At 36.3% G+C, this 72,089-nt stretch overlaps 1 protein-coding gene across 1 annotated transcript; it reads left to right on the forward strand.

Annotated features, from left to right (window-relative positions):
• Nucleotides 1-31,492: 31,492 nt before the first annotated feature.
• LOC131062817 (UDP-xylose transporter 3) lies at nt 31,493-53,803 on the forward strand. The gene is made up of 8 exons (XM_057996563.2): nt 31,493-31,685; nt 31,831-32,036; nt 43,274-43,458; nt 43,563-43,630; nt 45,218-45,350; nt 45,981-46,142; nt 46,269-46,535; nt 53,109-53,803. Exons 2-8 carry the CDS (start codon nt 31,916-31,918, stop codon nt 53,223-53,225), a joined length of 1,053 nt encoding a protein of 350 aa, XP_057852546.1. The 5' UTR covers nt 31,493-31,685; nt 31,831-31,915; the 3' UTR covers nt 53,226-53,803.
• The last annotated feature ends 18,286 nt before the right edge of the window (nt 53,804-72,089 follow it).

The raw sequence follows: 72,089 nt of genomic DNA on the forward strand, positions 1-72,089 counted from the left end.
CTCTGTATGTACCTGTGAATGATCTTGTTGCTCTACCTATTTCTCTGTACTCTCTACTGATGGTTTCTCTGATGGTGCCTCTGATGATTTTCCAGTGGTGTCCACTGCCGGCTTTTCTATTTGTGACTCTGTGTTTTCTACCAGTTTTTTTGTGCTTACTTCTTAAATGTCTACAGCCGGTATCTCAACAAATTTTTCATTGCTATCAGTTGTCGATTGCTCAGTAGATACATCATTATGTACACCAGTGCTATCTACTTTTCCTATATCCATTGTTTGCTCAGTTTGTTTCTCACTCCCAATTTCAATGTCTCCAACTGTATCTTCAACATTTTTCTCAACTATTGTGTCTTCTATCAGTGGCTCGGTTGCCACATCTCTTTTCTCACTTGATTCCTTATCAACCATAATGTTGACTTCCTATGTGTCGATATTTATTGCATATAACACCTTAGAATCAGGATTTGTATCCTCGTGTGTTGTCTCCATACTCTTTGTTGCCGGTGGAGTATCAAAAGGAGGTGGAGGTAAGTTGTCTGTTACCTTTATGCTTGGAGGTCCACCTACTTTACCTTTCCCCTTATCCTTTTCCTTTTGATAGACTTTAAAAGTCTTTGGTCTCTTAATCTCTTCTTGTTTCTCCTTTTCAACAAAGAATATATCCCATTTGTCTGCAATTTCTTCTGATATCTCATTAACTCTTCCTGCCATTAGTGCTACATGTCGGTGACCGGTTGAAAATACTGTTCCAGTTAGCCTCACTTATTAGTTCATCTATCTCTTGCGTTGAGTTCACTGGGTGAACTGCAAGTAGTTTTTCTATCTAGATCTTTTTATCCAATTCAACAATTGCTACCCTTCTTGCTTCTAACCTTCTATACAAGTCATTGGGTATATCATCTACAACTTCCATCAAAAATTTCTTATAGATATCAAGGTGTAAGATAACACTATTTTCTATACTTTCTTTTTCATCATTCGAAAGTGTGTTATACAACTTGCTGATATTTGACAATTTGCCATGTTCAGTTATCTCATTCAAAAGTTTGTCCAAAGGAGGGATAGCTTGTTTTTGTTTGCTCTTCTTTGGTGTCAACTTCTTTGTTGGAGGCCGAACTGCCTGTTGTTTCTGTCTTGTTCTCTTAGGTATAGGAGCGGATACCGGTGAGGTTTTCCTTTTCCTTACTACTCTTTTAAATTTTGTTGGTATTTCACTGTCAGAGGAGGTAGCAACCAGTGAAAGATGTGTTTCCGGTTGTATTCCTTTCAAGTCACTCTCCTTAATACCAGTTTTATTTAATACATCTTCCTTGATTGCTTTTGCCTGCCTTGTTCCTTTTCTAACTATCTGTTCAGATTTCTTTATTCTTTTCTGAGATTGAATTTTGCTTTCAATTGTTTCAACATTACCAAATATTTCTTCAGTTGGTTCTTTAGGGGCTTCTAGAAGTTCTTTTGCATAGGTCTCAATTATGTTCTCATTTGCCTCATATCCCATTTCTGTAACCCAAATAGTTCTCGGAACCACTGCCTCCATCCAAATTTCATCTTTCTTTATCACAAAGCATATCTCCTTTTGATACTTATCTACTATATATTGAGATAGCCTTTCTCTAATTTTCATTCTATCCTTCAGTGTTTGAAAATGTTCACTTGTGTTCTTTTCCCTGTCATCTCCCATGTTGTTCAGTATGTCCAGAAGTTGTTTTCCTACCGGGATGTCAAAACCAAAATCCTTTCTACCAATACCGAGTACTTCTTTGGTTATATACAACATTAAACATACAAGTAAATTGCCAAATCTGAAAGTTCCTTTCTTATCCCCTTTGATTTTCTTTAGGTTGTCTATCAGTTCATCCTTCAACCATTCACATATGTCAATTTTTGCATTTTTGTTTACCAAGTCATAAGCGCTTTTGATACATAAGCTAGAAATAGAGTTTAATCTGTTGGCATGTGTAACTTTGTATCCAAGAATCATGCTAATGAACCTTACATTGGTATCCTTTACATCATTTACTCTCAAGGATCTCTTGTCAAAGGTTGCGTAGGTTAGGGTCATTACAGTGTCATTTGGAACCTTTTTAGTCTTGTCAGGCCTGCTACCAGTGGAAGGTAAGCCTGTCACTACCCTAACTGCCTCTTTGGTTATCTTATGAATTGAATCCAACCAGAATAACTCCCCATGAACTCTGCTTAACACAATCCTTACAACATCCTTTGGAAAATCAGGAATACTAAGAATCTCCACAAAACCTAGGGTTTCGACTATCTTATGTTCTGGTTTAACATTTCCATTTTCATCACATATAATAGTCTTGTACATGTTCTTAATTTCATCATCTCCTAGTTCTTTTATATGACAATGTATGTAGATTCTAGGATCCTCAGCATAAGCAACTCCTTTAGGTATTTTTGAGAATGATCCTAGGGTATCATCTTTCTTCGCAATTTCGGGAATAATCTTAAATACAGGTCTAGGGCGCTTAACAACTTCAATTATAGTAGGGTTTGCAATGAATTCAGGTGCAGAGGAGGAAGCCATTGTTATAAATACCTTAATTTGCCTTTAGGTATGAGTGCTTGAATGATTTGCTTCACTTCTCGCTATGGATGCCTTCGCTCGGGATTTTCGCGCTCTAAGGAAGTTTGAATGCTCGGTGAATGAAAAGAGAGCCAAAATGTTTGCTTTATAATGTCATTTCCTCCAACTACCACATTTAATGCCTGTTGGTTAAGTCAAACTTAACACATCTGCCGGTAAAGAAGTATTTCAACTTCTTACCATCAATCGAGGGTAATTTAGCATGTTTTTCAATTTGTTGCCATACCCCCAAAAGGTTTCTTTTCAGTTAGATGAAGAATCTCTTGCCGGTGCAGTGATACTTTGTTCTACCGGTGAAGGAATAGCTTCATTAACATTCATATCTGACTTTCTGATCCGTTGTTTTGAAAATTCTTGCTTTACTTCTTCAACCTTTTCTTTACCTTTCAAATTGGGTCCTTTGTTATTTGCCGGTGATGCCTTACTTCTACAAAAATTTGCAATAGGTCCAATCTTGTTACAAGCATAACAAGTCACATTGTTTTTGTGAATAGCTTTTCCATATCCTATGCCAGTATGTGTTCTGCACTGATTAGATAAGTGTCCAAATCTTCCACAAACATAACATCTTACATTCATTCTGCAATTTTTTGAGTTATGACCAACTTTATTGCATTTAGAACATTGACTGGTGGGTGCATTGGTGTTTTGATAGTTTCTAGATCTACACTGATTTGCTCTATGACCATACTTGTTATAGTTAAAGCATTTTCCATTAAATTTGTAGGCATTAGGTTGTCTTACTGGTTTACTATGATCATGATTGTTTGCAGTACCAGAGCTTTCACCAACTTCAAAGCCAAGACCATTTGTATCTCCATTAGGTTTCTAATTTTTCAACATGTCATCAAGTTCCTCTGAGCTTTTCTTGAATTTCTCCTTGTGTTGATTTGCAGTAGCCAACTCATTTTCTAAGAAATCTTTTTGTCTCATGAGTTTAGTTTTGTCATGCTCCAAGTGAATTATATCTGTCTTCAACATATCATTTTTATGACTGAGTCTTAGATTTTCATTTCCAGCATCATTGATTCTTCTAGCCAAGTCATCTTCATTCTTATTTTGGTCATCAATGTCTTTGCAAAACGTCATAGTTATATATTGCATCTCATTCTTCATTGTACTATTTTCTTGTCTCAGTTTGTTCACAAGGTCATTAAGAGTTTCTTTTTCATCATCATCACTCTGCATCTTCTCAGAAAGTTCTCTTCTTTTGTTCCTAGCAATAGTGAGATTTCCTTGAAGTCCCTGAATGATTTCCTATGCAGCCTTTAGATCATCTTCAAGTTTCATATTCTTCAACTTTTATGCATCATAGTCTGAAAGAGTTGTTTCCAATTGCTTTCTCAAATTTTCCATCTCTGTCGGTGTCAGAATCTTCCTCAAGCTATTGGGATTTTGAAAATAGAGGACCAGGCTCTAATACCAATTGTTAGGATTTCCAAAGACACTGAGAGGGAGGGTGAATTGGTATCTAACCGGTTAATGGATTTTCCGAACTTATTAAATGAATTGGATTCCAAAACAATGTACCGATAAACCATAAATAATGCAGTAAATAAGATTAGGAAACACAACATAGAAAGCACACCATAACACAATATTTTTAACTAGGAAACCCGGTGTGGGAAAAACCTTGGTGGGATTTGTGACCCACAATATTCGCTCACTGGCCAATAAGTGAATATTACTGATGCAATAGGGGCCTGCACATGCAGGAAGGCCAACTACCTAAAGCTCACTACTTAAATACAAAAAGGAAATCTCACTGACTTACAAAAGTGGATTCATGTACTGCTTCAGATCAACATCTACTATGCCAGGTTTAGTACCGGTTTAAGCTCTTGCAATAATCATAAACCTTATTCCACAATCTGCCTTAATATTCGCACATATCTCGCATATTCCTCATCTTAAATGATCTATAAGATCTCATACTTATATATGAGCTTATTACAATTCACCTTGTCGGCTTACAAAAAGATTTTACAAATAAATACAAAATATCATAAACAAAATCTTGTCGGCCAGGGTGTCGGTGAACATCTTTGCTGGTGCCGGTGCCGATGTCTATGTCGGTGCCGGTGTCTGTGCCTGTGCCGGTGTCTGTGCCAGTACCATAGGATTGTAAGGTTGCCATCAATGACAATACCTTTAATCACCTACAATTTCTCATTGGAGTGTGCATTTGCCAACAAAATATGCTTCCAATTTTTTATAATGGAAGAGTCCCATGACAAAAACAATGAAGAAATGTTATAACAGGATTGTACTTGAACATTCACTAGATCAGAAACTGATTTCTCTATAACTTCCAAAACTTTATCAACGGTCAGAGACACTTTCCTAAAGACTCTTTTATTTCTTTCCCACCAGATGGACCAAATGACTGTTGCTAGAATGATGTGCAAAATACAAGAAAAAGTGGAGGAGGTAAACAGAATAGGCCATGACTAAAACAAATCCCATACTATGTTTGGCAAAGGCAATGAAATTTGCAATCTGTTCAAAATGAAGAACCAACACAATTGAGAAAATGGACATTTAACAAACAAGTGATCAATTGTTTCGCTTTCCTTATTACACATAACACAAAAAAATGGTTGCGAAATTTGCAGCTTGACTAGTCTGTCACTAGTTAAGATATTTTTTTGAATTGCCAACCAAGAGAAACAACCTACTTTAGGCAAGAATTTGTTATTCCAACAAAATTTAAATGCTCTTTGGTTTTTCTACTGATCCATCATATGTTGTAAAGTTGCATATCCATTTTTAACTGAAAATACACCTTGCTTGGATGGAGCCCAAAAAACTTTATCCAAATTATCTGAAAGAAATACAATCCTCTAAGCCAAAAGGTTTTGTAACATTTGCTTTTGATTGTCATTAGTAATAACATGCGAAAAATATTTCCAAATGGCCTTTCCCGAATGTAATTCAATTCTACTGATATAACCAATGAGTTTCTCACCCCATGCATGAGTAAGAATAGGAATTATTCCTTGCAGGTGTTGACATTGTGCTAGTGGAGGATGTCCATTCCATGAGTCATTCTAGAAATGAATTGACCCCCCATTATTAACTTGCCAAGAAATATACGTGGTTACCAGTTCTCTGGAGGACATCATGAAGTTCCACATTGTAGATCCATTTGGAGGATTAGCAATGGTGAGGATTCTCAAAGGGTTTGAAGAATCTAGATACTTCGCTTGCATGATTTGACACCATTTTGCATTAGGTTTGGAGTACATTTTCCAAACCAATTTACCTCCAAATGATTTATTCTGTTTGGTGAGATCATGTAGTCCTACTCCTCCCACAACCTTTCCATGTGTCATATTGGTAAGTGAAATTAATGGAATTTTTTTTCTTGAGAGAGATTACCCTTCCATAAAAAGATTTTGATAATTTTCTAATTCTTCATGACAACTGATTTTGGTGCCTTAAGAACAGAGATATCATAGTTAGGTATGGAGGCCAAAACAATTTTGATAAGAAGGATGTCGCCTGAGAGAGACAACCATCTAACTTGCCAAGCTGAAATTCTAGACTTAATCCTTTCAAGCACATTTTCCCAATTAGATGATTTGTTAGGCCCCGTAGAGAAAGGAATACCTAAGTACGAACAAGGTAAATCTTCTAGCTTAAATCCCAAGAATTTAATGATCTTTCTTGCTAACTGCAAATCTTGTGTTGAAAATAAATAGCTTTGATATCTAAGCATTAATTTCTTGTCCTGATATTGATGTGTAGGATTACAAAACTTTCTTAATCTGATTAGCCTCTGCTATAGTGGATTTACCATATAAAAGAGTGTCATCCACAAAAAGTGTATGTGTGACTAAAATGGAAGTATTGGGAATGTGGATACCCTGCCAAGTGCCCTTTTCATTATTAAATTTGATTAATCTACTAAGCACTTCTGCCATAACGATGAACAAGAAAGGGGATAGGGGGTCTCCTTTCCTAACACCTTGAGTAGCTGCAAAGAAACCTGAAGGTGTCCCATTGATAATAATTGAGAAGAATGCTCCTGAAATACATGCTCTAATCCATTTGCACCATTTTTCAGAGAATCCAAATGTGTGAAGAAATTTTAAGAGAAAATTCCAACTTACCCTATCATAGGCCTTCATCATATCAAGATTAGCAATAAAAGATGGCATTTGGGCAGTTTGAACATAATGGAGAACTTCATGTGCAACTAATGCCCCTTCCACAATTTCCCTCCTAGGGACAAAACCCCCTTGTTCAAGTGAAATAAGTTTTGGAATGACTTTTTGCAATCTTCGATAAATGGCCTTAGTAAGGATTTTCTAAATTGTATTACACAAGGAGATAGGCCTAAATTCTGAAAATATTTTTGGTTCTCTTACCTTGGGTAGAATTGCTACATTTGGGATAACATCTAAGACTTCTTGTTCTTTAGATGCCAAATGCGTATTACTAACAAGGGGAGGAGCAAGCAAATTTTTAAAAAATTTCACTACTTCATCTTGAATTTCATGAGGTTTTGTCAGCTTAGCACTTGAAATAGCATCATTAATCTCAAATATTGAAGAGGCCACTCTTTTTGCTTTTTTTATGCATGAAAGAATTTTCTATTCCTATCTCCTTCTTTCAACCAGAATTCCCTAGACTTTTGCCTCCAATAGACTTCCTCTCTCTTACATAACTCTTCCCATGTTGTCTGTAGATGTTTTTTCTTGTCATATGTGGCATTATCCATGCCCTGCATAATGACGTGATCCTAAATTTCTGCTAACTCTTTTGCCACCATGTCTTTTTCATGAAAAATATTCTTAAAAACTGTTGCATTCCATACTTTGATTTGAGATTTAACATGCTGCATTTTCTTGTAAAATTGAAGCATTTTATTACCATTATGAAATGGTGCACTCACCCACCATTGACGAAGTAGGGGAAGAAAATGAGGATGTCTGAACCACATCCTTTCAAATTTGAACAAAGGTCGATGCACACAAGGTGAAGACTTAGAGGAGATACTAAGTGAAATGGCAAAGTGGTTTGAGCAGACGAGAGGGAGAATCTCTTATTCAAATTGATAATTTTGTAACAACCATTATTGAGAAATCAGAAATTTATCCAATCTCTCAGCTTTTTGTGAAAAGTTCTTTCTCCTATTTGTCCATGTAAAAAACCCTTCTTTGACACTATATATGTTAATGCATTATCAAAGATAAAACCCACAAAATCTTTAATAGTTCTTAATGGAGGACAAATACCCCCTCTTTTTTCTTGAAGGAAGACAATAGCATTGAAGTCTCCTCTTAAAATAATGTTATGATCTGCAAATTGATTAATAATTGTTGCTATTGTATTCTAGAGCCTCTTTTTGTCAAGTGTACTAGTGGGTCCATAAACATTAAATAGCTTGCAAGACAGATCAAAGTTTTGAATATTCAGTAGCTGCCAATTATTACCTGTGGTTACTATTTCTACATTTACTATTTTAGGATTTCACATAGCTATAAGCCCTCCTAAAGCTCCCTGAGCTAGAACATGCAATGATTTCCATTTTGTCTACTTGTGAATAGTTTTCTAGAAAGTATCCTGAGATGTTTTGGTTTCTTGCAACATAACAATATTAGTTGTTGTCGAATAAAGTTGGTGCTTAGTTCGATTTCTTTTGTCAAAGGCATTAATGCCTTTGACATTCCATGAAATGATTTTCATTGAGGGCGAGGAGAGCAACATGCCCTCCTCGGCCTTTTAGTGACAGTAAATTTACCATCTAAAGTGGATTGAATGCCAACTGCTATTTCCTCTTTCAATTTAGCTGATTTTGGTTTTCTCTCTCTTGGCTTTGGTGAACTAGATAGCGGAGAAAGATTGATAGGTGATTGGGAAATTCATAGAGATTGTGGGAAATCATATGGAGGATCTTGCTAGCTTTCACAATCTGTTTGGTAATTGTTGACCTCTACTTCCATATTACTAGGCAGAATGTCAATATGAGAATCCTGAAACCCAGTTGGCATAACTATTAAGTGATCTGGGAACAATTGATCATCCTCATTTAAAACATCTTCAACAATTTCATCAAATAATTAGGAACCAACCGAATGTAACATTTCATTGGAAATTTGTTCTAAGTTGTCTAGTGATCTTTGCACCTTGGGTTCCTCATACCATTGAACTGCCTGAACTAGGCATAGCCAATCATTAGCTACTTGGCCTATATTATCTGATGATCTTTGTACATCCAGCTCCTCATACCATTGTAGTGACCTCTTGTAACATGAGAAAGGATTGCTACTATCTTCCTTAAAGGCATTCAATAGATCAAAAGGTCGACTAGATGTAGACAATCTAGAGACCAACATATTTATTTTAATCAAGATTTCTAAAAATAAACCATTCGCCTTCCTTGGAGAGTATAATGAAGTAAAACCCATGCTCTTAAAATTTTGAGAGGGAGATATCATTCTGGCCACAAAAGTTTTACCAATTTCATCTGGTGCATGCAAGCATGAGAAGCTGGTGAAAATCAAACCTTGATCCTTCTGATTGAACAATTGAAGTGCAGATATTAACCTGTTGTTTAGTGATCTTTGCACCTCGGGTTCCTCATACCACTAAATTGCTCGAATTGGGCATAGCCAGTCATTAGCTACTTGGCCTAGATTATTTGGTGATCTCTGCACATCCAGCTCCTCATACCATTGTAGTGGCCTCTTGTAACATGGGAAAGGATTGCTACTATCTTCCTTAAAGGCATTCAATAAATCAAAACGCCTACTAGATGTAAACAATCTAGAGACCAACATCTTTATTTTACTAAAGATTTCTAAAAATAAACCATTCGCTTTCCTTGGAGAGTATAATGAAGTAAAACCCATGCCCTTAAAATTTTGAGAGGGAGATAACATTTTGGCCACAAAATTTTACTAATTTCATTTGGTGCATGCAAGCATAAGAAGTTGGTGAAAATCAAACCTTGATCCTTTTGATTGAAAAATTGAAATGCAGATATTAACCAGTTCCAATTTGAAGAGATATTGACTGTATTTAACCTTTTAGAAGACAATATTTGCATTTCCTGATTTGGATAATGGTTCTTATGCTCAGAAATAGTTGTCCTAGAATGATTATTATGGTTATTATCAACTTGTATGTGTTGAATGGAAATAAGACTGACATGCAAATCTACACCTGGTCTAGAGGTAAACAAACAGAGGGATGGATCTGTGGAATGATCATTGCATACTTTTATTGTTTGTTGCAAATCTTGTTGACATTGAGCATTGAAATATCCCAGAACGTCTGAATGATAATCCACAATTTCAGGTTCTTCAAGAATGATAGTTTGCTTCCAATTACCAAATTTGGAAACAACTGAGAAACTATCTGGTACCAACTTTGATGTGTCCAGAAGCAAGTACACTCGAATTGGAAGATTAGTAAATTCAAAAGGAATAAGGTCATGCTTAATAAAAATTCCAATTTGGTTTGCAAATAACTCAATCAACTCTAAATCTCTGTATTCCAAAGGCAAGGACGGAAAAGAGATCCAGAAGGGGGCAAATTTACAAATTGCAGAATTTGTCTTGAAATTTGGTACCCATGGGACGGTGAAAATACCAAAACCCTTACAAAACCAACCCTTAAACTTATGGACCATATCCCTAGAATTTTTTGATCAAAATATTGCAATAAAAAACCCTGATCCATTATCAATGTAAAAAATCTCCTTAACCCCTTTCCGACATTTCTTATCCCATGACAATAAATCAGCAGATGAGGGAGAAGTTTTGCAAAACTTACCAACAAGCACTCTCTCTCGAAGAAGCAAAATTTGAGGCATAATAACTTGGTCTGGGAGAGTAACCTTGTACTACTTATCAAGACGACTTGATTCAGGAATGGTCGCATTATCTTTCTTTTTGATCGGTTGTTCAATTTGTTCTTCATTCAACTTTTTTTTTTCTCCAAATTTTTAAGGGCTCATCAATGGTCGAAGGGGGACCTCCTCAAAGTTTTGTATTTGTCAGGTTGCCTATCAAAATTTGGGTTAAAGAGTGCTCTAAGAGTGAAATCTGAAAAGTCTCGGCTCCCTGCACTATCAAACTTTGGGTTGAAGGGCACTCTAAGAGTGGAATCTGAAAAATCTTGGCTCCCTGCAATTGGAATATTGTTCAGATAAGAGAGGAATTTGGATTTTCATACCGGTATATTGTTGGGCCAGGAAGTATACGAAGGTATAGATTGGTAGTAGGGTATATTTGTGATTTTGAAATCAACTTCGGTATGGCTTCTCAAACAATCTAGAAACCCTTTTCCCTTGACGGGATCCCATGAATGTTCAGAATAGTAGCCATCGCAGATATCAAATATTGGTTGCTTTTGTTTGGATAGTCTTTTGAACAGGGGTCTTTGATGTTGTCGGGTATTCCAGATATGCTCGTTCCTCTGATAATCCCAGTGAAGATTCCTGTGGCCCGTGGAATTCCATTGGCCTGGTTCCTACCATCTACTGCTACTGGTTTGGTACATATTTTGTCTCGTAGGTTCAAACTTTATCCTTCCTGTCTGCCCGACTCTAGCGGACCACATTCTGTTGATCCTTCAATCCAATTATTATTAAAGTTGGACATTTCAATTGAGTAATTATTTGATAATAATTTATGATTTTTTTCTAGTGGTAGTGTTATTTTAATTTATTAAGATTTAACAATTTTTTATTATTTAATTATTTCTTGCAATTGAATTTAAATTAATATTTATTTGGATTATTGAGATTTTATTTAATAATTAGTGTCTTTAGTTGATTTTTTAAATCCCATAAAATAAATGGGAAAAATAAGTTTATTTTATCCCCATAGTTGGAAGGGAAATATTTTAAAATTAAATATTTTCATTGGTTGTTTGGATGGCTAGGGTTTCAATGTATTTTCCTTTTGGTTTTAAAATCTTGTCGTGAAAAGCATTTTTTTTTTGGGCTCCTGCAAATTTTTCTTTCCCACTCATTTTTGGTCTGGCTGGCACTTAAGCTATTTGGGGGTTTTGTCTGCAAGCTTGGTTTTGGAATTGGTTGAAACTGCTTCTAGAAGGAGTGAGAAATCTCTCCCTCAAATATTTATCTTACATCACTCAGGGAAGAGGTTGGTTTCTGTTATTCATTTTTCTTTCATGTCTCTTTCTTTAGTTTTGGAACCCCTGTGTGTGTATTCTTTGTGACTGTAGGGTATATGTTTTGTAATGTAAACTGAAATTAATTGGGGGTGTTGTTATTTTAATGATATTTGAAAAGAATTTTGTGTATGAAATATGCATTTCATTATATTTTCTATGTTCATGATTGGAATCAAAAAAATTATATGGTTTGGGGTTTCTTTCTATTGCTTGTATTCAACAGTTCTGATAATTATATGTTATTTTTAGATCCCCTGTTATTGTATTTGTAAAACGTCTGTTATTTTGGGGGATTTAATGTATTTTACATTATCCATATTCTGGATTGGGTTGCTTCCCCATGGTTATCCTTGTAGCCCCCTTTTTCATTTTTTTGTTGTTGTTGTTTGATAACCCATATCATGGGTTTGGTGTCAGCACCACCCACAATATGGTGGATGTTGTTGCACCACCCATGTCGTGGTGGTGCATAGCACCCTCCCCATGGCATTGGGGGTGCAGAAGCACCACCCATGTCGTGGTGGTGCATAACAACCTCCCCACGACATTGGGGGTGCAACAACACCACCCATGTCGTGGTGGTGCATAGTACCCTCCCCACGACATTAGGGGTGCAACAACACCACCCATGTCATGGTGGTGCTAGCACCACCCACAATATGGTTGGTGCACTGCACCACCAATGTCATGGTGGTGCTAAGCATACCCACGACATGGTGGGTGTTATGCACCACCAACGTTGTGTTGGTGTGTAGCACCAAGCATGCAACACACCATGACATGGTGGTGCCTAGCACCACCCACGACATGGTGGGTGCAACACCACCACCAATAATATGGTGGGTGCACTGCACCACCCATGTCGTGGTGGGTGTATAACATAGCAACAACACCACAATTTTGGTGTTGGGAGTTATCTAGTATTGTTGTTATTCGAAAATTGTTATCCAATGGGGTTAAGAACCCCTTACGATGGGTTCGATATACTCATCAGTCATAATTAGTGTGTTGGGCAGTTTTGTGTATATATATGTGTACTCAGTAATTTGAATGTTGTAATACGATGTTTATTTGACCATTTTATTGTTGAGCGTATGAGTCCATGCAATGGTCGTATACAAATTTGAGGTTTAGAATATATGTTTCGCTATGAATTGGGGTGCAGCCCGCAAGTTATAGCGTGGGCCAAGCGTAAAGTAAATGTTGCCCCATCTTATTCTTTTGTCTTCATTTGTGAATGTTATTTCTATGCTATGTGTTATGTTGTAATTTGGTATCGGAGGCCACCTTGCAAATGTTGTATCGCAGATTGATTTCTATTTAGTTTGATGCCATTGTCCAAATGTGAGATTGATTATATTGTTATTTTCAATTGTCTCATGATGTTTTGCCTTGAGAAGATGATTTGTTCGTGTTGTTGATTTTATGATAGCAAGTGTGAAGACATTGCTGAATTGTTCTTAATTTGGTTGCAACAGTGTATTAATTTGGTTTATGTACTCTTTTGGTCAAGAGGCTCATCCATTCTTACATGTTGATGTTTAATCTTCTTGATCATGTGTTTATGCATGGTTTGAGTATTGTACGACGTCTTACTTCAGATTTTCTTAATTGACTTAGAGCCTCTTGTAATGCAGTTGTGGGTCCATGTAAGGGAGTGGGCTCCTTTGTGACACTCGGGGTCATGAGAGATGGACTATTATGAGGTTCCTTGTAAGGATGCAGGAAGTCTAGACCTCTTAGGCGTAAGGGAGTTTACCTTGTTCTAATCAAGTGATAATTAAGTAGTGAATGGGAATGGGTAGATAGTTAATTAAAAAGATAATAAATGATGGTGCCTCATGACTCAGTCCTAGGGAGGATGTTTTAGGCCGAGTATGAGAAGACTGTGGAGACGGTAAGCCAATCTCCCTTGGTCTCTCAAAGGTTGAGGTGGCTTTGCATGCCTTAGGTGAGAGCCTTGTATTTATTATGGCATGCGATGAATCTCCCTTATACATGTGATTCCCTTGTGTTGTACATTTGCATTTATGTTTTGATGTTTAGTCGACCTCTGGTAGTTACCTTGGTTGTTGATTACACTGGTGTTTGGTCCATGTGTATGGAAGTCTTTCTTGGTGTTAGTCCCTTTGGTCTTAAGTGTCATCCTAGGTGTAGTGTGTGTGTTGGGACCTAGTGGCATCTCCTATCTCGAGGGGTGGTTCCTTGTGGGTTCCACATTTGTCGAGTGGCTAGAGCTTTTTGCCATTGGGGTTTTTTCCCTTCTTATTGATGTGATTCTTGTGTGTGGACTTGGATCTTTGTTCATGATGGCTATGGATTCTATGGAGCAAATTTATGTACTAAAACTTCATGTCATATGAGATGTACTCATTGTGTAATAGTGTAAGAATCATTTGAAGGTTGAGCAATCTTAGAATCATATGGGCTATGTATTAGTAGCATGTAGTGTATCCATGATTATACACTAGACTTAGGCATACAATGGAGTTCATCTTTTAGTTTGTGATGTAATGGTTCAATTATTGATTTAGGAATGGTTATGCCTCTTTTTGGACAACATTGTAATCATGTGAAAATAGTATAGACTCTTAGTTGTTTCATCTTGTTGGACAACATTGTAATCATGTGAAAAGAGTATAGACTCTTATTTGTTTCATCTTTAGGACATCATTGTAAAACATGCGTAAAGACTTAAACACTTGTGCTGTAATTGTCATGCTTATGTTGTAATGTACTTAGTAAGTTATATCTCATGTGTTTATAATGGAAATAGCCTTGGGCAGCAAGTTAAACATTTATGCGATACTATCATGGAATGTAATGGATGTATACATGTAGTTAGATTCATGTTGTAATGGAGAAAATATGTATTTGTTTACTTTAATCATGTTATACTCAAAACTATGAAAGGAACCTTTGTATGGGAATGATGTATTTTCATGTATATGTGAATGCAATATAGTTAGATGTTAGATCATGTCTATGAGACTCTAAAACTTGTGTAATGACTATTAAACAAGACCTTGTTAAACTATTATTGATAAAGGTAGAGAAAATGGCATACACCATAAAGAAATTAGTTAAGCATTATAGAAACTAAATTAGCCAAGTGGCTATAAACTACAACAAGACTTAGAAGATTAATTACATTAAGGAATATAAATGATTATAAACTCATGAATATGATGGCAGCCAATAAAACAATCAATATGTAGATAATGCCAATGTTCATAATGATGTATATATAAGCTAGTATGCATGCATTTTATGACAACTCTAGATAAAATTGTTTATAAGAAATGCATTATGTGTGTGGGCATCAATAGTTCAATTAACATTATGATAGCACTAGGTTGTAAAGCATTCAAGTGTAGCATGTCAGTTGTGGGTAGCGATAAGGACATTAAGATAATGTTATTAAGAGTCCCTTCATAGCATGTTAAGGCATAAACATTTAGTAGCATACATGTAGTAGGATGTGAGTTAGTGAACTATGCATTACATGGTGTGATAGATCATCTAGTGGATGCATTATAATCATGTAGGCATAGGATGTGTAATCATAAGTAAGGTGCATATGATAGAAGCTTTTCATTTAATGTCATGCACTAGAAAGAGTATGAGGTGCCAAGGAATTAGCTAGGCTAAGGCATGTAGATTTGTAGGATTGAATGGTTTGGGCTCCTAGGAGGAGCTAGTGTATAGAGAGGTTTATCTTACATGTAGATGTGTAGTTGCTAAGCATTATGGACAATAGAATGCATTAGAGATTAGAGAGCAGCCTATATAGCGTACCCTTGTGTGGAGACATTATTATAGCTAGATCATTAAGTGCATACGTGCATTGTCATGTAATTTGTAAATTTAATGCGTGGATTAAGAAACATAAAGTTAGTAGGTAATTTAAGTAGTAACATCAATATGCCCTAGGGAGATATATGAGACTATGTAATCATGTTTCCACTTATGTCAAGAACATAATTAGACAACTAATGTTTAAGATTCAACACTAAGATGAATTAAGTGTATAAATTTGTAATCACATTGCCTAGATAATGTTAAATGGAAACTTAATTAGTAAACAAATTTATTATTTTACTCCATTTCTAGGTTGTTAGTGTAAGTTCCCTGGGGTCTGTTGGCAGGTGCTACACTATTCCTATTATGTGTGATAGTACAAGTGCAATTAACATTTCAAAGAATCCGATGATGCATTCAAGGGATAAACACATTTCAATCTGGTATTATTTCTAAAGAGAGAAGGTTGCAAAGAAGGAAATCGGATTGGAGTATGTACTAAGGAACAGATTGCAGATATATTTACTAAAGCTTTGGAAAAGGATACTTTTGAGTATCTCCGACAAAATTTAGGGGTTATTTCCCCCTCCTAGATAATTTAGGGGTTATTGCTCCTCCTTTAGATGCATTCAAGTGGTGCATTTGTCCAAGGGTAGATTTATAGTTCATCTTTTATCTCCTAGATTGATGTGGTTGTTGTTCTCAAGGGGAGTAGTGTGGTGTGTGGTTGTAAGAAAGTAGTTGAAAATTGTTGTTATAGTAATCTGATAAGGGGAGAGAGTTTAATAAAGTAATTGTTGTTTTTCTATAGTCTGCCTTTTGTCCTTGATGTCAAAGGGAGAGATATATTACTATTAGGGTGAAAGAGTTACAAGTGTTGTTTGCCATTGGTGGTATAGGTGTTGCCATCAATGACAAAGGGGGAGAATGTTGGAAACTTGAGTTGTTGAGTTGTGTTGTCATTGATGTCAACTTGTCTAGTATTGTCATTGATGTTACTATGTGTTGTAGATGGTTTGGAAGTGGGTGCTCTAAGGTTTTTGTGTGGTTTGATGGTGATCTTGGGGTGTTTTCGGAAGGTTGGTGTAGTGGAAGTTTCAATATGCAGGTTACAATATTTATATGTAGGAAAGAGTTTTAGTGTCCTAGTGGAAGAATGTTTTGCATTCCTCTGGTTTGAGTAGATCATGGATTGGGATTTTGGATATGATGTTCATGATCTATGTATGTTGCACTATTGGGTTTGCAAGTCCTCTATTGCTCAAATGATAGAGTTGCTTGTTGTTGCTTCTAATAGTGAGGTGTTTGTCAAAACTAGTTTGAAGAATGCTCAATGGATTTTTGGTATGTGGATTCAAGTGTTGTGGCTTGGAGGACATGTTCATCTAGTTTGTGCAGTGTTCCATTTTAGTTTTTTGGTGTTGGTTTGATTGGCAAGTGAAGTTATGTTGTTATGCATTTAGTGTTGTTAGCTAGTTTGGTTTTTGATTGATTAAGGTGGTGTATCTTGTTTGGATAATGCCTTTTTGGTCTATATATGCATTGGAGGATGAGTTTGGATGTTTATATAGGTCTCACCATGACATATGTGGATCCATATTGTGTATTTTGTATTGGAGATTTTTTTGGGCTAACTAGTTAACATGGTTGATTGTTGTTCTACATACATTATGGTTGATACCAATTTTGGTGGATGTTCTAGCATGTGCAGTTCATTGGAATAAACTTTGGAGGATGTGTTGTGATGTGTTTGGGTCCCCTTTATCTCTTGGAGTGGACTATAATGAATGTTATAGGTCTGGGTGGCCGAATTTATGTAATAATATATATTTTGTTTATGAAAGACTTAGTTGAGGCTTTCAATGAGTAATCTTGTAATATAGATGGGGGGTTGTATGAATTAAGATATGGAATGTGTGTGAATTGGTGTGAAGTGGATTTGAATGATATGCAAGCAAATTTGGTACAAAAGTTAGTATATGAAGAGCTTTGATGCTCATATCTTAAGTGTGATAGTGTGTTGAGATATTAGTCATTATCAGATGTGTTTGCCATGATATTGTCACTTGACACAGTGGTTCAAGGACAGTTTCATGATGAGGAGATCATGTTCATTTCAATTCATCTATTCCTTGTACTTGCCTAAAAAAGGTGTGTTCCTTTTGGCAACATGTACAAACCTTTCTATCTCGCCCTAAGGTTGTGTGCCTTAGTCTTGCAAGTCCTATCAAGTGTTGTGAGCTCCTTGGTCTTGATCCTAAAACATTGTAATCAATTATTCATATTGTGACTGTGATTCTCATCATGGTTTTTCCTTATTTCCACGTAAATCTGGTGTTCATGTGTTCATTATGCTTTGTGCTTTCATGTTTTATAACCACAGTAATAAGTTAATTGTGATGTGAAGTATTATAGATCAAAAGTGAAGTATTTTAAGGTTTAGATTGATTCACCCCCCTCTCAGTCCCGTGGTGTGTTCAATAGATGTAAATTTGATTCCTTTTTTTTCATTTATAATTGAAATATGTTCCAATTATTCCTCTTTAAGATCCTTGTATTCTCTTTCACATGTATACTTCTCATAAATTTAGTTGAATTCTTTGAAATACCATGACATAAAGAGATGTTGCACTAAAGTGTGTGTTAATTTGGTTCATAATATTTAGTAGGAAAGGGGTGAGAAAGTTGTTGTTTAATTTAGTTGACTTGGATTTAATGGAAAATTTCTACACTTCATAGACCTTTGATATCAATGTCTCATCCATTAAAAATGATCTAAATGGATAATTATTTATTAAAGGATATGAGGTCCTCTCCTTTTATATTGTATAGTTATCCAAAAAAATCTACAAGTTTTAGTGAAAATCTATTATTAGGACAAATATGCAATCTCTTAGCTTTAAAATTTGAGTTTGAGGAGAATTTATAAACCTAAACCTCTGATGGGATGAGGTTTGGGATAGACTAGCCTAGCCTATGCTCTTGGATCCTTCCCTTGGATCACCTGGTGTTCTCTTCACACCCTAGGGTCTCTAGGACTTCCCTTGCTTGAGGAATCCCCTGACCTTGCCCAAGCCACACACCAATGAGTTGCAATGTTGCTCCTAAGGTCTCACCTACTCATGAGACTCAAAACCCCTTATTATGGCTAATAAGGGCTTGGCTTGTCCTACTACTTCCTAGGTCCTAGCAAGATTAGGATAGCTCTTAAACCATGTTTTACATCCATCCATGTGCCCCCAAGCAGTTGCAACCTTCATCCCTCCTACCGATTCCACCATTTTGTTCATTTCCCACAAAATAGGGCTATAGGGCTCTCTCTTGCAAATGATGCACAAACTACCCAAACTCCCAAAATGGACTACCATTCATTTGGAAAGGGCTCAATGATTTCTTAGTTTTTGGGCCTCCAAGTGGTCGTACAGTGCCTTGGGCGAATTTTGGGGTTTTTAAGGGTTTTGTGAGGGTTTTTATGGTTTGCCTGGGTCATAGTGTATGTTTTGTGTTTTAACCACCTTATCTGGATTGGTGGAGGCTCCTCCTTCACACCAGTGGTGCTTCACACACTCCTCTACACCTCCTCCAAAGGGTGCACTCTCCTCTGACCAACCTTGCTCTCTCAGACCTCTGCACCGACAACCATTCCTAATCGGGCACTATCCAGTCTCGCCTAGGAGTGGCTAAATGGTTGGCTTCCCTGCATCTTCAAAGGCCCTGCTTGCATTGCATTATAGTACAAGGTCTTCACTTCCATTCCCCATGGTTTTATGGTGGCTCCATGATGGAGAATGTAATGCTAACCCATTAGTACAAAACTGTCCCAAAACTGGGCAGTGACAGTGTATTTTACAAACTATTTACAAAAGAACTTAAACCTACACCACACACACTATCTAATTGCCAAAATGAAAGTTCAAACACTACACAAAGCTTTCCACATAGTTTAGTCTTCAGATCAAACCATTAACTTGCTCGGTTGCTTCATTCAAACTGACTGGTAACCAACAAAACAGTCACAGTCAAGCTTTCCTTACTTGAGCCCTACAACAATGATTAACCCCCTCATATTTTAGGGTTTGAAACATCTTATACTACCTATACCTTGGTCGGTGTGCCAAAATTAGGTCTCTCCATGCTCAATAAAGGTCTTTGACCTTTTGGGTGGAAAAGTTGCTTGACAACTTTTAAAAGTTGTCATGCAACTTTTGCATCTTTTGAGCAACTTTGCCATTGTTGCTTTTCATGACTCCTAGGCCTATTTTGGGCTATCCTAAGGACAACAACATGCCAATAAGGCCTAAAACACATCCAAGGCACACTCAACCTCTCCTGCACAAGAAATCACAACAAAAACACTAAGGACCTAAAACTAGGACCTAGTCAAGAACAAATGAGCTCATGGCTCTTATTACATATACAATGGCTTCAAAAGAAGCATAACACCAACAAAACAAAGAAGGAGGAAGAGCCTAGAAGGGTGCTCCTGCACCATACTCCCCCTCTACACACAACTAAGAAATAGAAGAAGAGATGAGAGTTGGGTCTATGCCAACTGTCTTGAACCTGCTCTCTTCAACCCAGGTAGCTTCGGACTCAGGCTGACCTGCCCACTTCACTAAGTGCTCCATATAGACCTGGTGTCTAGTAGACTTCTTCACCCTTGACTCCAAGATCTCTTCTGCCATAGGCTGCTTCACTTGAGGTAAGGCATTCACATCCAAGTCTTGTAGTACCTTGGCTTGGTTCGCAGTCTACCCTTCTATCTCACCCTTATACATGATCAAATCAACAACATTAAAGACTGGAGAAATGGCTAAGTCTAAAGGAAGTTCAACCTTGTAGGCGTTCTCACCATATTTTGCCAAAATTCTACAAGGTCCTACCCTCTTCATTTGCATTTGGTAGGCTTACCACTTTGCATCCTAGCTTTGCTCAAATGGACCGTCACATAGTCACCCACCTTGAACTGAACCTCTCTCCTTTTCTCATCCATTTTTGCTTTCAATTTTTTAGTGGATTCAAGGATAGCTTTCTTGACTTGCTCTTGAACTTCCTTGATGGTTTGAGTGAAGTCCTTTGCTTGCCCACTCTTCATTTCCAAAGTACCAAGGTCTCTCAACTCACATACTCCCCTTGGATGTCTACCATATACAACCTCAAAAGGACTTTTACCAGTGGTCCTATTCACACTGTCATTATATGCATACTCTACTTGAGGAATGATTAGGTCCCATGTCTGTCCATACTCCTTAGTTAAACACCTCAACAAGTTGCCCAACACCCTATTGATGACTTCAATTTGACCATCAATTTGAGGATGGTAAGTTGAGCTAAATGACAAGTTAGTTCCTAGTCTCCTCCATAATGTTTGCCAAAAATGGCCCATGAACTTGCTGTCCCTATCTGAAACAATGCTTAAAGGGAGTCCATGAATCCTAACAATCTCCTTAAATAAGAGACGTGCAACATAGTTAGCATCATGTGTAGTTTTACATGGAATGAAATGGCTCATCTTGGAAAATCTATCTACTACCACATAGATGTTGTCCATACCTGTCTTTGTCTTAGGAAGTCCTGCTACAAAGTCCATGCTTATACATTCCCAAGGCCTATTTGGGACTGGTAATGGTTGATAGAGACCAACATTGCTTGTTCCTCCCTTTGCTCTTTGGCATACACCACATTGCTCCACATACCTCTTCACATCTCTTGGCAACTTTGGCCAATAGTAGTACCTCTGTACTAAATCCAATGTTTTGTTGACTCCAAAGTGTCCACTTAAACTACCATTGTGTTTCTCTTGGATGAGGTTTTCCCTCATGGATCCTCTTGGCACACACAACTAATTACCTCTGAACAAGAGACCATTTTGGAGAGTGTAATTTGCATACTCACCATGGAAATGGTTCTCAAAATCCTTTCAAACCTTGTAAGAAGATGAGAAGTCTTCATCTCCTTCATAGAGGTCCTTGAAACCTTCTATTCCTATGCTCTGCAACTGTAGTTCTTGAACTATCAACAACTTCCTGCTTAATGCATCTTCCACCTTGTTGAGTTGCCCCTTCTTATGCTTGATGGTGAAGGTGAAGGATTGGAGGTATTCCATCCATTTCAAATGCCTGTTGCTAAGCTTCTCTTGAGTGTTAATGTAACTCAATGCCTGGTTGTCTATGAACACCACAAATTCCTTTGGAAGTAGGTAATGCCTCCATTTCTTTAGAGACTGCACTAATGCATACAACTCTAGGTCGTAGGCTAAGTACTTCTTCTTTGCCTCATTAAGCTTCTCACTGAAAAATGCCACAGGTCTTCCCTCTTGACTCAATACACCCCTTGCTGCAATTCCACTTGCATCACACTCCAATGTGAATAGCTTATCAAAAGTAGGTAGGAGAAGGATAGGTTTTGTGGCTACTTCTTGCTTCAATAATTGAAATGCTTTGTCAGCCTGCTCAGTCCATTTAAACTTAGTTTTAAGGCCTCCTTTTATGGTGTCAAGGACTGGTGCACATATGCCACTGAAGTTCCTCACAAACTTCCTATAGAATTGAGCTAAACCATGGAAACTCCTAACTTTAGTCCCTATTCTAGGTGCAGGCCAAATCAAGATTGCCTCCACTTTGCTTAGATCCATTTTCAAGGTTCCCTTAGACACCACAAATCCTAAGTAGACCAGCTCTTACTTCAAGAAATCACACTTCTCTAGGTTGATGGATAACTTCTCCTCATGCAACCTTTCTAAGACTAACCTCAAATGCTCAAGGTGCTCCTCTTTGGTTCTACTATAGATGAGAATGTCATCTAGGTACACCACCACAAATCTGCCTGTGAAGTCTTTTAACACCTCATTCATCAACCTCATGAAGGTGCTTGGGGCATTGGTGAGTCCAAATGGCATCACAAGCCATTCATACAATCCTTCTGTGGTCTTGAAAGCAGTCTTCCACTCATCACCCTCCTTGATTCTAATCTGGTGATAACCACTTTTAAGGTCCAACTTGGTAAAATACATAGCACCTCCTAAACAGTCCATCAAATCCTCTATTCTAGGAATAGGAAACCTATACCTTATGGTGATCCTATTGATTGCCCTTGAATCAGTGCAAAGTCTCCACTTGCCTCCCTTCTTTGATGCTAGCACTACCGGGACTGCACATGGGTTGATGCTCTTCTTAATTAGTCCTTGTTCCAATTCCAATAACTCCTGCTCTTGCCTTGCTACCTCCTTGTTTTGATCAGGTGTGAGCTTGTATGCAGCTTTGTTAGGTAGGGATGCACCGGGAACAAAGTCTATTTGATGGCTTATAGACCTTCTTGGTGGGAGTGTTGCAGGTGCTCCATCACTCACTATGTCCTTATACTCTTGCAACATGTGTTTCACCTCCTTGGGTACTTCTGCCTGCAACTTGTCTTCTTCCTCCTTTGGTTTCACAAAGATGGCACACTTCACTATCTCCTCCTCATGCAGCAAGTTTAAGAACTCTTTACCAGTAGCCAATAAGACACTAGGTGTTCTTGAAGTTCCCTCTTCATTCTCTGTCAAAGACTGAATCTTAAAGGTCTTGCCATCCTTCTTAAAGGAAATGGAGTTCTCCTCTCCATCATAGATCACCTTCCTATCAAATTGCCAGGGTCTACCTAGCAATAGGTGACAGGCATCCATGGGTAACACATCACAAAGGATCTTATCCTTTTATCCTCCAATAGAAAACTCTACCCAAGTCTGTTCATTGACAAGCACACTCTGCTCATGATTCAACCATGTCACCTTGTATGGGTTAGTGTGGGGTATCATTATGAGTTTCAACTTCTTGGTTGCTTCCTCTGATATTATGTTATCAGTTGACCCTGAATCAACTATCACCTTGCAAACTTTACCTAGGATCTTGCATCTCACCCTAAACAATGCTCTCCTATGCTTAGGTTCATTCTTAACTGGCTGTCTAATCAAGACCCTATTGAACATTAGATTTTCTCCAATCTCTGATTCAATATGGTCCACCTCAGGTGTCTTACTGCTTGAAGAGTCTTCATGTGCATAAGCAACCCTCTTTCCACTGTTTGATGATGTAGGCTTGTCAGGGCATCTATATGCCGGGTGTCCCAATTGATCACAATTGTAACATTTCATAGTTGCAAAGTAGGAGTTACCTCTGCCGGTACCTCTACCCCTACTTGGACCACCTTGTGCACCTCTTCCTCTAGAATGGCCCCCTCTAGGATTGGTTTCATTGCCATGTTCAGTCAACTTGGCTTCTCCTTGGTTCCTCTACTCATTTGCCTTACTTTGGTAACCACCTCGGTGATTCACTTGTTCTCTACCTCTGTTATTGGAGTCTCCTTTCCTTTTGTTCCTCTCTTCCACCTTGACAACAAGCTGATGACATTTTTGAACAGTAGTAGGAGTCCATAGGCTTATCTCCCCTTGAATGTTCCACTTTAGGCCGCTTAGATACCTAGCCACCTTAATAGATTCATCTTCTTGGACTTTAGATCTAAGACAAAGTTTTTGAAATTCTTCGGTGTAGGAGGTCACATCAAGGTCTTTTTGCTTCAATCCCTGTCTCTTCTTATGAAGTTGGACTTCATAATCCTCTGGTAAGTAGTTCTCTTTGATCTTACTCACCATGGCCTTCCAATTGGCAATAGGTAGCTTCCCCATGCTAACTCTCTCTTCTTGCAGGTACTTCCACCATGTAAAAGCTGCTCCCCTTAATCTTGATTTGGCAACCTTAACCTTTTGAGCCTTTGTCACTCCCTCACACTCAAAGTGGTTTTCCATGCCCTCGATCCATTCCATGACAGTGTCAATGTCCATCCTTCCACTGAAATGTGGCAATCCTTCAAAAGCTTTGGTGTTCAAAGCCTTAATAGCTTTTACAAATGGTTCTTCGTTGAACAAGGGATCTGGTTCAGGTATAATGTCATCTATGTCTATGGTTTTCTTGCCTTTATCCTTGGTGTCTTCTCCCCAAGGTCCTTGTGTCCTCTGATCCACCACTTCCTGCAGTTTATCCCTTATCTCACTCATAGCTTCTTCAAGGAGTCTATTCTTCTCCTTCTGCTCTTCTACCTCCCTAGCCAACTCTGCATTAGTGACCATTCTGATCTCCCCTATTGATTCACCAGTATATAGAGACATACACAGTCCAACAAATCTTTAACTTGCTCTGATACCAATCTGATGGGATGGGGTTTGGGATAGACTAGCCTAGCCTATGCTCTTGGATCCTTCCCTTGGATCACCTGGTGTTCTCTTCACACCCTAGGGTCTCTAGGACTTCCCTTGCTTGAGGAATCCCCTGACCTTGCCCAAGCCACACACCAATGAGTTGCAATGCTGCTCCTAAGGTCTCACCTACTCATGAGACTCAAAACCCCTTACTATGGCTAATAAGGGTTTGGCTTGTCCTACTGCTTCCTAGGTCCTAGCAAGGTTAGGAAAGGTCTTAAACCATGTTTTACATCCATCCATGTGCCCCCAAGAAGTTGAAACCTTCATCCCTCCTACCGATTCCACCATTTTGCTCATTTCCCACAAAATAGGGCTACAAGGAAAAGCTCCTATCAGGCCTCCAATCCAGACTTTTAGGGCTCTCTCTTGCAAACGATGCACAAACTACCCAAACTCCCAAAATGGACTACCATTCATTTGTCAAGGGCTCAAGGATTTCTTTAGTTTTGGGCCTCCAAGTGGTCGTACAGTGCCTTGGGCGAATTTTGGGGTTTTTAAGGGTTTTGTGAGGGTTTTTATGGTTTGCCTGGGTCACAGTGTATGTTTTGTGTTTTAACCACCTTGTCTGGATTGGTGGAGGCTCCTCCTTCACACTAGTGGTGCTTCACACACTCCTCTACACCTCCTCCAAAGGGTGCACTCTCCTATGACAAACCTTGCTCTCTTAGACCTCTACACCAACAACCATTCCTAACCGGGCATTGTCCAGTCTCGCCTAGGAGTGGCTAAATGGTTGGCTTCCCTGCATCTTCAAAGGCCCTGCTTGCATTTTAATTATAGTATAAGGTCTTCACTTCCATTCCCCATGGTTTCATGGTGGCTCCACGATGGAGAATGGAATGCTAACCCATTAGTACAAAATTGTCCCAAAACTGGGCAGTGACAATGTATTTTACAAATTATTTACAAAAGAACTTAAACATACACCACACACACTATCTAATTGCCAAAATGAAAGTTCAAACACTACACAAAGCTTTCCACATAGTTTAGTCTTCAGATCAAACCATTAACTTGCTCTGTTGCTTCATTCAAACTAACTAGTAACCAACAAAACAGTCACAGTCAAGCTTTCCTTACTTGAGCCCTACAACAATTATTAACCCCCTCATATTTTAGGGTTTGAAACATCTTATACTACCTAGACCTCGGTCGGTGTGCCAAAATTAGGGCTCTCCATGCTCAATAAGGGTCTTTGACCTTTTGGGTGGAAAAGTTGCTTGACAACTTTTAAAAGTTGTCATGCAACTTTTGCATCTTTTGAGCAACCTTGCCATTGTTGCTTTTCATGACTCCTAAGCCTATTTTGGGCTATCCTAAGGACATCAACATGCCAATAAGGCCTAACACACATCCAAGGCACACTCAACCTCTCCTGCACAAGAAATCACAACAAAAACACTAAGGACCTAAAACTAGGACCTAGTCAAGAACAAATGAGCTCATGGCTCTTATTACATATACAATGGCTTCAAAAGAAGCATAATACCAACAAAACAAAGGAGGAGGAAGAGCCTAGAAGAGTTCTCCTGCACCAACCTCACATATATACTATTGTATAAAAAAACATGGAATAGATAACTATTCTATTTTTTCGCATTTACTTGAGTAGTCTGAGAACCACTAGCTTCATCCTCACTACTTAAGATTCCTAGCTTGTTTGACAAGATGCTTGATTGACTTCTTGATATAGTTAACTATATGGCTATCAATTTTCATATTATCCTTTAAAAGAGCTTTTGACTTTTTTCACATCCAACCCTAGAGAGTAATCAACTTCATTTTTTACCACACATCTTTGTACACTTCTTCAACCAAAGCTTGGACTTGTGCCTCAAGTTTCTAAAATGATCATATAAAAACCAATCAATAGCATTGCTTTCTTTCCATAGACAAATCCCTTCTTGATAAACAAACTAGAACTTGCATTGCTCAGTCCAAAACTCCTCTGTGTTCTTCCCTAATATAATGGTAGGCTAGTTCCTTCACCATATTCTTATATTTGATGATATCCAGTGTTCAAAATGACATAGATGAAATATTAGATTCTACCTTATTGCCCTCAATTAATTCCATAAAATCTACCCCCAATACTTCCTTTATGGTTGCTTTTTATATCATCTCCTCAACTAAAAATGTTTCCCCAAGTTTTGTGTCTTTGATTTATCCTTTAATTTATGCTTGTAATTTCTCATCATACAAATATAATTTAGGCTTTGTGGTGGCTATTGAAATTATCTATGCATATAAACCCTATTGTATTATTATATTTCCTTCCTTCAAATGTAACCCATTCTCTTCTATTGAATACTTAATATCTTGTAAGCTACGATCATTTGTGTGAAAGGGGGAGTGATTGAAGGATGATGAGTGCTCAACAATTCAATGTGACGAGACCATAAGAATGTGAGGGGTGATATTCAAAATTTCCATATAGAATTTAATCCTTGTTAACTATCTATGGAGTATATAATAGTCCAGTTCTCATATGAGTCTATTCCATTATTTGCTAAAAATCAACTACCATGTTGACCTCTCTATAGCAATATTGAATGAAATAATCATAGGATGAATTAAGAATGAGCCAAACCTAATGGATAATGTTCTCTAATTTTCAATTAAAAGAGTTTCATTTTCTAATGAACTAAATTAATTAGAGTTACATTCAATGATTTTTGAGCTTATTTCACATAAAATGCATGATTTAAAGACCAAGAACCAAAGTTGAGGCTTTTGCTTCATTGTTGGTGCCAATTACCAATTTTTATCGAACAACTTTTACTAGTCTTCTAGAGGAGTTCCTAATAGCACACCTAGCTACAAAAAAATCCAAATTTCCTCTTTGTGTCCATCAAAATTTAGTTTGTAGCAACATGATGCAGGAGGAATCTATTTCACCACATCTCTCTTGTTTGGAGAGGGTTTAGTTCCAATATCCCATGAATGAGATTTTTTTCTATTAATTCTATTCATAAAAAAATATAAATATTCTTCACAAAGTCTTGCAACAACACTTATTTTTATTTCATATAAATTATTTAAATATCACTATTATTAATTAATTTTTATAATTTTATGTAATCTTCTAATCAAAATTTTTAATGTATTATAATAATATTGCAATAAATTTTTTATTAATGAATTTTGAGTTTAGTATGCTCAAGTAGTGGGACCATATAAAGAGGTCCCATTGCCAAACTAGATCCAATCTATGCGACCATATAAGGAAGGACCTTATCTTCAAACTAGACCCAACTTGTAAATTCTTGGCTTAATTGGACCTAGTAAGTGGGACCGTACAAGAAAGGCCCCGTCACCAAAAGTAGACCCAATTAAGAAATTTTGGATTTAACTCACTTGATGGGACTACATTAGGAGGGCCCATCTTGAATCCAACTAGTTAGTGAGATCATATAAAGAAGGCTCAAACCCAATACTTAAAATGCCAAAACAAAAACCAATACATTTAACACAACCAAACATCCACTATAAAATTTAAAAATAATATTTTCAATATAAATTTACATAGAACTTAATAAAATTATTCAATATTACCTAATATTATCATAAATGAGATCATATAAAGAAGGTTCAATCCTCGATACTTTAAAAAGCCAAACCAAAAATCAACAATAACACAACCAAACATCCACTACAAGCTGTTGGATTTGGAGAAGAAAGTGGACGCCCTGAATGAGAAAATGCAAGACATTGTTAGCAGAGCGAATTTCACCAAAAAAAGGCTGCATGAGGTCACCAAGTTCACGCTCAAAGTCATGTATATCTTTGCGACCACTCTATATCTTTTGCAGGAAAACACCTAGAAAGGAAAAAAGATGGAGGAAGAGGACTACAAAGAGCTCTTTAAATTTCTCACCAAAGAATGGGCTAGGAGGCTCCTACCCAAGACGAGTCATGGCAAAAAGAAGTAGGGATGTTAGCTACTTGGTGATTTTTTGAGTTTTGGGCTGGCCTTTGTGGCCTAACTGTTTATAGTTATGGTTATATTCCTTGTTGGTTAATCTTGGGCTTGGTTATCTTTAGCCCTGCGTGGCATATTTTACGGTTTACTATAACTCTTTTAAACTCTGTTAATATGGGTAGTATGTTTAAAGTTTTTGATAGAGGAAAGTTTTAGGAGGCTGTGATTGTTAGACAGTTCAGATAACCGGTAGACAACTAAGGGGGGGGGGGGGTGAATCGGTTGTCATAGATTACATGAACCATTAGCAATTTAAACTTTAATACCATAACCCAAACATTAATAGCAAAATAACAGATAGACCTAATTAAGCATAAACAATAATCACAGAATAAAAGCCATCCACATAACACCAATATTTGTACGTGGAAAACCCGATAAAGAGAAAAACCACGATGGGAAGCCTACCCACAGTCAGATGATACTTCTACAGTAAGTATGTGAATTACAATTGAGGGGCTTGCACTTGCAGGAAGACCAACAACCTAGAGCGAAATGCTCATCACAAAAGGAGCCTCACCGACTACATACAAATCTAAACTACAATCCAGAGAAGTGTTGAACTGCAAAAGATAGCATCACCTATGCCTGAGTACAGTTCCGGTTAAGCTCTATACCAGATGACTAAATCCTCTTACATAAACCCAATTCGATCTCCAATGATTGACCAACTCCTCTGCCTAAATGATATTACATTATTTGCACATTACATTCCTTGATCATGACCTCTTACCATAACCATGATGATCTACATTGAGATCTTACATCTATATATACAAATCCTTGACCATAAGCAATTAGGTCGGCCACCAGATAATAAACAGATTACATAATTACAAACCATGTCGGCCTTAGACAAAACAAATAATATCAACACATAAGACATCTCAAAAATACATCAATAGGTCCTATCCACACATTACATAGAAGCTGATCCATAACCTAGATCAACCGGGACCAAGTATAGGTCCACACGCTTCAGTAGTGATTTCCAACCGCCAATTCTCGAACACGATCACCAACAACATCCTGAAACTCCATTAGAAGCTGCACCAACACCACTTATGCAATTCATCAAAGATCTCCATCAAAAGCCCTGCCGTTGAAACCCTCACTGGAACCAGAAACCAATCTTCTAAGCAAGCAGGATAGCATCCAATCACCAGACCAAAACTAACTGAACAAATATGAGTATAAGTATCATGAACAAGCCAATTCCATCACCAGACTATATTGGAGCCTACCGGATCATGCCAGATCCAAGTTAATAAAAAACCACTCAACCTACTGAGACCAAAAGGGTGCCGGTAAAGCATCCAAATAGCTAGTGTTGGCATCAATGACAAAACATCAATGCAACACATAATCAATTCCACCAAATAGCCAAAAATCTCCCCCTTTAGCATTGATGGCAACACTAGATGTGAAAAACATCTAAGTATCAAGAAATGCCAAACAAGTCTCCCCCTATGGAAGACAACCAACAAACTCCCACATATAGCTCTGAATATCACTCCCCTTTTCACTTTCTTTTTCTTTTTCACATCAGTATCACTCCCCCTTTGACATCAATGCCATAAATCTGACAAAAACATCAAAGCAAAAACATAAGTCTCTGAATCACAAAGCTGACTACTCCCCCTGAGTAGTAGCATCCCACATTAGTGCCAGAATGAATAGTATCTCTGATAGTGCATGCCGGAGTGATGCCAAACCGCATCAATCATGTTTCTATCGAGGGGGGCAAAAACTCCCAATTTATCTCTCAGATACTCAAATGATTCTTTGGACTGTATCTGGGGTCAACCCCCTAGTTTTGACTGCTTTTAATATAAAAAATATCCACTACAAAAATTAAAAATAATAATATTTTCAATATAATTTTACATATATACATCTACTCAATAAATATTAACTATTATTATTATAGTCACAATGTCCAAACAAATGAATGGGACAATGGGACAATGTAATGAAAAGATGCATGCCAACCACTTGTTAACATTTTTTATTATAATTTTACCATTTATCTTTGACTAAAAATTATTATTATTAAACTACTTTACCACATTTTCTTAAATTTAATGTCGGTAAAACTTTTACCAACAATAATTTCTTCACTTATTTACACCATATTAAAACAAAATAACAATTATAAAGACACAATTGATTGTCAGAAAAAGTGATTGGAGAGTAAGCAGTTTACATCTGACAATTGCAGAAGCATACGCCAAGACAAACGAACTCTGTGAGTTGCTTGTAAAAAAATGTCGGTGAGTCGTGTTGCACACTATTATATACTTATCGTCAAGTACAATCTACGGCATACAAATTGCACACATGTGTTTAATTTTAGCTGGTCTACTTTATATGAAAATAATATGGAAAAATAAATAATAAACAAAGTGCAATCTGCATGCCAGACAAAGATTCTAAAAATACTTATACTCGCTTACATCATTTACTATACAAACTGTTTCATCTACTCGTGAACCGCGAAAGTCGGTAAAAGTCAGGGTCGTATGAAATTGGGCTCTTCATGTGACCTCGTTCTGGCTACGTTGAATAAACGTCAGAAACAAACGGCCGCACATCACCGTTGGATTCACCTAATTCCCCCCCGATTGCGCAGTTTCCGGCATTAATGATCTCCGTTGGATGCTGCCAAAGCACGCGATGTTTATTAAACGCGGGAGGAACGTGAATATAACGAAATCGGATCAGGGGCTAATTTTATCATTGGACGGGAACGGAGTATGTATTTAAGCAGAGGAAACATAAGTGCCGAGGAAACTAGTGCTTGCCACACTTGAAACCCGCGCATTTTGTGTTAAATCTCCTCTATAAGGTGCATTTGAAATCCCTTTCAAATCCGCTAGGGCACTGGGAGGGGTTGCAGCGATTGATGGGTAGGTGGCAGCTTCGAATCCCCTTGTTGTTTTTTCCACAAAGATCTGAGAAATCCCTTTCATATATTTAGTGTTTAGTACGGATTTGTTCTGGATCTGAAAATGCAGTATAATTTAAGGCAGCATTCATTGTGTTGTTCTTCAGGCGAGCAATAATGCCAGCTGCTTCGGCGACTCTTTAGAGTTTACAGCGTAATCGGAGTTAGTGTAGAAAAGGAGCGAGTTAAAAAATGACAGAGAGCACCGGGTTTCAGCTTGGAACGATTGGAGCTTTGGGCCTCTCTGTTATATCTTCTGTTTCAATTGTTATCTGCAACAAGGCGCTCATCAGCACTCTTGGATTTAACTTCGGTAACTTTAACTTAACCTTTGGGAAAAATCATTACCTTAAAGCTAAGTAGATTTTTTAGGGCATTCTTTTCTGAATCTCAGTAATCGCCTGCCGAAAAATTAAATCTCTTATCAACATTATCCTACTTGATATTCGTAAGAATGGCTGCATGAATCATGGCTGCATGAATCTACTCTTTATTATCTGCTTATGGAAACATTGGCCTTTTCGTAGATCTAGCAGTCAAATTTAATGAATCTCGGATTTGACCCTAGTATTTTTCCAATAACCCTTGGCAAACTACAATGCCTTAGAAGAAGCGAAGGTAAGTATTTTTTCGCGCATTCGATTGTGCCAGTAATCACACTGAACTATTTGTCTCTATCAAGAATATTTAACTTCAATTTCGCGTGAACGGCCGCATGAATCGTTATTTGTTGCTGTTATTGGCAAACTTCAGTTATGTTCTAGATCTATTGGTCGAATTAAAAAATTTCTTGGACTTAACTTTGGTAAATGCTAGTAATGGACATCGAAACATTAATTTTGCTACAGATCGCAGGCAAAATAATAAAAAGCTCTGTATTTAACTGAGGTAAGTCCTAGTTAAAACCCCGGGAAACTATCGTGCGTAAGATGCCAATGTCTACTTGGTCTAATTTGGTGTCAAAACTTAAATCTCGGTAATTATTTATCTTTATCGGCAGTATTTATGTTCAGTTTCACATAAATGGATGTATGAATCTAGTATTTATTACTTTTCATTGCAAACCGAGGCTTACTTGTAGATAATGTTTACAAAAATCCTAGGGAAATTAGTTTTACATTGTTTAAACTAGCGAAGACTTATTCAGGCATCATTTGTGCTAAATTCAAATCGCAGTAATGATTTACCTTTATGAAAAGTTTTCAAATTCATTTTCACATAAATGGCTTCACGAATTTACTATTTATTACTGTTCATTGTAACTAGTCTTGGCTGAGATCTATCAATCACATTGCAATAAACCCCTGTTGATTTATCTTTTCCATTGCATTTGTGGGCACCATTCATGTTGAGTTTAAATACTGTTGAACGATTCATCTAAATCAGCAATATTTAAGTTCAATTTCACATAGATGGCAGCAGGAATCTACCATCTGTATCTTTTTATCCTAGACTTTATCTTCAATGCAGATCATTTTCTCAAATGAGAAAAAATACTAGAACCTATTTCCCCCCCCTAGTTCTTTTGTTAGTTTATGGCATTGCACTGCAGTTCTCTTTTGCCTTTGTTTGAAATAGGCAGATCTTTGGGGGAAAACATTCAACCTTGGTATTAGAAGGACTGTCCAGAAATTTTAATTTTATTTGAAATTATTTTCCTTAGTTCTATAGTATTTTGGCAAACTTGCAGAATGATTGCACGAGGATAATGGTGATTGCAGATTCATTTGTGTGAGGTTCCTAGCTTTTGAGATCAAATTTTATTCTTTGTTGGTAGCAACTTTTTTAGTGATTTGGATGAGACTTTGCTTTAACACTTCTATATTTTTATTGGTAGTAACTGTTGTTACAGGGATTCTTGGTTTTTGGAATTGACTATGATTTTAATTTTTATTTAGAGGCAACATCAATAAGGGACTTTTAGGACTGATGATGCCAGAGTTTTTTTCACTAGTTATGCTGGTCTGTTATTGCCAACCTCCTGTTACAATTTTATGATCTCATGCATGATACAGTAAATACCTTGTCCTAAGAGCAATGGATATAATTTTTTTTGAAAGCCCAAGTACCCTTTGCCAAACCACATTAACATGATGTTTGTTTTAATATGACATTATAAATTTATAGATTCAGACATAAATTGAAGCTACCTTAACATAGCTTATGGAGTACAAACAATGGAACTATTCTAGCAAATGATACAGGAACCAAAATAGGTGAATAGAGTTAGTTTACACAAAGAGATATACAAATGTTTAAGAAGCAAAATAGCATTAAGAAAGCTCACAAGAGTGTGAATGATATACAAGCTAGAGGATTGGATACATATATGTAATAGAGGAGGCAAAACGAATCAATGAGAAAAGTAACTCTAACTACCCAAAAATATATGTAGGAGTTACACTAGTGAAAGATGCCATCTACCCATACTAACTACAACTAAGCAAGCTAAATAATTTTTAGGAAAATACAATAATATCCAATAAGGAAAATAAAAAACTTACATTGACACCTCTTTTTCAGCACAACTTAGGTCAATGAGAAGATGAACTTGGGCAAATGAAGCCTAATGAGGTATGCTCATGTACAAAGATATTTTCCCAAGGAATCGCCAAAAGAAGAGGGGTAGGAGCCCTTCCTCCCCCCAAATAGAGAGAGAAAAGTGCCACAAATAGAGAGAGAGACAGAGTAGCTTCTTGCACTCCTAGTAAATCTTGTAAATGAATAAACTTGTTTTTTTGTAGGGATTTGGTGTAGATGTTGACATTTTGCTTGGAAGGTGGGTAGCATCAAAGATCAATGACTTGTCCATGTATAAGCTCTTAGATATAGTGCACATGGACGTTTAAGTGCTTGGTTTGTTGATGGTGGACTAGGTTTCGAAAAATTTGAATGACACTTTAGTTGTCTTAGAATATGACAGATGTTTGTTTCAACTAGATGCTAAACTCAAAAGAATAAGTTGAAGTTAGATTGCCTTAGTGGTTTACATTCATAGCACCTTGACACTTAGCCTTAATGGAAGATACAACGACAAGAGATTGTTTCTTGCTCAACCAACATATAGGAATTGAGCCAAGTGCGAAGGTGTAATCTGAAGGATTTGCAGACCTGAGAATTGCCTATCCAATTTGAATTTATATACTTGCCAAATCAATATCGATACTTGTTGCATAGCGAATCTCATAACCACAAGCACCTTGTATGTAATGAAGAATTTGCTTGGCTTCTTTCTAGTGTAGCTCATGGGGCTCCTGCATAAATTGAGAAACTATGCCCATAACATATGAAATGTTGGCCCTATCATTAGTCAAATAAGTGAGGCTCCTAACATTTTCATATAGGATATATGCTCAACCCATTGTGAAGAGCAATGGGCCTCAAGATTAACTCTTGATAAAAAGGGAGTCAAAGTTGGGTCACAATTAGCCATGTGAATCTATGAGAGCAAATCAAGAGCATATTTGGATTGTGCAAGCAGCAATGGTAATCTTGAAAGCAAATTGAGATATCTCAATATCGAGAAAGTAATGCAACAAACACAAGTTGGTAATAGAAAATCTCATGAAGGGGCAATATTCGCTATTTCCATGGATGAAGCATTCCCAATGATTGGCAGGTCATCACAATGCAAAACCATAAATAGGAGAGTATCATCCTATTACCAAATGTAGAATTTTGGATTATAGTGGCATCAAGAGAACCTAATTGTAAGGAGTCCATTCATCTTGACATACGAAGCTTGAGGGGCTTGTATTAGGCCATAGATAGATTTATGGAATTTGCAAACCATGGAAAGATATTGTAGAAACCCTTGTTGCTGCTCCATATATATCTCTACCTCAAGTTCTCTATGAAGAAAGACACTCTTCATGTCCACTCGATGAACCTCCTAGTGATGTGCTACAACGACAAGTGAGTCGAATAGAGTTCTTTGCAATTGGTGCAAAGGTCTTGAGAGTAATCAATGCCAAGAACTTGGGAAAATCCCTTTGCTACTAGTCGTTCTTTGAACTTGTTCACTAACCCATTTGCTATAAATATTGTTTGATATATCCACTTACATTGAACAAGCCCCCTTTCCCTTGGGAAGGGGGGCTAAGGTTCCAAGTGTTGTTCCTAGCCAAGGCATTATACTATTATTGCATGGATACATCCCACTTAGGAATACTAGATACCTCTTGAAAATAGTATGGAACGGATTCAAAAGCAATGAAAACATGTGGAAGATCTTAGATTGTGATCGAATTTATGTGATGTTTTAAGGATCCCCAACCCAATCAACTATAGGTTGTAGGGTCTGTTGAGTCTAAAATGGATTTGTAGTTAGACAATTTGGAGGAGATTCCTCTTCTTTGAATGATGATTGGGAGAGGGAGGAAGTGAATTCTCATTGTCACTTGTAGCATCCAAAGTGGAGGAGGAGTAATCATCATCATTGCATAGGTGGATTTGAATACTCAAAATTGTTATCAATGTCTAGTGGTTTCAATGTGAATGTAGAAGAATCGGAAGTGTCAAGAGCTAAACTTGAAGAGTCCTCAAAGTGAACACTCTTTTCGATGAACAATTTATATGTGGTAGGTTGGGGTCGATAACCCTCAACACCATTTGGATAGCCTACAAAAATTGAAGCTTGCTCTATGAATCCATGGTCATACATTTCTTTGTAGGAATGCGGGCCCATGTTGGAGAACCAAAAGCCCTAAAGTACTTAACTATGAGTTTTCCTCTTTTCCAAGCTTCAAAAAGAGTGACTCTCTCCAAGGCTCGACGAGGAATGTAATTTTATGTATAACGTGCACAGTTAGTGGCCTTTGCCCAATAGTATTAAGGTACAAGAGATTTGGAGTGAATCATAGAGTTGATTGCTTCCTTCAAAGATCTATTCTTCTATTTCACCACACTAATTTGTTAAGAAATGTAGGGGATTGTACATTGCAAATCAATCCCTTCTAAAGTGCAAAAATGCTCAAAATAGTTGTTTTGCTATCTTTGTGTAAAACCCTAATGGCTTTCCTTTACTATTTCTTCACAAAATTTTTGAAATTTCTTAAAAAATTGTGGACTATTTTTACTCAACTAGAAAGATCATTGGTGAAGGTGAAAATATATTTGGTCCTATGGAAGAAGGATGTAGAAATGGACTAGACAAGTAATTTTGAACTAAATCCAAAATTTGTATATCTATCCATGCCTTGCCTTTGTCAAACTTCTCTTTAGGATGCTTACCAAGGACATATCCTTAGCAAACACCATAAAAAAATGAACATAAGACAACCCCATAACCATGCCATGCTGGCTAAGTTGTTGCAAGTAGTTGTAGTCAAAATGGTCAAAATGGTCATGCTATAACTTAATTGGAATGAGTAATAAGAACAATTAAAGAGGGATCAAGATGAAAGTGAAAAGAGATATATTTGTTTTTTATGATCGCTCTCCTCACCATAACTGTAGAACCACAATGTACCTCGCTAATAGCCACAAAATTGGGAATGAACTCAACATGTTTGCTCAAATTGTGTACAATTTGATAAGCAAATAGGATATTAGTTGAGAACGGGGTACCCAAAGAACATCCTTAAATGTCCCATCACTCATGTGAAAATACCCTCTCGCACATACTTCAACAAGTGTATCACCCATCAAAATAGTTGGCATAGTACACGGCTCATAAAATTTGAAATCGTCTTGAGATGAAGTCATGTGGTTTGAAGCGCTTCGAGTAATTACCCATGTGGACGATGGAGATACAATTGCTACAATGGCCTTGTCCTTTCGTTTCTTCGTACTGCTATCTTTTACTTTTGAAGACCTCTCATGTGAGGAGCTTTGTTTTTATTGACTTAGGAATGCTAATGTTATTCTTTTCTAGACTATTAGGTGATTGATTTCTTTTTTACCTTGTCTTTCTTAGGTTTGTTGCCTTTATAAGATGAGGTCTTTGATGTAGCTTTAGAAGTAGAGGGTTTCTAATCCTTTTTCTTCTTGTTTTTCTATTTCTTGCATTTATTTTCCAATTATTCCTATTATTTTGTGTCTTTGTTGGCAACCAGGCCATGTGAATTAGAATATTTTAGAGTACCCATTTGTATGAACTTATCATGCTCCCCAATGAGAGATTTGGTGAAGTCATCTAGAGATGGCATAGTGAATTGATTTTCTAGGACACCCTTTATGGCATAGAAGGCAGAAACAAAGTCTAAATTGAACCAAGTTTGGAGAGGATACTAAGGATCAATTGGTGTCTTCTTTTTCAATCCGACATTGTTTAGACAAAAATTGCAATGATTTCAATCTGGTTAAGAAGTCTTGAATGATGTCAAAATTCCTAGAACTTAGGCTAATGAGTTCATTCTCCAACTAGTGACCCCTTATGACGTCATGAATCCCAAAGAGACTAGCCAATTTAGTTGAAATCTGATTTAGTGGAATTTAAGGATTCAATATGAAAGAGTTGTTCATGAGATATATATAAATGCATAGAAATGAGACTTGGACTTGGCAAGGGTGACTCGACTTGGGACTCCGGAAAAAATTTCGGTGAAGACTTAGCAGGACTCGACAAAGTGAAAAACCCAAGAAATTTAGAGATTTTTAAGGATTTTAAACTTGTTTCATGCACCCTTTATTTAATAAACCTTAGAGGCACAATAACATCATCAAATAGAAGCTAATTTGATCACATTCACAAGTATACATCGATCACATAAGTATAAATGCAAATTGTAGCTAAAGGAAATAACAAAATTAGATATATAATTATTGTCAAATATATACAAAGCTCATGGAATATAAAATCCATGACATCAAATGTTCCACACAAATATCAAAACAATAACTACAAGTCTATGACTTAAAGGAGCATGCATCCCTCCGACAAAGGCTTCTAAGGTAGGTCTTGGATGATTCAGTAGCCATAGTCTCTGTCCATGACTCCATGTCACCCTCACCAACATTAGTTGTGCTCGTGTCTACTCTTGCTCTAACCTCCTCCTTTGCCATGGTTACAACGTCAACCTCTCTATTTGCTTGGTCAATCCAATGAAGGTCCTCGTCACTAAAGACAAGATCCATAGCCTTAGTGATCCACACAAGGTGTTAGATGTGATAAAAACCCAACGATAGAAGGGGTGCGAAGAAACGCACTTGTGTTTCCCTGCGGGCTGAAAGTGGGGGTTCAAGGGCTATGCCCCCAAAAAGTTTTTTTTTAAGGACTAAGCGTAAAAATTTTTCCTTTTTTGTCATTTTTGAGATTTAAAAAAAATAAAATTGAGTTTGGGCCCAGGCATTAAGACTCGCCTAGTCCAAGCCGAGTCCACGAGTTCTAAGACTCACCAGGACTCACCCAGGACTCGGACTAGTTCGAGTCTAGGCCCTTGGGACTCGCCCAAGGTCACTCGGCAAGTCTTGGCAAGTCTAGGAACTATGGATAAATGTAACAACCCATAGGCATATTCACATTTGTTAAATCATTTGATTTTCTTTGCAACTATTTCAGATTTTCAGTCATAATAGTTATATGGTGTAAGTAGACAAATTGACGATTGATCCATAGCGCAGAAAAATAAATGTGAGAATGCAGAAATATTAAGAGAACACACAACACCCTCTGGTACTAGTTGCTGAAATGTCTCTCGCACAATTGCAAAGCTTTGCACTTTATTTTATTGTGATATATAATGCATACTTCTATTCACCTAGCCCAAGATGGCCAATGAAGCTGAAAGTAATTAGAAGTAAACTAACAACATAGAACTAACTGTACAGCTCAAATAAATGTTCACATAAAAAAAGAAGCTGTTTTGAGAAAGTTATGAGTTTCCATAGGCCCCAAAAGCATGATTAAACAATAAAGTCTTTGAGAAAACCAATTTTCTATTGGATTGGCAATTCAAAGTTAACAATCAATATTACCACTATGAAGAGAACAAAATGCTGCCCCATTTTTAAAAAATGTAGCAAAAAATACCTCCCTATGATTGAGATCAAGTCTCTTAAAGTTACCTCCAAATTTGAAAAGACAAATGAGATGGGATTCTTACCCTTGGTGGCACTTGAGTTGTAGATGGGCAGCATTGGTGGCAAAAGTGGTGCTTTGGTTGGGTGTGGCATTGGTAGTAATGGTGGTCGAAGGGTGCCATATGGATGGAGGGTTGCAAGTGGTGGTGCAATGGCTTTGGAGCGGAGCACAATGGATGGTGGGTTGATGACTAGTGGAACATTGGCAGCACTAGCTGGGGCTAGGCTGCACGATCTAAATAGTGACTATGCAACCCATAAAAATCTACTATTAAATTTTGTTATTTATTTATTTAAAAAAATATTTTTAAACAAAAGGTTGTAGGACCATGTGGCAAAATAACTTTTTTTGCTCCAATTGCTCCCCAATCCAAAATTGACAAAATCTATGTGTCCTAGGGTTCTGAATCTTTTGGACTCAATGCCAAGGTCCATTTAGTGCCAAAACAATTAGAAAAATAGTTGCTTGTCTGTGATCATGATTAGACTCTCTAGTGCAAAATGACTTCTAGATCTTAGATTTGGGTAGAATAAAAGCCAAATTTGACTTTTCCAAGCCTCTTGAATGCAATGGAACAGCTAAAAATGTTGCCTAGATTATTGAGAAGTTACACACACCCATAATATAAAAACCAAGAACAAAACCCCAAAGATATTAGTTTTTCTTGTCAAAACCATTATGATTCTCTAAATCATTTGAAAAAGCAAGATAAAAAATACCAATTTTTTTTAAAAATTGCACCATTATTGAAAAAATTAGACTTGGCAATTACTTGGTAGGCTCAATTTAAAAAAAAATTAGGGATGTTGAGGAAGAACTCAGATATATATGCAAGTTTTTAAAAATATTCTTAAAAAACATGCATATTATTGAATTTGTAGAACATATTATTGATTTCCATCACATATAAATGAAAATTAGAGTTTATTACATATCGTAGACCAGAAAATGAGTTCAACGTTTGAATGAGTTACAATGCCTCTTCCACTAGCCATGCCATATGTAGAAGTTGCCTCATTTAAAGAGATTTTTGGCAAGTTGTGTGATAATAACATCCAAGTCAGCACACTCAAGAGTTATATCTCAATCTCTTATCACCTTGTCATTGTATTCAAGTTTCTTATGTGAAGGAGATCCTAATAACTAGTGGGGGTTTGGAAGTTGGGATCCTAATGGGGTTGAGGGGTAGCGCCCCTCTTGGGGGTTTAATAGGGTTGAGGGGTAGTGCCCCTCATGAGGGTTTGGGGGCAACGACCCTTGTGAGGTTTGGAACAATGCCCAAATTAAGGTCTTCACCAAACAAACCTTCATGGTGCATGCCTTTTTCACAATTTTGTTTCTTAATGTTGATTAGTTCTTTGGCACTTTTTTGTTTATGAAAATGATTTTTTTAATTTTTTCTTTGGGCAGCTCTTGTCCTTTTGTTTCATGTGCCCTTAATTGCCACCAATTGATGCTAATCACGTGTCCAAAATGCAAACATCATAATTTTTTTTTCAACATTTGGTGAAAAAATGAATTTATAGTTATAGTCATTCAGGTGAGTTATTCATGAAAGGTTTTGACTTTTTAGCGATTTATTGTCAAGTTTTAGTAATAATTGCTACTGAGTAACTCATCATAGTTTTTGACTTGCAAGGACTTGTGAGTTTTTCATTTATGATTTGCATGCGAAGTGATTAATCTCCCAAATTGTTTTAGAATCAAGAGATTGCCTTATTTTTTCAAAGGGTATTGGATTTAGAAATAAACTGAAGCTACCTAAAAACTTAGTGCATGAATTAGAAACAATGAAACTATTTTACCAAATTATATTGTAACGAAAATAGTTGAACAAAATTAGTTTCCACAAAGAGATATTTGAATGCTCAAGAAACAAAATCATGTTAAGGAAACTCATGATAACATGAGTGAAATATAATGTAGAGGAGTGGAAACGTATATTGGAAAGAGAGGAGGCAAAACCAACCAACGGGAAAAGTAGTTCCAACTACATAAGGAAACTCACAATAACATGAATGATATACAAGATAGAGGAGTGGATACACATATAGGAAAGAGAGGAGGCAAAATACAAGGCAGAGGAGTGGATACATATATAGGAAATAGAAAAGGTAAAACTGACTAATGGAAAAGTAATTCCAACTTACCCAAAAATAGGTGGGAGTTACACTCATGGAAGATGCCATCTACCCTTATAATGACCCACTTACTACAACTAAGCAAGTTAAATAATTATGTAGGATAATACAAATATCCAACAAATGAAAATAAAAACCTACACTAACATTAAGGTCACTACTGCTATATTTTGGATCTTATCACCAGGTGGATATGGAACTACAGAGTCTATAGATAGCTAATTAAGATCTTAATAATAAAGAAAGAGTGAAGTGCCCTATCTTGCCTCTAGACCACAGTTGCTGGATGTTGAACCAGGGACGTTTAGTTCTTTGTCTCTGCTTAAGAGGTAATGAAGAGATTATGAGTAAATAAGTTTAATTAAAGGATAAAGTTTCTCTTAATAAGGTTTGCCACATAGTAGCAAAAGTCTTTGTTGGGAATAACTCAACAAACCAAAAGACAGTTTTTTTCAATTAGTCGGGATTTAATTGGAAAAAAAATGGGTTACGGTTAAGGAAAAAATCACTGCAGAAATAAGAGAAAACCTATAAATCCTCAAAAGAATTGCCAAAAATGTGGAAAGTCACAATTCATTCACATTTCATCAGGTCAAAACTTGTTTGATCACTTTCTTCAAAACAATGTGCTTTTCTTGGATGAAAATGCCAAATCATGATTTATCACAATAAAATTCACAATTTCTGCTTCTATTGTATGCTGCTTACCTTTTTCCATGTATTATTGTCAATCATTGTAAATCTCAATTCCAGCTTTTTTGGACTTATTTGTTATTCCTCTGGGTAAGTGAGTATATGAATGCCAATTACTTGCATGATAAATATGCTAGTCCATTGGAAATTTGGAGGGTGGGAGGTAGAGAAGTTTTAGCTATTCCATACAATTTTACTGTAGCTTAATTTGTTTACCATGAATGGGCCTCATGTTAAAGGTATGTACTACATATAAGATGCACACGTTGGAAGCTGTAGTGGGGCAGGGCACATATGCCTCATCAAACAGTATGTAAGGTAAATAAAAAGAAATCCTCGTGGAGCCTCAGAAGGGGCTTCTTTTTACACCAGATTGGCGATTTCTTGGTGTTTACCTAAACTCCACTTAATATTTTGGTGTTGTGAGATTCACAGAGGTTGTATGTTATTTTTTTATTCCGAAACCAAGCTTTTCTGGATCTTGTCGAATAGAATATAGCTTTACTTGATGGCAACTGGATGATTCTTTATGTAATTGATTTTCTACTTTTACTTGATTGTTTTTGCTTTGCAGTTTGGCATTGACACAGTATTGCATTATTCTGTGGCACATGTTTTATTTTGTTGTTTTTATCCAGTAGATTTTTTGGTCTTATAACTTATTGACTCAGTGTTACTCCTTTTTTTTGGCAGCCACAACTTTAACCAGTTGGCATCTTTTGGTAACATTCTGTTCTCTACATATAGCATTATGGCTGAAATTATTTGAACATAAGCCCTTTGATGCACGTGCTGTAATGGGGTTTGGTATTCTGAATGGGATTTCAATTGGACTTCTGAATCTTTGCTTGGGTTTCAACTCTGTTGGATTCTATCAGGTATTCCCAAACTTTGATCTTGCGATTCATCTCTTTAATATTTCCTACATAATGGCATTTTTCCTAGTACTGAATCTTGTTTTGATTGCATTTTGATTTTTCAGATGACAAAGTTGGCAATAATCCCATGTACTGTTCTGTTGGAAACTGTTTTTTTCCGGAAGCTTTTCAGGTGTTGCCATGAGCTCATAAAGTATTCCTGGCATTATTTCCTAGTTGAATAAGGATGCTATTTTAGTGATTGATCTGCTTATACATCTGGAATTGAAATTTCTTTTGTGCTTTTAATTGTCCCTTGAGAGAGTGGAATGTAGATAACTTTCAACTGCTTTGTTATCCACCAGCCTTTTTAATATAGATTGTTTTCCTTTTGATGTACAGTTTAATGCAGTATGGCTTGAAGGTGTGCAGGCTTTATATTAACAATAGTTATAAGTGTCATATATGCATGCCAATATGCGTTATGTGTTGTCTTCACAAATCTTTGTAGTAGAGGGTGTGGCTGTAATGCCTTACTTTCCTGACACTGAATTGTTGATATCAAGGGGAAAGAGGGGCTCAGGAAAATCTTGACTATTTTTGAGAACTCACACTTTATAAGTACTTAATGTTTGCAGGGTTTTTTTTATATCTTTGAATTTGGTCGGAAGGAATTAAGGTAATTTTTTGTCAACTATGGTTTGATAAACAAACTTAGGGATTTTGCACTAATAGATGCATAAAGATGAGTTTCGTATCAGATGATGTTTATTTGAGAATTCTTTTAACAGTAGTAATACCTTCTTCTGATGGGTATGGCCAAATCTATGGTAGATCAAATCCTTGAATTTTGGTGATCTCTTAGATCAACTCTGGAGTTGATTTGAGAAGTCTTTGCAAGCACTTTAACCTGTTACCTTGCAGCTATAGTTGACATTTTGGTGATCTCTTGTTATAGATGCTTTTGGTGGTTTTACACATTTTTTTAGTACCCGTTGAAGTTAACCTGTTATATGTGATGCTAGTTTTGGCAAGCTGTAATTGTGACATGCACAAGCTAAAATACTCAAACTCTTACTTTAGATTTACTTCACACTCTGCAAGTTTGCAAAGATGATATTTATGCGATTCATGATTTCTGTAAGCTGCCATGGCAGCACTTGTATGCCCTTCATTCATTCTCCTGTTGTTGGCTTCCAGCTTTAATTTCTACCTGTTCTTCAATTTAGAAGTATATTCTGTTGCATTATTGACCAAGCATTTGTGAGGGTGGATGACACTTTAGTGCTATAAGAATGTTATATGAAGGACACTAAAAATGCTCTCTTGTCATCGATTTTCCAATTTAAATAATTGGTTTTGACTTTGAATCTCAACTCTGCTTTCCACTAAATTTAATGCAATCTCAAAAAAATGGCAGTCCTTGACTGTTCCAAATGACCTTAATTTAATCTCTGAAGTCTGTTCTGTTTGTTTAAAATTTAAATTGACTGCTTTTTGAAATAGTCAGCCTTTGCAAAAAATTTAAAACATGACATAATCACAATCAATTAGTATGAATTGAGCCTACTACACATTCTGATTTTTCACCATACAGAAACAAATCAAAGAACAGTCTAGGGTATTTATAAAACTATTTTCTTTTCAACAAGTTGCAGATGTGGAGTCTTTTGTATTCATGTCTTTGTATTTGTAGATTGCTAAAGGAATCTTAATGCTTATGCTTGATAATGGTTCTAGATTGCAAATACTTATATTCGTATATTGTCATGTTTTGCAGCCGAAAGATCCAGTTTGCCCTTGTAATCCTACTAATTGGAGTTGGCATTGCAACTGTCACTGATTTGCAACTCAATCTTCTGGGATCAATTTTGGCTGTCCTTGCGATTCTGACGACATGTGTTGCACAAATTGTATCCTTTTCTATTCTGCATTTTCAGTGCTTTCCCTTTTCTGTTCTTTTTCTGGTGGTATCTTACCCTTAGAATTTTGCAATTTTTTTGGAAATTGTGTTTTAATAGACATTCTGTAACCACATTCTTATTTTGGAGAAAATGAATCACTTCTTATAAGAGAACCTTATTTTCTTGCTGAGCTTGAAGTTGAGCCCAGTGGGGTTAATGTTATCATGCAATTATCACTCAGCAGCAGCACATGCCCATGGGAGTTTGTTGATCCTTGAAATTGTCTTCTCAAAAAAAGGAATTTCTAACTCTTTCATTGTATTCTCTGTTATCTAAACAACTTCCATTTGAGGTGACATTTCCTCATTAGTCAACTTTCCAACTTGTCTTCAGTGATTTTTTAAAATAATGACCTCCCATCTCTGACAGTAAATCCTTGATTCTCACACTGGAATTCTCACACATGTACACAGGCACACACTCAAACCCTGCATGATTTAAAAAAAATTATTATGTTTTTTATTGGAGATCTATTGCCAAATTCAAAGCTTACAAGGCTTTTATTTGTGCATCAGTGTGACATTATCAGAAAGCTACTTCAAACTATATGTTGAAACCTTAATCAAATTCTTCTTTTAGATGACAAACACCATACAGAAGCGATTCAAAGTGTCTTCAACTCAGCTCTTGTACCAATCATGCCCTTACCAAGCAACAACATTGTTCATCACTGGTCCCTTTGTGGATGGGCTCTTGACAAACCAAAATGTGTTTGCATTTAAGTATACACCTCCTGTTCTTGTAAGTGACTATGTCCATACGAATGTATGCATACACATAACTAGAAGTAGAACAGTGTTACAGTTCCTTCAGGGTATTCTTTTGTTCTTTAATGTACTAATTACCATTATACACTTCTGTTTGCAGATTTTCATTGTAATATCTTGCTTGATCTCCGTGTCTGTCAACTTCAGTACATTCCTTGTGATTGGTAAGACATCCCCAGTCACATATCAAGTATTAGGACATTTGAAGACTTGCCTGGTTCTGGCATTTGGCTATGTTCTACTTCATGATCCATTTAGTTGGCGAAATATTTTGGGAATATTAATTGCTATTATTGGAATGGGCTTGTATTCCTATTTTTGTACAACTGAAAGTCAATCGAAACCAAGTGAGACACCTGCACCTCAGGTATTTTACTGCCAATCTTTTCCTTCATGTTACTTATTGTGTTTTCTGACTTCAAAAGCAGATCATCAATTTATTATTGGTTTCACATGCTATGCTGGCAAAATTTAATTAATGGAATAACAAAACACATGGAGCTTAGATTTCACAAAATCTACCTGATTGGAGATCTGACATGGTCAATTTTTGAATTAGCATGGTTAATATTATTTTCATTTAAATAAATATATGATGACCATATCATGCCCAAGAGGAGTTGTTGGGCAAGAAAAAATAGGAAAATAGATTTTTTACTCTTTTATTCTAACTTCTAAGTTGCCTGTGTTGGGGTTTGGAATGTGGATACTGCATTATTTTTAAGGTTTGGGCATGTTTTCAGTAATGATCATACATAAAACATATAAAATTCATAAGCATATACATATTTAAACCTAAGAACAGGAATGAAGTTCGGATAATGTCTATAAACAAAATAACCATAATTTTTTTATTTAAGATTGTGATTACATCAATATTAAAAGCTCTAACCTCCTCTCCATGGATTCCATTGAGAGCTACATTTCATGTCTCACTCGTAGGTGGGAGTGTCTAACATAAAATTAGCAAACTTTGAAAGCATAAAAAATTAAACCCATGACATAAATGCCATGGACACTTAAAAATTCTTAAAAAGTAAAACATGTGGTCTTAATAACGTGAAGCAAGTAATTATTGCCTTTTACTTTTGTTCTATAAAATTTTGGGGTTAGGGATAGCATGACATGTTTAGGGATGGGAATAGCAGGGGACACATTTCAGGGATGGGGACGGCAGGGTATGAGAGGACACATTTTTGAGGATAGCAGTGCAAGGGTCATTTCGTGATATATGCTATGATATGTAATCTTAGCTATACATGACATTAAAATTCAAGTTTAGACATTCATATATCGAATGAAATTTGTTGATATTCAATCTGACATGTGGATTGATTGAGTATAGGAGCAATAAAATAAATAAATTTTGATTTCATCGTTTAATGTTTTCATTACAACAAAAGGCCTGAAGGGTACAAGATCATAAATGAAAGTGTAATGACTGTACATTTCTTACAACCGTATGCTCTCATTTGACATATGCATGATTTCACTTTACAAATGCATGCAATTGTGCTTTTGCTCATTCCACGCCTGTACACACTCATTTTATAATTGTCTGCTCTTTGACAGCTGTATGCAATCATAGAATTGCTCATTGATGAAAAGGGTAACAACACTATGTTGCCATTCAACAACTGTAAATTTTCTTTCCATAGTTGCAAAAAACCATGGTTTAAAGACTTGGACTCAGACTCGACTTGGCAGCTCAAAATTTTGACTCGGACTTGGGACTTGGCAAAAAAACTCAGCATAGGCTTGGCAAAAAAATCATAATTACACAAAAAGAGAAATTAATGCATTTAGAGAACATAAAATTCTTATTTGACCATTGATTTGTCATAATTCAAACTTTACACGTCAGATGATCCAAAAACTCTCAAAATTTGAAATTTTATACTTCAGAAGTCGAACAATACACTTTAATACAACAAAATTATAAATAATAAATACAGTATAATAACTGTTTACATATGATGATATGTCAAAATGAAAAAAAAAACCAAATACAATCTACATCTTCGTTTTTCCCCTCCTATTGTAACTTAATTTTTCAAGCCTTGAACTGCAAGGTAAGTCAGTATCAAAATGATGATAGATTGTGTTCATCAAAAGTGTATTAATTTTCCTGCACTGCATTCAATTTTATTGCTTCTGTTTGATGATTTGATCAACTTAAAATGCTTAAAATTTCTCTTCTCAAATTGTCTTTTTGCTATGTTGATGCTTCGCTATGTGAAATGGGCAAATAAGAGCAAAAAATGACTTAATAAAGTTGAAATTTTGCTTAAAAAACTGTGGCTATTATGTCCAAGCCCACAACAGAAGAGTCTGTGCTCAAGACTTGGGAGCCTGAGCCAGAGTCTTGGAGAGTTTTGGAGCAGGACTTGGGTGAATACTCTACAAGACTCAACCAGACTCGGTGTGGGAGTCTGGTCAACTCAGCTTGGTCAGCTCAGAGACTTGAGAGTTTGCAAAGTCAAGTAGAGTACTCAGAGAGCCTTCAGACTATAACTGATTCATTTTTTAAAAAATTACCTGTTTGAAAAAAAAAGATAAAAAAAGTGCATCCCTGACTTCCATAGAGGACATGGAATGGCTATGAGCATAGCAGCAACAATTTTTTGGAAAAAAATCGGCAAACCAAAAAGATTAAGCTTTTTGTCAAAATATTTGGATTTATTTGGGGAAAAATTGGATTTTTAATAAACATAAAAAAAGAAGAAAAACCTATTGCTTTTTAAATTTAAAGGCATTTCGATAGAATAGAGACATAGAGAGTTTAGCTCATGAATTGTGGATGTAGATATTTGTCATTTATGTTCATATCACTGATTATGCTGAGAGGCGTCCTATAGTGGCAGCAAGCAGTCTCATGCTGTGACCATGTGCATAAAAACCAAAACACAACCAACATTTATAAAAATCAAACTAAAACTACAAAATTAATGCTAATAAAAAGAAAATCAAAATTAATAAAAAGTAACATATAAGTATATAATATCTAGTACACTATAAAGTAAAAACCAAAAAAAGGGAGATTGAAATAATGAATGGTGGCTTTTTCAAAAGTTAAATTAAATGTATCCACAAAATTAAAACCAAATAAAATATAGTTGTCAATCTAGAAAAAATAAAATAAATAGTTCTAAAATAAAATAAAATAATTCCTATGTTACCAAATGGGCAAAACCTTGTTTACTCGAGAATGAGGTGTTTCTGAATTGGATACAGGTATAAAATGCCTATGGAATCAGACAAGGTATGTTTCTTTTGAGGTGGATTCATTTAGAGTCATCAAGGAGGTGTTTAGTCGATTCCAACTTATACAAGGCATTTCAATTGCAATTCCAATGGTGGATGAAAATTTCAATGCATTTTGTTTAACCTTGGTATCATAAAACATGTGCTTTAATGGCAAAGTCCATGTTGCAGGCACCTAGATGGTGCTGAGTTCAAATCATCTACAATAAAAAAATAAAACATATGAGAAAAACCCTAAATAACAATATTTTTCATTTTTCATTGCATTTTCACAAGCAGTAGTAGATGAGGAAGAAATGACAGAAATGGTCATTTGATCAAGATTGATGGCATGGTTAACCCCATTTTAGGTTGCATTCGTGTCAGGGGCCGGCAACTATTTTTGTTCAAGTTGAATTTACACCATTTCTTGCGCCCTTCTCTCAAATTGTTGTTGGAATAGTCTTGCCTTCGAATAACTTCCAGTCATGTTTGACCAGCTATTCGAATAGCTTCGTTTAGTATTTTTCCCCCTTCTTTAATCGAACATAAGCTATTGGATGTTTTAAGTTTTATTAATATTATTATTAATCTTACAACCATTTTTAATTAAGTTTATTGCTTATTAAACTTAAATATATATTAGGATATAAAATAATATTAATTAGTTTTAAATTGATAATTTTAATTTTAATATTTATTGTTAATTTTATTATTGATATTATTTAAAATTCTATATATATCATTTTATGAATTTCTTATTAAGCAGTATTTATATTAGAGGGTTTTAAAAATAGTTAAATCCATATGTAATACAGGATTATTTAATATCTTTTATTAATAATAAATCTTATTAATCTTACAATAAGTTTTAATGGAGTTTATTGTTTATTAAACTTAAATACATATTAGTTATTTTAAAATTATATTAATTAATTTCAAATTGATTATAATAGGTATTGTTAATTTTATCATTAATATTATTTATTTCTCTCTATATATGTTAATTTACGAATGACCAATTAAGTAGTATTTATAGAAGTAGGTTTGAAAAATAGTTGTATCCATATGCTATGTGATACAGTATTCCTCTCCGTAATACAGCTCTGCTTTAATTTTCTTTATACTTATTACTGATAGTTAACATATTTAAAAATAAGTTTAATATAGTATAACCATATATTAATGATTTATATGTTTATGCCTCCTCAAAAAAATTAAGGTTGGCCTTTGTTAGGATATCAAAATCATCAGGATCAAGAAGAACATCATCATTTGCAATCCACTTGGAGTTTGGATAGATCTTGTTGAGCTCATTTGGCTGGTCTACATCAATGGTATCATTTTTTTTTCATATAGAGATTTCCCTTATTTTCAGGGAGTTGTACTGAATATTGAGCAACTTTAATTGACTAGAAGTTTTTTAGTTTAGTTCTTGAGAAGATTGTCACAAGTCAAGCTTTAAGCAGAGGTTTTATAGATGCAGTACCAAGCACTATAATGCTAAAGTAGGTGTCCTGCCTATGCAAAGTCACCTGTTTTTCTTCTGGGGTTTGAAAGCTAGAACTGTTAGCAATGTACAAGCATTGGTAAATGCAAAAAACGGGATACTTAAACTGGCTTCTTCTGCGATATGTCAAGGTCAAATTTTGTATTATAATGGTAGAATCTTTTAGTTCTCTAGGTTCAAAGTTTATAGAACTAAATGATTTACAGTCCAATCCTTAACAATTTTTTGTCAAACTTTTTAGGGCCTTAGGATGTTCCTGATCCCGATAATATTAAATTGCTGTGCGAAGTTGCTCTCATTTGAAGGGATTTGTAGCAAGTTGAAAGAAATTTGAAGTAGTTGACAAAATTCTATTGCAATTCAATTTTGGCATTGCGCCTAAGAAGCTTTTGCGTATCTGTTTATGCAATGTCTATTTGTGTGAATATCATGGTATGTATGGTAATTGAGTGATTTGTTTTTCCGTCGGGTACTCTGCACATTTAAAACGGTTGTTTCATCAACATTGTTTGAAATTCTGTTTGTTTCTATCAGTTGCTTGTCATATGCCTATGGGTGTAACTTTGTATTGCTTCTTTTATAGATAATTTTGTTTGACCTTACTGGAGAAGTCATTTCATTAATGTTTTTTTTGAATGTGGTAGAAATTGATTCTAACTTTCGAAGTTATTATTTAAGAAGGGTGGCAAGGAAAATTTTGTTTTATTAGAATTTTTAAAGAAACTAACCTAATATGAAAAAAATGTGGGTAGGTTAAAACATGTTGATAATGTGTGTCAGACATTTTTGATTTAAATGCGATAATGTGGCACATAAATGTTCAAAATTGTTGAACACAATTTCTGGAAAAATTGGTGATTTTAATGGGGAAAAGGTCGTTGATTTTAATTTAGGTTAAAAGTTGCTATTGGTGGTGATTCATGGTTTTTTCTTCTTTTGGCTTTTATGACCAGGAGATGTCCTCCACTGTCACCAGGTCCCTGGAATGCCAATAGGGATGGGGATGTGGGGCTGGAGGTTGACAATGTGTCCTTGTATTAGATCTCTGTATACAAAAATGTACTAGGTGATAGTCCACAAGATATACCGCTAAAAGAAAAACCCCTTGACAGCTGTACAAATCCCCCAAACTAAATGGTGAAAGAGCAGCATACAAAATACAAATTTAACAAGATATACCGCTAAAAGAAAAACCCCTTGACAGCTGTACAAATCCCCCAAACTAAATGGTGAAAGAGCAGCATACAAAATACAAATTTAAATAATTATTATACCACCACCGAAAAACCATCATTTCCACGCAGCATTGGCCATCATTGTATGCAGAAATAGAAGAATGAGAAGCCTCAGGGAATGAGGGCCTTCCTACCAAATTCTTCTCGGCTTCCTAACAGTAATGGCACTACTAAAAGCCTCACATCATTAACACGTTTTTCTGAGTGAACAGTAACTTATTATTTATGCACCAAGTGTTTTGGCTTACCATTAAGGATAATTAAGCGCAAATAAGTGTAGAGGTTTTAAAATTCAATTAATTTGCATTAGTGTTGTCTACATTTGTGTCAAGGTGATCTGTTTTGACGGATTGTTGCCCTTACAAATTTGTGCCCTCTGCAATATCTATCATTGATATTCTTCCAAAACATGGATAAAACCAGTTTGCTCTAGAAGTCTAATTATACATAAAGTAGCTGATATGTGTTTTACCCCGTAATTTGATGGTCCAGCCTTCTATAATTTGTTCATGATAGGTTGTTTTCTTGCTTGTGTCGTTGAATTATATGATTACTACAATATCCAAAATTAGCTGTTAATGTTATTTTACAAAATGCTAGTGTCTTATCGTGTTGTTAGAAACATGCTGAAAATTCTTCTTTGGCAATTTTAGAATGGTTTGCAAAGCCTGTGTGGTACGAGTCTGTCATGTACATGAAAGGTTCTGGTGTATTTAGGTAGAGTTGAGTCCTTTCAACAAATTTCTTCTGTAGCTTCGATCTGTAATGCAGTCTCCATGCATTACAGATATTGATATTGATGTCAGCCATCCTTTTATGCAATGCACTGTATATATTTATGCTAGTTTCTGTGAGAGTCTGATATTGATATTGATGTCAGCCATGCTTTGCGATTATTTTCCTGGATTACTTTGAAGCGATATCTGTAAACTAACTACCTTGATTTTGTCAGGTTAAGGAAACTGAAACAGATCCTCTCCTCACTGTTGAGAATGGTGCCAACAAAGCTAATGAGAATGTGGGTTCGAAGACACCTATATGGAGCCCAAGCAAGGATTTGCACGCTTAAGTGAAGCTCGCTAGAGGCTAGATTGCTTTTAAAGCTACATTATATCCTGGGAATCTGAAGTTAAAATTTATTAATCTAGAGAACATTACAAGTACACTGATAGTATGGCACAGTTCACAAGGTTACCTATGCCCAACAGGTTTGTAAGAAGATAGTTACTATTGGAGCTTGCCAAACAAAGACATGGATGAACAAGCTTGATATTCATAAGAGGTTTGGATTTATTTGGTACTGTTGTAGACGGTATTGATCAATTTTGCTGGTGAACTGTAGATTACTCGACAGCTGAAACCTTGTGCCAAATGGCCACAGAAATGAAGCTGCCGATTGAATTATTGCATTTCATCTGGAGAAGATTTGGATAATGTAGAGTACAAAATGCTTTTCTAAATGTTTGTAATGGTAGCTGGAATAAGCGACTATGTTTGGAGATGTAGTTGGGAACTTAAGCTGCATCAATCAAAACTGATGTACAAAATCATTAAATGTTTGTACTGAATCGACATCTTGTAAGAGACTGATGTAATTTTAAATGTTTCGTCTTCTATTCTTCATCCAACAAAGATGCAGTTGATATAGATTACAATGCAGATATGCGTTTATAGGCATTACTTTATCTCAAAGACTCGGAATTTGGATATAATGCGCAGTCTTAGGCAATATGCTCATTATGCTCAATAGTTTACTATTAGGTTTTTAATTCAGTGCCATTCGTATCGAATGACGAGTTACTTATTTTCTTGTCTGCTGTTTCTACTTCAACTCTTGGGTTCGTAAAACCGGCGAAGGTGCTTGGGGTTTAGCAGTTTGCCTGAACATTTAATTGAAGACCTCGCGTGATGTATTAAGTGTCTTGTTTTTTATGTTTATATGCTTTGCAAGACAGATGTACGTTACGAGACTCTCATCAGACGATTATTACTTGAAAGGGTTTTAAAGGGTGGAGGCACTACTTATCAAATTAGGACCATTTAATTAATTGAAGATAGAATTACATTGTTTTTTAGCAGCGTTTTGAATAACATCCAGTGCTTCATCATCAGCAATATGAAAGTGAAAAAATAATAATTAATTGAAGCTAACATGAAGGATATTCTTAACCAACTTTTTTTATATAATTTTGATAGGAAATAAGGTTCTAAAATAAAATAAAAGAAAGGAAAACTGTAGATATAGAAAGATCGCACATTATTTATTTATATAGATGAAAAAAAATCTTTTTAACTAAAAAATTATCTCATGTTTATAATTGAAAAAAGTTACAATCAATAAATTTGTATGAATGCAAACATGAGAAAGACTTCTGTATTATAGCATCCATAAGGTCTCTAATGGATATACAATGCTTTAATATATCTATCACACATACATGAATACCACATTCATAGGATGGGTTGGTGAATAAACCACTACCTTTTACTTAACATGTAATAAATAAATAATTAATTTAATAAATTATCTATTATTTGATATTATGAGGATAAATCTTATAGATTAGTCATACAAATGTTATTTAGGAGAACTTCATTATGCTTTTATAAATTTAATTATATAATTAAATTACATCTTGAATTACTAATTAAATTTGTTCCTAGTTGGATGCTAATTCAAACTAATAAGTTTGTCCATTCTACAAATGATCATATTGTTCATCTGTTTTCAAAGTTACAAATGATTGGTCATAGAAGGATGAAGCAGCCTATGGAACTAATGATAATATGTAGTCATCTTCAAGTTCAAACATCACAATGCATAGTTTAAGGTCAATTAAATTAATTTATGTTTGATCCTTTTGTACGTATGATGCAATACGCTTCTCATTTTTTGAAGTGATTGATTTAAAAAAGGTGGAGTTTTCGTATGACTAAGGATGAGATATGTAGATAGCTAAATTTGTTTATACTCGACCAGACTTGACTTCATCCCACATTCTAACTATATTTATTGTTTAATTTATCCTTTATTCTTTGCCTTTAACTAGGTATATTTACATTTATTAGATTAAATCTAAATTTTATACAATTCTTTTGGTTAAATCAATTAGTCAATACCCTTAATTAATTGATTTAGATTAGTTAATCTTTATTACCATTCTTTCTAATATTTAAGTTTAGCTTACCCTCAATCTTTGTTGATTTAATACTAACATTGAATCAATTTACATAGAGTAAGATCTAAACTTGCCATTATGAGACAAGTGCCTCTACTCCCTTTATGCTCACACGTGTGAACATACAATTGTCACTTCATAGCCACCTTATCACTTATACATGTCATAAAGTAGTCATCCTACCTCCCTCACTTGTCCCTTTCATGAGCTTCCTTATGTGTGCTCACACGTGTGAGTGCATTTGACTCTTACAATTCCATTTCTCTTGTGACACTTTTCACAAGGCTAAGACTTTAATCCATGCTTTCACTTTTAATCAAAATCCTAGCCATCCATTTTTCCTTAAAAAATCTATAAATGAAGTCCTTTCCTCATTTTTATTATATTTTATGTTTTAACGACATGTCCTATTTTTTGTTCAATCTTCTATCATCCTATAATCATGTTGCTATTTTAAACAACCACATTCCCCCAACTACAATGTCAAAAGGAGCAAATTTTGTGGAGGGTGGTGCTTTCTCTAAAGCTCAATCAAAGAGATGGAAAAGCAAAAGACAAGGTAATTTGCATATTTTCATTTATCTTAAGATTTTCATCTTTTATCATTTTTATCATCTTCATTTGGCACATTCAATAGGACCCACATTCATTTTTCAGGGGCTATGACCACCTACCCCTATTATTGAGGGGTCACATTAGTCCCCTCACACCACTATCAATGGACAGTGTCCCAACCCACACAATAAAATGGTTCATTTTTTATTGCTTATCTCAATACTAACAATCATTTTCGTTGATCATTTTGACATCTAACCCCCTATTGTGCTACTTGAAATCATTTTTTAAACACAAATCTTGAAAGTACTAACATTTTGTTTGCAACTTATGTTTGTTGATAACATCGTTTTATTTCTAATCTAGTCACATTTCACTCTTAAAGGGAATTAACTATTGTTTGCTATGTTTGTGAGGATTTCTTTAGTATATGCTCTCTCCTTGCATGTTTGGATAATCTTTGAGGTAAAAGCTTAAGTTGGTATTTTTTTTACATCGATGTATCTTAAGGAACCGTACGTGTATGCTCTCCTCTCGTTCTTCGTGCAATCTTGGGTGACCAAAATTACTTGAACGTTTCTTTTAGGGGGCCTACCAAGGTATTTCATCACCTTAAGGGATGACCTCAACTCTCATGTTTTGACGGAGTATAAAAAATAGGGTATGAATCGAAAGACACCCATCTTTGAAGTGGAATCTTGTCAATCTTGGATAAGCCCCCACGAAATTTGTATCTTGGGGAAGTGGAGGAAAGTGGGTTACCCTATCCTCTTGGTTGTTTGACAATATTCTTTTTCAGTCACAAAATTGGATTCACGTACCCTTAAAGTGTTTAGATGATTCCCTAAAAACCTTGTTCATCTTAGTTTAAGACCTTTCAGTCGTTGCTTAGTGTGGTGCAAGATTCCGTATTGTGTTTGAAGTTACTAACCATGTACCTTCTTGAGTAAAGATAGAAACTCTTTGTGAAAGGTGTTAAACACCTCCAAAGAAAGGGAAGAGGTGAAGCATCGTGCCACTCGATCCCTACCTATCGACTCTTGAAAGATAGCCGTTCTAGACTATTTGAGGTATTTTATTAAGTGGGCCTACACTAAGTTTACACCTATTTAAATAATTTTAGTCTTGCGCAAATTCTTGCTATGTCCTATTGTACACAACCAGTGCTACCTATCAATCGAAATTTCACTCAATCCAAGTTCCTTGTTTGATGTGCTTTCAATTTCACCCCATAGTCAAACAAAAAAACCTTCGACAACCTATCCAATATTTTTCTCTAAGTATCCCATTCATCCCTCTAGTCTAATTTCAAACTCATTTGAATCTCTCAAAATCTCTTCACCAATCCTCTGTATAAAAAATTAAGTCTATATCAACCATACCTATCCCCTTTCAATCTAATTTTATTCATCTTCATCCAAAGAATCACATTCTTCTAATCCTCAATCTATCTCTAATCCATTATTATATTAATTTTCATTGATCCTTCAAATTAAAATCCAACTCTCTCAACCAAATTTTCCTCCATTATCTCATTCTTCTAATCTCCATTCTTTAAAATCAATCCCAAAACCTCATCTTTTGAAATTTCTTCTAAAATCAAACACAACATCCCTATATTCTATCCTCATATCATTTATCTTTTCCAATCCAACTTTACATCCAACTTCATTTAAATCTCCCTCAACTACCTATTCCTCCATAGTCATCTAATCCAAGCCATAATCCAAATTCGATTAAAAATCTAATCAATATTCATCTTCTAATCCTACATATATCATATCCTCACTTCTCAAATCACCCTTATCCCTTCATCAATTCTAACCATCTTATCCCAAACTTGAGCTTAATCAAATCCAAAATCCAAGATTTAATAAATCAATCTCGTTGGATATTAGAGTTGTTGGAATGTGTTGTTGTCAACATATTCCTGTGTTTCTTGTGCTTCAGTGTTGTACAGAGTTGGTTTGATTGTAGATGTGGTGATGCAGATTAATGGGTTTTGAGATACTTATCTCTAGTTGATTCAGTATGAGTTTCAATGTTCCAGAAGGTGATTTGATCGAGTTATGTGATCCAGTGTGATGATTAGTTTTCCTGTTGGTTATGTATTGTAGAGTTGTGATTTCTGGATTGTATTACTCCATAACCGATTCTTTATGCTATGCGGATTTTGGAGAGTGTTTGGAACGTTCATGTGTGTCCTCAGTTTGGATGGTTCATGATTTGGAACTCCACAAGCGTATCTTTCAGTTTGTTGTTGGTGTTCTTGAGCTCTGGTGATGAAATAATGATGATTCTTGTTATCAGAGTTGTTGTAGAGGAATTCACATTGCTTGTTGATGTTCTTTGATTGTTTTCTATGCGTTTTGGTGGTTCGCATTGATCGTGGTGTACGCTATTGATGATTTTATTGGTCCGGTGGTATTCTTCATGTTATACAACTTTCTGGCCGACTTGATGATTGTTGCATGTTGCAGATGATCTTGGAACAATATTTGCTGGTGTTGCGTGTTCGAGTTTTTGATTTGGGTTCATGTTATGTCCTTGCCGACATTGTATTGGTCCGCATATTGATCTATGTATCGTGTGATATAATTTTGTAATTAGGTCTTATGTGTTGAGCCGACCTTGAGGTTAAGGTTGATGATTTGTATAAGTAAGTGTTGTAATCATGTAAGATGCATGTCTGCGGTTGTGTCTGCGATTTTTGAGAGTATTATATGTGTGAACAAGTGAATTGATCTTTTGGTAGTGTGGAGAAGAGAAGAGAAGAGAAGTGTTGCAGTGCAGACAATGTGCTTAACCGAAATTGTGATCAGGAATTTGGAGATGCTATTCCTTCAGTTCATGTAATCCGGACTGTTGTCCGATCTTTGTAAGGAAGTGAGTCTTCCGAGGGTTGTAGCCCTTTGTTGTTTTTGAGCAGTGAGCTCTAGGCAGTGTGCCTGAATGCATGTGCATTCCCCATTGTAATATTTACATATACTATTGCAAAGTATCATCATATTGTGGGTAGGTTCCCATCATGGTTTTCCCTTAACTAGGTTTTCCACATCAAAAAATTGTGTGTTATGTGTGTTGTTGATGTGGTGTTTCTGTTTGCTACTGTTGTTCTTGATTAGATCTGAAGTTGAGGTTAATTTGTTTGAGCTTGGTGAAAATTGATTCACCCCTACTCTCAGTTTTCCTGCATTGTTGTTTCCAACAATTGGTATTAGAGCTAGATCCTCTGGAAGAAGCTTGACCGCTTGAGGAGATCCGGGATGACAACTATTATTTTCAAGAAGGAGAGTCTGAGATTTGATGGAACTAACTACACTATATGGAAGGACCAAATGGAGTGTCGCTTGAAGTGACTTGGAGAAGATTATTGGAATATCACAAAGAATGTCTACAATGTTCCTTAGAATGGTCCTGAAACTGTAGCTGAGATCAAGGATGCTAAACATAATATAAGAGATAAAGAAGCATTGTTGAGTGCCCTGACTGATGCAAAAATGACTAATGTGATGGGATTGCAAACTGCGCATGAGATTTGGGAGAAGCTAGAAACCTTGTATGAAGGAGATAAACATGTGAAAGTTGCTAAATTACAGAGATTGAAAGGGAAGTACGAGTTCTTGAGAATGAGAGAAGATGAGAATATTTCATCCTTTATGGCTAAAGTGAATGATCTTGTATTGAACATCAGATGTGTCGGTGGAGTCCTTGAAGAAGATGAGATTGTAGCTAAAGTGTTGAGATCCTTGCCTCTTGCTTATAAACATAAAGTTATTACTATTGATGAGATCCAGACTGTGACAACTGTGACAAGAGATATGTTGGTTGGTAAGATTGCTGCAATTGAATTGAGTGAACTTGGTGAATCACATGGCAAAGTTGAGACTGCTTTTAAAGCTACCGTATCTAGGAAGCAAAAGTATGATCCGAGAGAGAGTTCAACTAGGGTTTCCAAATCTGAAAGAGAAATGAGAGAAATGGAAGAACAAGAAAGAGAATTGGAAGATCTTGAAGCACTTATTCCCAGAAGATTGCCTAAGGGAGCCAGTAAGTATGAAGGGAAGTTACAGTTGAAATATTTTTCATACAATAAGATTGGTCATTTTGCTTCTAGGTTCCCTGAAAGAGCAGATAGAGAGTCAAAGTATGATAAGCCTTACAAGCCTAATTGCAAGTATAAATATCAGAAGAAATGTTATTATCCTGTTGATGAAGGCGTGACAGATGATGAGTATGAGAATGGGAATTCAAAAGATGAATTTATGTTCATTGCTATCAAGGAAGATGATCTGGTACTTGCCGATTCTACAAGCTACATAGTTGAAGAGAAAGATGAATGGGCGATTGACAACGGTTGTTCACATCACATGACAGGTGATACAAGTAAATTTGTGAATATGGAGAAGTATGATGGCGGTGTAGTGAGATTTGGAGACAACAAAGCTTGTGTAATCCATGGTAGAGGTTCTATTTCTCTTGATGGTAAGCTTAATACTGATGATGTTTTATATGTTGAAGGTTTGAAGCATAATCTTTCGAGTGTTGGACAAATAGTTGATAAGGGATATGATTTACAATTCAAGAATGGGAAATGTAAGATCTTGAATAGCCCCAGTATAGAAATTGCTCTAGGAACTAAAACTAAAGGTAATATCTTTTATTTGAATGCTGGTGAGAATAGTTGTTTATGTAGATAGGAATTTGGAATTCATCAAAGCAAATGGAAAATTAGACTAGCTCAATCATGAAAACTAAATTGCAATGACAACAATCCTAAAAACATTCAATAGAGACACGAAAACAAGACATTCAAATCAAATGCAAACCATCCCAAATGCGAATATCTTCTTCATGATTCTCCATTGTCCTTCTTTCTCCTTCAAATTGCTTTGTTTGTGGATCTCACCTACAAATGCAAAGGTATAGCATGAAAGCAAGATTGACAAGACGAGATGATAGCGTAAGGATACTAGAAGCGTGATTGATTGATCATGTTCGAAAATGTGATTAATTGATTGGGATCCTTGATTGAAGAAATTCATCCAATTTATAGACAAATTGGAGAGATGACAAGATTAGCATGAAGAGATTTGAAAGGAAATTTCAAATCAAGAATGACAAATATGACAAATTATGACAAGATTGACACTTTCTATGCAAGATTGATTGATTGACAAATTATGACAAAATTGACAAGGTTGCTATGTCATTCCCATGAAATTAGGAGAAATATTAGAAAAATAAGAGAAAATAGAAAATTAGATGAATTGGAAATTAGGAAATTAGAAATTAGAAATTGATGAAAATTAGGTAAATTAATTAATAATTTTTCATTCATTAATTAATTCACAAAAAGAAGGGGAATTAATTAGCCAATTAAATAAAAATTTAATTGTGACAAGAAGACTTAGGATAAATAAATAAATTATTTAACCTAGAGGGAAAATGACAAACAAGATTAAATGAATAAATCATAAAACCCTAGAAGATGAATTAGAAATGCAAAGACGACAATTAGGTCTTGACAAAAGATAATTGATGTCGATTCGATCATGATTCTGATTGACAGAGGATCAATGCTGATAAACGATTGAGATTGGTTGATGAATTGACCAAGATTGATAAAGAGACCAACGATTGAGATTGGTTGACGAATTGACCAAGATTGATAAAGAGACCAAATTGAAAGGCGCCAATTGACGAGGAACAATAATTGATCCAAATTGACATGATTAAAAAGAACAACGATCGATGACAAATTGATCGCAAAATGACAAATTGATCGCAAAATGACAAAATTGACAAGGACGAGGATCGATGACGAATCGATCGCAAAATGACAAGATTGACAAGAGGACAAGGATCGATGACGAATCGATCGCAAAATGACAAGATTGACAAGAGGACAAAACCCCCATTCAAAAGCGATAAAAATGAGGAATGTAGAAGAAGGACTCGATGCTCACAAATAATAAAGACCAAGTGTGCAACATAGAAGAAATGTTAATGCGATGCAAGAACCCTAAAATAAGGCAATGCGTAGATGTTAAAGTATGACTCCGCAAGCGTTGACCATTTTTAGACGTCTACAGTTTAATTGCTCAAATTGATGAGAGTTGGTTGTGGCATAGGAGAATGTGTCATGTTAACTTTGACTACATGATTAAGATAAAGCTTTACTCAAGCTGTTAGAGATCTGCCTACTAATCTAGTGTGTAAATAATGTCAATTAGGAAAGAAAACAAGAATTTTGTTTAAGAGAAATCTGTATACATCTAATGGGTTATTAGATCTTTGCGTATACTGATTTATGTGGACCTTCTAGAGTGAGAAGCTTGCAGGGTGACATATACTTTATGTTGCTGATTGATGACCATTCCAGGATGATGTGGGTCACTTTTCTAAGGGAGAAATCTGAAGCACTCGAGAAATTGAAAATATTCAAAGCTAGAGTGGAGACAGAGATAAGATTGAAGCTGAAGTGTCTAAGGTCTAACAGAGGAGGAGAATTCAATTCTAGTGAGTTTAATTCCTTTTGTGAAGGGCATGGAATCAAGAGACAATTATTTGTTTTGCGAACCCCTCAAAAGAATGGAGTTGTTGAAAGGAAGAACAAAACTGTTTTGGATGCTGCTAGAAGTATGATGATTGAAGGAAAAGTTCTGCATATCTATTGGAGAGAAGATGTTAGCACTGCTGCATACACATTCAACCGAGTTCATATAAAAGTTGATTATGGTAAGACTCCTTATGAGTTATGGTTTGGTCATGTTCCTATAGTTAGATATTTCAGAATCTTTGGAAGCAAATGTTATATCAAAAGAGATTATTTGGTAAGAAGGAGAGAATAATGATTTGTATGTGTCTTTGGCATTGCTGTCAAAGGCTGAGAGATGCATGTGAAAAAATATCTTATCTATATGGGGTAGAGAGATATGTGTGTATGATCTCAGGGGGACATTGCTGGAGTTGATTTCTTTCTTTGCATTGATTTTTTTTCACATTCATATGTTTCCATCAATGCCAAAGGGGGAGATCATTGGATATTAGAATTGTTGGAGTGTGTTGTTGTCATTGATGTCAACATATTCATGTGTTTCTTGTGCTTCGTTGTTGCAGAGAATTGGTTTGTTGCAGAGAGTTGGTTTGATTGCAGATGCGATAATGCAGATTAATGGGTTTTGAGATACTTATCTCTAGTTGATTCAGTATGAGTTTCAGTGTTTCAGAAGGTGGTTTAATTGAGTTATGTGATTTGGTATGATGATTGGTTTTCCCTTTAGTCCTATATTGCAGAGTTGTGATTTCTGGATTGTATTGCGTCAAAATTGATTCTTTATGCTGTGCGGATTTTGGAGTGTTTGGGAAATTCATGTGTGTCCTTAGTTCAGATGGTTCATGATTTGGAACTTCACAAGAGTATCTTTCAGTTTGTTGTTGGTGTTATTGAGCTCCGGTGATGAAATAATGGTGATTCTTGTTATTAGAGTTGTTGCATAGGAATTCACATTGCTTTTTGATGTTCTTTGATTGTGTTCTATGCATTTTGGTGGTTCACATTGATTGTGGTGCACATTATTGAATATTTTATTGGTCCGATGGTATTCTTCATGTTATACAACTTTCTGGCTGACCTGATGATTGTTGCGTGTTACAGATGATCTTGGCGAAATATTTGGTGGTGTTGCGTGTTCGAGGTTTTGATTTGGGTCCTTTCTATGTCCTTTCCGACATTGTATTGGTCTGCATATTGATCTATGTATCATGTGATATAATTTTTTAATTAGGTCTTATGTGTTGAGTTGACCTTGAGGTTAAGGTTGATGACTTGTATAAGTGTTGTAATCATGTAAGATGCATTTCTATAGTTGTGTCTGAGATCTTTGAGAGTATTGTATGTGCGAACAAGTGAATTGATCTTTCGATAGTGTGGAGAAGAAGAGAGAAGTGTTGCAGTGCAAACAATGTGCTTAACCAGAACTGTGATCAGGCATTTGGAGATGATATTCCTTCACTTCATGTAATCCAGATTGTTGTTTGATCTTTGTAAGGAAGTGAGTCTTCCCAAGGTTGTAGCCCTTTGTTGTTTTTGAGCAGTGAGATCTAGGTAGTGTGCCTGAATGCATGTACATTTCCCATTGTAATATTTACACATACAACTGAAGAGTCATCATATTGTGGCTAGGTTCCCACTACGGTTTTTACCTTAACTGAGTTTTCCACATCAAAAACTTGTGTGTTATGTGTGTTGTTGATGTGGTGTTTCTCTTTGCTATTGTTGTTCTTCATTAGATTTGAAGTTGAGGTTAATTTGTTAAAGTATGGTAAAAACTGATTCACCCCCCCTCTTAGTTTTCCTGCATTGTTGTTGCCAACAAATCCTCCATCCAATCCAACTCTTCCCATCAATCTGTAATCCATCATCTTAATTTGCATCCTCCTCAAAAATTAAAATTCATCTCTCTCAACCAATCTTTCCTCCATTATCATATTCTTTTGATCTCGATCTTCATCTAAAACCAATCCCAAATTCTACTCTTCCAAACATTCCTCTGACACTCAAATCTAAATCTTCTTTTCTCACTACCTCTCTTTATCAAACTTTTTTTCCAATTCAACTTAACATCTAAGTTCATCTAAATCATAATCAATTATCCATCCTGTAATGGTTAGAAAATTGGGAATTAGGGTTTCATGAAGTAAATCCACTAAATAGCCCAATTAACCAAATTACATTGAAAGAGGATTGAACCCAATAGATCTAGGCTCAATCCCAATGGGGAAAGGTCTATGTTTCTGATTGGATTCAACTAGTTTGTATTGTTTATCCTCTTTCTTAGTTGAATCTGTAATGTAATTATGAAATTAGGGGAAAACAATGAATTATTGAAGTAAGCTGACAAAAATAGTAAGCTATAGATATCCTACTGAGCCACAAACTTGGATATGGGCAAAAGAAGATGTCTAGAACCTATTTTTAGAAGTTTGGCCTAATTTTTTGGGACTAGGCAATACATATTCGCTCTGGTCCTTTGAATTTTCTGCCATCGAAAGCTAAACCTATTTGTCACTGTTGATTATAGAAAAATTCCCGAGTACAACTCCACACTTGTTTCCCACACACAGAAAGGGAGGGAAATGTGTTGGGAATAGGGGTTTTCCTTAAGTAAAACCCTAATTTTGGAATTAACCATGAAATTGAATTGACAAATGTAATGAAAGGCTGTAATAATTTTTTTTCCTATTGAGGGAAAGGCTGAATCTCAAAAGTAATGCTTGAAACCATAATGTTTACCTTGATGAAGTTTTGTTTGTCTTCACACAAAAATTTTAGGGTTTCACATAGGATGTCTTCATAAAAAATTGATCATGGATTCCATCTTTAATACTCGATCTTTATTTCTCTTCTGCTCCAATTCTTGATGAATGACTGATTTCTTGCTCACTTGAATTGAATTTCGCCAAAGTGTAATTGAGATCTTGATTTCAATTAGGTTTCAAATGAGAGGGTTAGACCTCCTTTTATATTTGACTTCCTAAAAATTCAATTTAATTTTAGGAGTAGGTCGAAATGAGATCCAAATTCAGACTCATTTGTGACGACTATTATGAGGCCCTAATTTAGGGATTAATTAAGAGGCCTGGAGCATTGTATGCGGACCAAGGCGTGGGCCACCCTAGTCTTTATTTAGGACCAGTGTGTACCACACCCTAGTCCTACAAATTAGGACTCCAGAATGGGGGGGACTAGACATATGATTAAAATGTAGGATTGAAATAAGGTGTGAGTAGAAACAACATTGCAATTAGGCATCGTAAGCCAAAATTCCAAAGTGAGGCCTAGGTGAGGACAAAATTGTAGGTGAGTAAAATTTAGGATGCTACATTTAGCCCCCACTTTAGCAGGAGTAAGAGACTAAGCATACTCACAGTAAAGTAAAAAGTTGCATTGAAAAACTTTCACCAAGATATCAAAGAGACAAGACACACTAAGCCTACAGGGACTTTAGGATCTTACTACTCTAATATCGAGATAAAAGGGACAAAATAAGAGAGGAGGAGAGAGAACATATGATTGCACTAGCCTAGTAAGATTCACTTACCATGATTCTTGAAAAGAAAAATACCAAATTACAAAGTAAAAGGCTCAGTTTGTAAAGTAACTTGAGTATCGAAAATATGTCATGATGTGTGCATAAAGTGTAACATTGAGTGGAGTGTATGCCTCCACATTAAAGCGATTGCAAACACCTTATCGAGAGCAATTGCTTTAAGGTAGCATGCATCCAAAAGACAAGCATGTTACCACAATGAGATACCCCCAATAAAGAAAAAATCAGAGGATGTTGGTCACAAAATATATATGAAAAAGCACATAAGGGATCCACTTTAAGCACAATAGATGGAGCTACTGCAAGTTCCAAACAAGGACCATGCTCTAATGATGAGTCACTTTATTTTTCACTAGGAGCTAGGGTTAGTGATTTTGCAAAATGTGAAGATAAATCATGATTAACATCAATAAGGTCATACATATCATTAGAATCAACATTGTTAGCATGAATAACATCATCATATAGATTAATAAAAATAGGATCTCTAGAGTGAAAAGAACATGAACCATCATTTTTCTTAAGCATTTTTAATCTTGGTGATTTAGGTTGAACCTCCTCCCTAGGGTTAGGTGAAGGTTGGACAAATGGGATCAAGTCAACATTTGGTGTCTTCAGGGAGGAAATAGTTTTGGAAGAAAGTTCACAAGCCTTGTCATGAAGTCTTTGTTAGCATTCTCTTGCACAATAGTTTGTTTTAGTTTTAGCCGAGACTTATGAAGGTTGAGGATAAATGGTCATAGGATTATTTTCTTCTCTTAAAGGAGGAATGATAGAAACCCCACTAGCTTGAGACATAGAAGATTCCAAGTGATTTCCTCTATTAGATGTAGGAGGCGAGATTGTGGCACATATAGGAGGAATAGGAGTAGGAAGAATACTAGGTCCATTATGAGGAGGAGGAATATCCATAGGGATAGGATCTCTAGGTTTGCTCAAAGAAATGATCATCTCATTTTTCCAATTTTGATAAGATAAGAAAATATATATATATATATATAGGTTGATTAGGCCAAAAGTAATCAAGGGTGAAGTTAGCACGCTTCACTGTGGGTTGGTAAAGGCTATGATTGAATGTTATGATAGTGCCAATATGAGGCAATTTCAAACATTTATGAATTGTGGAAGGGATATCTTTCATGGAAGAGAGCCAAGGATGTCCCAACTTCACATGAAACTGATTCAATGTAGGAATGATAGCAAAAGTGATATCTCAACACTTAGTACCAACCTCAACAAGGAGAGTAATAGAACCAATTGTAGGGCAAGAGAAACCATCATACACCTTGACCACAACATTAGTTTTATCATATGTTACTTGATGCTATTGTAATATATAAATATATTCTTCAGTAATCATATTTACCATACACATTGGATAAATGAGCACCCCTCGTGACAATTTGTCTTTGATCTTCATAGTGATATTGTTGACTCTTAAGTTTACCTTAAATGTGAACAACCTTATGGGAAATTCAGTGATGGGGGACCTGTTGCACGAAACTCACTAAATGACCTCTGAGTTTAAGAAGCCGACTATTCATACAATTGGGGGAGAAAAGGGGAAGGAGAAAACTCAAAACAAAATGGTCTACACTATTTAGGTGATACGCCAGAGCATTTAAAAAAAAGCATTAACATCATATAAAACTTAGAAACATATGGTTTTAAAGCTCATTCAACAATCTACATGCTCAAAACCATTCAAGAGAATAATTCAACACAATACTCATTCAACATAAAATGATATTAACTATTCATCCAACAGATAACAAGTCTCAAAATATAGTTTAATCCGCGGAGTCTCACAACAAATATCATAGAAGTTATTGAACTTGAAAACAACAAAAAAGTCAATATATTAAGCTTCAAATAAAACCATCACAAAGGCCATAGGCACAATCTAATATGTCTATCATTCACCAAATTAAATCAACATAAAGGCTTCTTCAAATGAGCCAAAGCCTAAAATCTCTCTGAAAGTCTGAACCCCTCTAAGCAAGGAAAAGAAAGCATAAATAGAGCCCACAACTCCTAACTAATAGCTTGTGGCATCAACAACATCCTAGCAACTGCTCCTGACAAGAAAACCTGGCGTGGCATACCGCGAAACTCTACCCAGTAAAATAACCTTTAAAGTTGTTATCTCCATCGCATTGTGGCGATCCCTGCACCTGCCTAACAAGAAAACCACAATGTGAACCACATCCTGGTTCACAAAATACCATGGAAGACACGCGGTAGCTCGAGGGACACACGAGCACAAAAAGAGAACCAAATCGGGCAATGCAGAGACACCAAGAGTCTTTACCTTCTCATGATGGATGGTTGGATCGAGAAGCGTACCATGCTATAAAAACCGAGCCATGCGACAGCTCCGCATTCTCTCAACTTTGAATGAAAAAAGCGAGCCCCTAGAGGCAATGCCGAGACACCACCTGGCGCACACGTTGGCAAACAGGAAAAATGGCCAAAGATAAAAAGAAATGTTGCCACTTAATCAAAATGCCGCTTGCGAGAAATCCTGAAAAAATATTAACATTTCTTGGCGACTAAATGGGGAATTCTGTCTGCGGAATGCTAGAACCCAAAATTGCTGGTTCGGAGACCATACTTCATGCTAGAACGGGGCGAAGTAGATCGAAGACCTGCTGCAATGGAAACCATTCATCCTTGGAGGGAAGCACTTGTGCTTCCAGATTCTGGTAGTGCTGATCTAAACAAATTACTTCATCGAATGACAAGTTCGCCAGTTCATCATGGACCAGTTTCTAGAGTGCGTAGAGTTGGGCCAGGAGATGCTTGACCTCCTCCGCCGAGATAGAATTATTCAGGTGCTGTAGGAAGGTCCTGTCTTGTTGTAATTGCTCTATCTGGTTCAACACTTGTTCAATCCCTAACACTAAATCATATGCAGGAAAAGGAGAAGGCAGACCTAAGGAAACAAAGCGTTCTATGCGCTACTTGATATCTGAAACCGAAATCTGCAAAGGCTTAAGCGCTGCTGATACATGCATGATCACCCTGTGCTAGTTGATGAAGACATTAGTTTTCCTGATTAATTTCTTGTGGTCTGTTATCCCTTTTTCTCTCAACTCTTCATCTTGAGCAACATACAACATCTAAATTAAACCTTGGGGCTATGGGGAGCTTAGGACCAATAAAAAGCATAGAGCTAATAGTGAGAGCGCCTGCTTCAGCACATAGGGACTGCGCTTCTCTTAGAAATCACAACACAGGTTGCAGTGAAGGGCAATACTGCTTAATTCTTTCCCAATGCGAAATGTACAACTCCACCAAAAATGGAAAAAAATCATGATGAACCTCCACGGGGGGGGGGGGGATCGATTGACAACCATGAGATTTCTTTGTCCTTTGCTATTATCTCATATTGCAGCTCCTTGCATTTGTCTTGTTCAAAGGCCACTTGAATTTCTAGAGTGAGGATTTTGGCGCTTCCATCTTGCACAACTTGTTGAAGTCGCGACACGAGATCTCGTTCTTGCTGCAATAAACATTCCATATCCAGGAATTTATTCTCCGCTTGCTCCAGGCTACTCCCCTTTTCTCTCAACTCTGTTTCAAACCTTGCTTCTCTTCCAAAAGTGAGACATGTGCATCACTCAGTTGCCGAGCATACTCTTCTTTTAGGTGGATCTCCTCACCCAGCTGTGTATGCATTTGGGCGATATCTCTAGAAGTTGCCTTTAGCTGCTGTATTTCTTGCTCCTTTTCCTGCAATTCTTTCAAGGCCACATTCCTCATTACCTCCTACCCTTTCAAGTGAGAACTCACATTATTCAGGCTGGACTGCAACTTTCATTTTTCAGAGTTAGCTTGTGTCAACAATCCCTACAAGTGATTGATTTCAACATTCCTAGCTTTGTCTTCTTTTCTCTGTTGGTCCAAAGATTCTCGGAGATTCACATTCTCCACTTGCATTTTCTCCAGGTGATGACTCTTCTTGATGAAATCCAAAGACACAACCTTCAAAGTTTCTTCCATCATCTCAACTTTATTAGATGTTGTAGCATTCAGAAGGTTGACCCCGACAACATGTAAAGTATAATCGTTGGGTCTCATTTGGGCCTCTGACTTGTCGATCTTGGAGAACATGGTCGCAAAGAAAAGACTATCCTTTTCCTCACTGAAATGTGTCTGTACGTGCGTACGGGCTGACCTGGCACCATCCTTCTCCTTTCTTTCACCGGTTTTGCCAATATGTGCAGTCTTCGAATAGGTAACCTATTGTTGATAAGCATCCGGGTTTGCAATAGCTGGGCCCGCAAATGTTGCACTAGGATGTTGGCATTATGTGAACTGGTATGTGGACATAATGACATTGTATGTTGTCATTGATGTCAATATGTTGAAGAGGTGTGAACCGACATATGTGAAGAACCAGTATAACACTGTGAACCGACATTTGTGCCAAAGTGAAGCTTGTGCCTCCACTTTGGCATTGTTGTAAAAGGGGGAGAAGATGTGAAGCGGAGAAGATATCTGCAGAAATTGGGGGAGAAGATGTGAAGCGGAGAGATATCTTTGTATATTGCCATCAATGCCAAAGGGGGAGATTGTTGGCATTATGTGAACCGGTATGTGGACATAATGACATTGTATGTTGTCATCGATGTCAATATGTTGAAGAGGTGTGAACCGATGTATGTGAAGAATCAGTATAACATTGTGAACCGACATTTGTGCCAAAGTGAAGCAGTGTGCTTGTTCAAGGTGAACCAGCATATGGTTATGGGAACTGACACATGGAAGCGTTGTATGACTACCAGTTGGTAGTCTCAACTTAAGGGTTTCCAGTTGAAGTGCTTCAAACCTGTGTGGCTCAACTGGTGACTCTGTGCGATGAGTTAGCATGATAACAAAGAATAGATCGTGTTGCCATGTAAGCCTTGTGTGCGTGAAGGATCTTGCATGAAGAAGATTTTGCCTATCTATCTCCGGAATGTGCGAAGACTATAAAATGGTGATAACGTGTGATGGGTTATCAACCGCCATGAAATCGGTGGAAAACGAACGATGGAGATTAATGTAGTATGCTCAACGGTCATGATTGAACTGTTTGAATTCCTTAACCTATTAGGTTTAGGGTTTAGTGTTTATACCACCGACCTAACTATTTTTCCTATAAGGTCGATGTTGTGACTCTTTCTAGGGTTGTTGGCAAAAGTTGTGTGTGAGTATCCAAGAGAAGGGATACGTGATTCTTGCCAGACCAAAAGGAGAGAAGTGATACCTGCAGAGTGTAAATGTAGAAGGTAAAGAGGAGCTTAAGCAGATCTGCATTGGCATTGAGTGCTGTTACTAGATTATTGTAATACCTATTGATCTCTAACCACCTCAACAGTTGGAAAATCCCTTAACAGGGTAGCCTTAACCAACTTGCTGTAAATCCTTTAATAGGGTAACTCAAAGCTACTGAGTTCAAAGTCCTTTAGCTATTGAGTTCTTGAAATCCTCTAACAAGGCAACCTGTAACAGGGTTTAACCCTTAACCGGGTATTGTAGCCATCCCTTAACCGGGTGATCTCTAACAAGATCAGTTCCTAGAAAAACCTATTGTAATGTCTCTAACCGAACAAGGCTCCTAACAGAGTGAACTTCCAAAGAGTTCAAAAACAACTTGTGGGTATTCATCCCCACCGTGGTTTTTCCCAGTTGGGTTTCCATGTGAAAAACATGTGTGTCATGTGTGATGCTTTGCTATTGTTTGTCAAGCATACGATGGTTCTGTGTTTTATGCCTGTCAATAAAACATGTTGAACTAGCTGTTATTATGATCTGATGATAGATTACCTATTTATGCATAAGGGTGAAATGGTAGTGTAGTCTCGAGTTGAGTGAAAAGCTAAGTGAGTAACCGATTAATGCTTGTCTCAGACATTCTTAACTTTATTGGTTGCACTCTGTTTCAAACCAGTGTCACTATCTACCAATCATTTGAAGTGTCTGCTGTCAAACCGGTTTAAGACTATATTTTTGTCTATACTGATTCACCCCCCCTCTCAGTACCGGTTTGGTACTATTTTCTCATCATTGAGTTATCATAGGAGGCATTGCAATGGG

The sequence above is a fragment of the Cryptomeria japonica genome, chromosome 5 (genome assembly GCF_030272615.1).
Source record: "Cryptomeria japonica chromosome 5, Sugi_1.0, whole genome shotgun sequence".
In the NCBI taxonomy this organism is placed as follows: domain Eukaryota; kingdom Viridiplantae; phylum Streptophyta; class Pinopsida; order Cupressales; family Cupressaceae; genus Cryptomeria; species Cryptomeria japonica.

Excerpts from the sequence above, each read along its gene's own strand:
- LOC131062817 (XM_057996563.2), top strand. The coding sequence starts at position 31,916 with ATGACAGAGAGCACCGGGTTTCAGCTTGGAACGATTGGAGCTTTGGGC. Across the intron at positions 45,351-45,980 it reads CGACATGTGTTGCACAAATT|ATGACAAACACCATACAGAA; the intron begins GTATCCTTTTCT and ends TTCTTCTTTTAG. Across the intron at positions 46,536-53,108 it reads GTGAGACACCTGCACCTCAG|GTTAAGGAAACTGAAACAGA; the intron begins GTATTTTACTGC and ends TGATTTTGTCAG.